This window comes from Anomaloglossus baeobatrachus, chromosome 11, assembly GCF_048569485.1.
Source record: "Anomaloglossus baeobatrachus isolate aAnoBae1 chromosome 11, aAnoBae1.hap1, whole genome shotgun sequence".
Lineage (NCBI taxonomy): Eukaryota > Metazoa > Chordata > Amphibia > Anura > Aromobatidae > Anomaloglossus > Anomaloglossus baeobatrachus.
In genome coordinates, this window is record NC_134363.1 from 22,397,582 (window position 1) to 22,469,670 (window position 72,089).

Here is a 72,089-nt window from a genome sequence, read left to right on the forward strand (position 1 = left end):
CACTACTCCTCAGCTGTGTGACTCCTATTCCCAAGACATGTCAAGCTAAAGACCGCCTGATGCCATTGCGCTCTGCTGCCAGCATAGTAATGAGGGGTGCGTTCTTCCTTCTGCGCAGTGAGAACGCTGGTGGCCTAACCAGGCAGGCTTGGGGCGGAGGTGGAGGACACAGATGAGGTGGAGGAGGCAGAAGCAGTGGCGGAACTTGGACAGACAGAGGATTGACACACAAGTCGTGGGGACGGCAAGACTTGTGCAGCAGACCCTTCACCATCTATCACCATAGTTACCCAGTGCCCAGTCAGCGACATGTAACGTCCCTGTCCATGCTTACTGGTCCAAGTATCGGTGGTGAAATGCACCCGTTCACACACAGAGTTTCTCAAGGAAGCGGTGATGTTGTGTGCGACATGCTGGTGTAGCGCGGGCACACATTTCTTAGAGAAGTAGTGGCGGCTGGGCATCTGGTACTGGGGCACAGCGAAAGACATAAGGTCTCTAAAATCCTGTGTGTCCACCAGGCGGAAAGGCAGCATTTCGGTAGCCAAGAGCTTACAGAAGGATAAAGTCAACCTCTTAGCTTTGTCATGGGTCGCAGGAAATGGCCTTTTATTTGTCCACATCTGAGGGACAGAGATCTGGCTGCTGTGTGTAGACGGTGTTGAGTAGGGTGTCCCTGGAAAAATGCAGCTTTGTGAGGAAAGTGCAGGCAGAGACATGATGTTGCCTTCATCCAACGTTGGTGCTATCGATGTCTGAGAGAGCTGTACACACGTACTTGTTTCCCCTTCCAAACCAACTGACGACCTACCAAGCAAACTGCCTGTTGCGGTTACAGTGGTGAAAGTTGTGCGTGGAAAACCAGGTGTGACAGCTGTCCCCACAGTCATAGAAGATGAAGAGCGTGCGGATGCACTGGAAGGCGCAGGCGGTGGATGGTTCGCTCCGCTAGGCCGCATTGCAGCACGGTGAGCTTCCCTCTGGGACATATGATATTTATTCATGTGACGATTCATGGAAGAAGTTGTCAAACTGCTGAGGTTTTGCCCTCTACTAACAGAATCACGACAAATTTTACAGATCACATAATTTGGGCGATCTTTTGCTATGTCAAAAAAGGACCAGGCTAGGCAAGGCTTAGAGGGCATGCGACCTGCTCAGCCCCCCCGACTAGTGCTCAGAGGCAGAGTGGTGGCTGAGGATGCAGTTGTAGACGTGCTACCAGTGCTCCGACTCTGTCCAGGAAGGCGCAAGGTAACTTCGTCGTCGGTTGCATCCTCCTCCACCGCCTCTGTTGACATCCTCGAGTGCCTGACTGTGGGTTGACAGTAGGTGGGAGCTAGAACTTCCTAATCAATTGTTGTGTCCCCTCACCCTCAGACCGAGCCTCTTCTTTAGAGATGAGCAAACCGGTCGCGGTTCGGCTCGAGGTCGGTTCGCCGAACGGGGGTCCCGTTCGAGTTCGGTTCGTCGAACGTTCGACGAACCGAACTCGAACCAATAGGCTATAATGGGAGGCAATCACAAACACATAAAAATGCATGATAAATGTACACAAACAGTTAATAAACATTGCCATAACACCTACCGGTCCCCGCGATCCCTCCTGCACTCTGTCTCCTGCCGCTATTCCATCCGATGATCGCTGAATCCTCCCGGTGACCGGCACTGCCAGCAGAGAAGCAGGACCTATCGTGACGTCAAAATAGCCATGTGACCAGTCACGTGGCTATTATCTCATTGGCTACAGACTGGTCACATGACTATGACACGTCATGTAGGACCTGCGAGTGCATCTCTCCGGTACACGGTGCACATTTGTGTATCGCCGTGTACCGGCGATATGCTCTAGCACACGGTCGACTCCCCGTTCCGTTAGGGACCGGCTGACACAGCCGGTCATTAACAGAGATCACCGTTGCCATAGCAACGCAGATAGCGGTGACGTCACCGCTAACCGCGGCTCCGGGAGCACCGTTGCTATGGTAACGCATCTGTCAGCGTTACCGCTAGCAGCACTGATCAGTCACGGAGTGAAGGCTGCACGCTGCTTCCCGATTGTAGTGAGGATTTTAGTGAGGATGAGGTGCCCCAGCCCATCAAGTAATGGGCTGGGGCACCTCATCCTCACTACAATCCTCACTACAATCCTGAAGTGCAGTTTCTTAAAATTCATTTAAAGGCACTTGGAACGCTGAAATTGCTGCTTATAATTTAAGCCTCTATTAAAAACCCTTTTACCAGCGCTGGTTTATTGGGGATTTATTGGACTGACAGGGGGTAATAAAGATGGAGTCTCTAATGTGTCTGTGTATTTATTTCTATTAAAGTATTTTTTCTCTGTGTGGTGTCTTTTTTTTAACCCTTTATTGGAGATTCTTAATGGCCGGGTCAAACGTGCCTGACATTAAGAATCTCTGGCTTAATACTGGCTAGTAAAACAAAGCCAGTATTAACTCATGATTACCCAACAAGCCACCCGGCTCCAGGGCTGTTGGAAGAGTTGGATACAGCGCCAGATGATGGCGCTTCTATGAGAGCGCCATTTTCTGGGACGGCTGCGGACTTAAATTCGCAGCAGAGGCGCCCAGAAACCTCAGGCTAACCTGTGCTGCGGATTCCAATCCCCAGCTGCCTAGTTGTACCCAGCTGGACACAAAAATGGGGCGAAGCCCACGTCATTTGTTTTTTTAATTATTTCATGAAATAAGTGAAATAATTAAAAAAAAAAGGGCTTCCCTATATTTTTGGTTCCCAGCCGGGTACAAATAGGCAACTGGGGGTTGGAGGCAGCCCGTGGCTGCATGCTGTACCTGGCTAGCATACAAAAATATGGCGAAGCCCACGTCATTTTTTTGGTGGGCAAAAAACTTCTGCATACAGTCCTGGATGGATGGAGTATGCTGAGCCTTGTAGTTCTGCAGCTGCTGTCTGCTCTTCTCCATACAGACACACAGCAGCTGCAGAACTACAAGGCTCAGCATACTCAGCATACTCCATCCATGACTGTATGCAGAAGTTTTTTGCTGAAAAAATTATGTGGGCTTCGCCATATTTTTGTATGCTAGCCAGGTACAGCAGGCAGGTATGGCTGCCCCCAACCCCCAGTTGCCTACTTGTACCCGGCTGGGAACCAAAAATAAAGGGAAGCCCTTTTTTTATTATTTCATGAATTTCATGAAATAATTAGAAAACAAATGACGTAGGCTTCGCTCCATTTTTGTGTCCAGCCAGGTACATCTAGGCAGCTGGGGATTGGAATACGCATCACAGGTTGGCCCGAGCTTTCTGGGCCCCACTGCTGCAAATTGCAGTCTGCAGCCGCCTCAGAAAATGGCACTTTCATAGAAGCGCCATCTTCTGGTGCTGTATCCAACTCTTCCAGCACCTGCCTGCTATACCTGGCTAGCATACAAAAATATGGCGAAGCTCACGTTCTTTTTTTTGTAGTTTTTTGGCCAAAAAATTAAAAAATGCTTCCCTGGATTTTCCATTGCCAGTGAAGGTAACACCAAGCAGTGGGGGTTAGCAACCAGTAGCTGCTTGGATTACCCTTAGCTAGCAATACAAAAAATGCAGCGGGAGCCCATATATATTTTTTTTAATTATTTATTTAAATAACTAAAAATAAAATGGGCTTCCCTGTATTTTGATTGCTGGACATCACAGTGCTGTAAAAATAAATCTTTAAAAAAATGACGTAGCGCTCCGCGGTATTTTTGATTCTCAGCGCAGATAAAGCAGACAGCTATGGGTTGCCACCCCCATCTGCCTGCCGTTACCTTGGTTGGCAATCAAAATACAGGGAAGCCCATTAATTTTTTCTATTTAAAAAATAGTTAAAAAAAAAATGACGTTGGGTTCCCCCATTTTTGATAGCCAGCTAGGGTAAAGCAGACGGCTGTAGCCTGAAAACCACAGCTGGCAGCTTTACCGTGGTTGGGGATCCAATGTGGAGGTCCCCTCAGGCTCTTTTTTATAATTATTTTATAAATATTAATAATTACACAATAAAAGTAGGGTCCCCCCCAAATTGGATCACCAGCCAAGGTAAAGCGGACAGCTGTGGTCTGGTATTCTCAGGGTGGGAAGGTCCATAGTTATTGGGCCTTCACAGCCTAAAAATAGCAGGCCGCAGGCACCCCAGACGTGGCGCATCCACTAGATGCGCCAATCCTGGCGCTTCACCCCAGCTCATCCCGTGCCCTGGTGCAGTGGCAAACGGGGTAATAAATCGGGTTGATACTAGCTGTAAAGTCACCTGAGATCAAGCCCAGCAGTTTGTGATGTCATGGCGTCTATTAGATACATAGTTACATAGTTACATAGTTACTTAGGTTGAAAAAAGACCTAGGTCCATCTAGTTCAACCTTCCTCCAACAGTTCTACATTTAGTCACTAAGTCATTTATAACCAACAATGTTTTGTGTACTGAGGAAATCATCCAGCCCTTTTTTAAAAGCTGTTATAGTATCTGCCATTACTACCTCTTGTGGTAGGGCATTCCACAGTCTGACCGCTCTAACTGTAAAGAACCCTTTCCTATTTAGGTTTCGGAATCGCTTTTCTTCCACTCGCAGTGAGTGCCCCCTAGTCCTTAGTACTGTCTTTGGAAGGAATAAGTCATGTGCCAGTCCTTTATATTGACCACACATGTATTTATACATATAAATGAGATCTCCTCTGAGACGTCTTTTTTCTAAGCTAAACATATCTAACTTTTTCAACCTGTCATCATATGGGAGGCCTCCATTCCTTGTAATAGTCTAGTTGCCCGCCTTTGAACTGACTCTAACTTCTGAATGTCCTTTTTAAAATGTGGAGCCCAAAACTGGATCCCGTATTCCAGATGTGGCCTTACAAGTGATTTATAGAGGGGTAACAATACGTTGGGATCACGGGATCTAATCTCTCTTTTTATACCCCCTAGAATCTTGTTTGCTTTAGCAGCTGCTGCCTGACATTGAGTGCTGCTGCTCAGCTTATTTGTAATGAGAATACCCAAGTCCTTCTCCTGTTCTGTAGTCCCGAGTTTACTTCCATTTAATGTATATGCAGCTATAGGATTACTCCGTCCTAGGTGCATTACTTTACATTTATCAACATTAAATCTCATTTGCCAAGTATCTGCCCATTCTGACATCTTATCCAGATCTTTTTGTAATATTGTACTATCCAGGTCAGTTTTTAATATCCTACATAGTTTGGTGTCATCGGCAAAGACTGACACTGTACTATCAATCCCATCCACAAGGTCATTAATAAAGAGAGTAAAAAGAATCGGTCCAAGCACAGATCCCTGCGGCCCCCACTGCTGACTATAGCCCATTTAGAGAATGTACCATTTATGACTACTCTTTGTTTCCTATCTTTTAGCCAATTCCTTACCCAGTTGCATATTGTGTCCCCTAGTCCTTGCTTCTGGAGCTTTAGTATAAGGCTATTGTGTGGTACAGTATCAAATGCCTTTGCAAAGTCCAAATAAATCACATCAGTTGCATTACCAATATCCAGGTTTGAACTTACCCCCTCATAGAACCCCAACAGGTTGGTTAGACACGACTTATCTTTCATGAATCCATGCTGTTTGTCAGTTATCATATTATTTTCTGCAATATATTTTTGCATGTCATCCCTTAAAATGCCCTCAAAAACTTTGCATACTACTGATGTCAGGCTTACTGGACGGTAGTTGCCTGGATCTACCCTCTTACCTTTCTTAAATATCGGTACCACATCAGCAATCCTCCAATCCTGAGGCACCAACCCTGTTACAAGTGAGTCTAAAAAGATGAGATACAGCGGTCTGTCGATTACGGAGCTCAATTCCCTCAATATTCGTGGATGAATGCCATCTGGCCCTGGGGATTTGTCAATGTTTAATTTACTCAGACGTAGGCGTACTTCATCTTGTGTTAAATTAATTATATCGGGTGGTGGACTTTGATTTTTCACTTGTTGAATGATCCCTGGTACAGTCAGTTCCTTGGTGAATACAGATGAGAAATGCCTATTTAATATCTCAGTCTTTTGTTTGTCCTCTATAACTAACTTGTTATTATATTTTAAGGGGCCGATACTATCCTTTGTTTTCCTTTTGGCATTAATGTATTTATAAAAGATTTTGGGATTTATTTTAATGTCATTGGCGATTTTTGTTTCAGTAGCTAATTTTGCTTGTTTGATTTCTTTTTTACATTTCCTATTGATATCTTTATACTTCTGAAATGCTATTTCTGTATTCTCAGCCTTTAAGATTTTAAATGCCCTTTGTTTTTGTTTTATTATACTTTGTACAGTCTTATTTATCCATAGTGGTTTCTTTTTTATTCCTGGACATTTTATTACCAGAGGGTATACGTTTTTTACAGGACTCTAGTAGTATATCCTTAAACTTACCCCATTTATGTTCGGTATCCCCAGTTATTATGACTTTGTCCCAATCTACACATTTAAGCTCTTCCCTTAATTTGTTGAAATCAGCTTTCCTAAAATTCCAGGTTTTAGCATTCCCCCTTTGAAATGTTCTATTGAATATTATGTTGAAGCTTACCATATTATGATCGCTGGTGCCCAAGTGCTCCCGGACCTGTAGATCTGAAATTGTATCCGGTCTATTTGACAGGACCAGATCTAGCAAATTATCTCCCCTGGTCGGTTCACCTACCATCTGTGAGAGGAAATGGTCTTGAATGGTAGATAAGAACTTACAGCTTTTAGCACAACCAGAAGATTCTATGTCCCACTGAATGTCTGGATAGTTGAAATCCCCCATAATAAGAACCCGATTATTATTATTAGCTACCTTTTCAATTTGTTCCAGCATTTCACCCTCTACCTGTTCAGGTATGTTAGGAGGCTTATAGCAAACTCCAATTAGCATTTTTCCATTATTCCCCTCCCCATGTACATTTACCCATACTGACTCTACATTGTTGCTGTTCCCCTCAATGTCATCATACAACACAGGTTTTAAATTAGATTTAATAAATATACACACCCCACCACCTTTTTGGCCTTTCCTGTCCTTCCTAAATGTACTATAACCCTGTATGTTTGTCACCCAGTCATGGCTTTCATCCAGCCAGGTTTCCGTAATGCCCACCACATCATAATCCATGGTTGACATAAGAGTCTCCAATTCATTCATTTTGTTTGCAAGACTTCTTGCATTTGCCAGTAGACATTTAATCCTATTAACACCTTTATTACTCTTAGCCTCCCTACCTTCCCTGTATGTCCCATCCCCCCCTAATCCTTCATTGACCCCTACTGTCTCCCTGTCTCTATCTGCTCTATCTATCCCCTTATTTGCTCCACTACCCTCCCTCCCCCCCGATCCTAGTTTAAAAGCTCCTCCATCCGTCTGACCATTTTCTCTCCCAGCACAGCTGCACCTTCCCCATTGAGGTGCAGCCCGTCCCTACCGTAGAGCCTGTAGCCGACTGAGAAGTCGGCCCAGTTCTCCATGAACCCGAACCCTTCCTTCCTGCACCAATTTTTAACCCACATATTTATCTCCCTAAGCTCCCGCTGTCTTTCTAGTGACGCTCGTGGCACCGGTAGTATTTCTGAAAACACCACCTTGGAGGTCCTGGACTTCAGCTTCTCTCCTAGTTCCCTGTAATCATATTTAAGGACCTTCCACCTGCCTCTAACTTTGTCATTAGTACCAATGTGCACCATGACCGCTGGGTTTTCCCCAGCCCCACCCAGCAATCTGTCTATCCGATCCACAGTAGTGGACAAAGCTAGTGGACAAAGCTAAGAGATTGACTTTGTCCCTGTGTAAGCTCTTGGCTACTGAAATGCTGCCTTTCCGCTTGGTGGACACACAGGATTTTAGAGACCTTATGTCTGTCGCTGTGCCCCAGTACCAGATGCCCAGTTGCCACTACTTCTCTAAGAAAGGTGTGCCTGCGCTACACCAGCATATCGCACACAACATCACCGCTTCCTTGAGAAACTCTGTGTGTGAACGGGTGCATTTCACCACAGATACTTGGAAAAGTAAGCATGGACAGGGACGTTACATGTCACTGACTGGGCACTGGGTCACTATGGTGATAGATGGTGAAGGGTCTGCTGCACAAGCCAAGCCGCCCCCACGACTTGTGTGTCAATCCTCTGTCTGTCCAAGTTCCTTCACTGCTTCTGCCTCCTCAACCTCGTCGAATATGTTTAGCGCTGACAATGCCATTATCAGCATGAGAATTTGAGTCATTTACATGCTGAAGCACACGCTAAACACTATTCGGAGTCAGGCGGTGAGACTACAGGAAGGGGAGGAACTACAGGAGAATTCATATGCGGAAGAGACAACAACATCACCAAGGTCCAGACTTTCATCATCACCAAGGCGGCAGGCATGGGACCATGGGGGACATGGATCAACAAAGCTGCATGGTAACAGGCGAAATGTTGAGGAAGGTGAAGGTGAACATGAAGAAATGGAGGACGAACTGTCCATGGACATGGAAGACTCAGCGGATGAGGGAGACCTTGGTCAAATTTCAGTTGAAAGAGGTTGGGGGGAGATGTCAGAGGAAGAAAGGACGGTTAGCACCTCTATGCCACAAACACAGCATGGACTTGGTCCGCATGGCTGCACCAGACACATGAGCGCCTTCTTGCTGCACTACCTCCAACATGACCCTCGTATTGTCAAAATTAGAAGTGATGATGACTACTGGATTGCCACACTATTAGATCCCTGGTAGAAGTCCAAATTTTGTGACATAATTCCAGCCATAGAAAGGGACGCACGTATGCAGGAGTATCAGCAGAAGCTGTTACTCGATCTTAGCTCGGCTTTTCCACCAAACACCCGTGGTGCACGGAGTGAATCTCCCAGTTGTAAATCGACAAACATGGGACGGTCTCGTCATCTTCAACAGTCTACCCGTACCAGTAGCACCGTATCTGGTGCTGGTAACAGCAATTTTATTGAATCTTTTCATAATTTTTTTAGACCGTCCTTTGAAAGGCCACCAGAGACAACAAGTCTGACACATAGTCAACGGCTGAAGAGGATGATACAGGAGTATCTCCAAATGAACATCGATGCCATGATTTTGCAAATGGAGCCTTGCTCATTTTGGGCTTCAAATCTTGAAAAATGGCCAGAGCTCTCCAGTTACGCCTTGGAGATTTTGTCGTGTCCAGCTGCCAGCGTTGTCTCTGAACGTGTCTTCAGTGCTGCTGGGTGTGTGCTGACAGATAAGCGCACGCGTCTGTCCAGTGACAATGTGGACAGACTAACGTTCATCAAAATGAGTCATGGATCAACAAGGAATTTACTACCCCTTTGTCATCATGGGGAGAGTAAATGCTTGTGGATTTTGAAAGTGCTTGATGCAAATGTACCTGTAAAGTGTACAACTGGGGCAGTAGTGCTGCCACTGAAGGGGTGTCTGTGTGGCCCAATTTTTGGTAAAAAGTGAGACTCCGCTTGGAGTAAACCTTGCTTGCAGTGTTTCTAAAAATGATCCAAGATGAACAGATCTGGGATCAGCAAAGACTTTGCTACCTACTCCGGTGTCATCCTGGGGACAGTTAAGGCTGGCGTATTTTTGAATGTGCTTGATGCAAATCTACCTGTGAAGTGTACAACTAGGGCACAAGTGCTGCCACTGAAGGGGTGGGTGTGTGTGGGGCCCAATTTTTGGAAAAAAGAGAGACTCCGCTTGGAGTCCCCTTGCGGTAATATACATGATTTTAGAAGGTCATGCCATGCAGGAGCGAGGAACAACATCGTAACAGCGGTCGATCCGACATTATGGAAATGACCGACGCTACACAGATCGTCGTTTTACGACGCTTTTGCGATCGTTTATAGGCGCATCTAGGCTTTACACGTTGCAACGTCGTTACCGGCACCGGATGGGCATCACTTTCGATTTGACCCCGACGATATTGCCGGTGCGATTTCGCAACATGCAAAATACCCCTTAAGCTTCATTCAGATATTCATGTCTTGGGTCAGTTGTAGGGCTGGTGGAAAGCCTCATTCAGATGTCCATGTCTTGGGTCAGCTGCAGGGCTGGTGGAAAGCCTCATTCAGATGTCCATGTCTTGGGTCAGTTGTAGGGCTGGTGGAAAGCCTCATTCAGATGTCCATGTCTTGGGTCAGCTGCAGGGCTGGTGTAAAGCCTCATTCAGATGTCCATGTCTTGGGCCAGTTGTAGGGCTGGTGTAAAGCCTCATTCAGATGTCCATGTCTTGGGCTAGTTGTATGGTTGGTGTAAAGCCCCATTCAGATGTCCATGAAGCACAGTTCGTTTATGGACCGTTATAGATAGACTGGCTGCTGGTCTCCTGACCCAAAATTGGCAGTCTTGTTTATGCCTATGAGACTGTCAAGTCTGGAACATGGGACCTGGGTCCGTCCATGTTTCATAAACCATAAATAGATTTGGCTATGTGGGCGTCTGAATGAGGCTTTAGATTGTTCAGGGTTGCACCACACGAAATTAGCATTTATATATGGTCGGCAGCATTGTGGTCCAATGGTTCCCAGTATTGTTTTGTATCACTTCAGTTCTAGCTTCAATTCCAATCAAGCACAGCATTTACTTCTCACTGCATTTTAAAACTCTGGTAGACGTCATTTTTTTGTCCTTTCAATTCCTAAAAATGAAAAAAAATCATGTTATTTTTTTCATAAATGCAGTGAGCAATTTGCAACTTTAAGGTTCTGTAAAAGAAACTTAAAAACAAAGGTCAGGCAGCTTACCCACCCCTCAGCCACACAGCCTCATAAATCCCTTCAATGTCCCTATATGTGAAAAAATTAATTTGGAAAAAAGGATGCAGTTTTTGCTTTTCTGTATCTGACTGGGAGGCAGCCTGCTGCAGCAGAAACCTCCCCCACTATTAATAATGATGCTGCATGTTAAGTCACACCTCTTGATCACCTATTTTATCCACCAGATCTGTAAAGTTTTTGGTTCTGAAGGTTGTTTTCAGCCACAGACATTGTCAGAGGTGCTGTAATTATTTTGCCCATTGGGAGGTGCTATTCTTTTACTCCTCAGGTCAGTAAAAAGGCATAGAAGTAGCAGCTTCCTATATAGTTTGCAAGTTTTGGATTAGAGCATAGCAGTAGAGTAGCATCAGAGAAAGTACAGTTCAGATCAGTGGTGTAGCTGTTATGCTGGTCTGAACTGTGACTGTTCAGGAGGACTCCACCCCATCAAAGAAATAATTCAGACCAGTGTTGCAGCTATAACAATGGTCTGGACTGTCACTCTTCAGGAGGACACCACCCCCATCAAAAAGAGCAAAATTCAGACCAGTGGTGCAGTTGCAACGCTGGTCTGAACTGTCAATCTTCAGGAGGACTCCGCCCCATCAGAGAGAGCATCATTCAGACCAGTAGTGCAGCTGTAACGATAGTCTGAACTGTCAATCTTCAGGAGGACTCCGCCCCATCAGAGAGAGCATCATTCAGACCAGTGGTGCAGCTGTAACGATAGTCTGAACTGTCAATCTTCAGGAGGACTCCGCCCCATCAGAGAGAGCATCATTCAGACCAGTGGTGCAGCTGTAACGATAGTCTGAATTGTCAATCTTTAGGAGGACACCACCCCATCAACCAGAAACCAGGAAATAGTGGAGTGGTGCTGAAGACCGAAGACAACACATTAGGCTTTGAAGTAATCATTTGGTTTTAGGTTTTATTGGGAAACCTAATTTACAATAAATAATTATTTCTCCTAAATACTTTCCGTATACAAAGAAAGGAGAATATAAAAATAAAAATGTTACTTTCCCATAAGCAGCACTTACCTGATATGTGCATTCTGGTTCTTGCTTTCCAAGGTCAGGAGATGGCTTTCCTAGGAGAAGAGATCGTACTTTAGTTGTACATCTTGGAGCGCATTTTCATAAATATTACGTGGATAATCTAATATTAATTATTAATATATAGAGACTTTATTCCATCATAACTAACCCTTCTCAGGAGTCGGTAACTATATATTATCTTTGCAGTGACCACATTGGGGAATAAGTATTTGACCCCCTGCCGATTTTGCAAGTTTTCCCCTCCACAAATAATGGAGAGGTCTGTAATTTTTATCATAGTTAACTTCAACTGTGACGAACAGACTAAAAAAATAAATCCAGAAAATCCCATTGTAGGATTTTTAAATAATGAATTTGCATTTATTGAATTAAATAAGTATTTGATACAATAGAAAAACACAACCTAATATTTGGTAGAAACCTTTGTTTGCAGTTACAGAGTATAAAAGTTATTAAACTACAAACATTAACACGATGTCTCCAGAAACAGGCCGCTCCAAGGGTAATAAATATATAATTAATTTATGGTGGGAACACCAAGTCCCACAATCATGCAAAAGCCCCTGTATAGAATGAATAATAACAACCTACAATAATAATGGAAATAGTACCAAAATATAAAGTACAAAATAACAACACAAGTGTGCAGTTATAAAAACTCAACGGTTACAATTAACCATAGATTACCATGATCACATCCGTATACCTACAGGGAAACAAATAGTCAAAGTAAATGGCATCCCACACCCTCTCCAACGCACGTTTCGCACTTGCAGCGCTTCTTCCAGGAGTGATGTGAATCAAATTCAGGTCCCTCTTTATAGTGCCGATATCCAATGAGAAAGGTCCATGTGATCATCAGGGGTCAGGGGACTAGAAGTGTCCCCCAATAAAGCAAACTGTTAATCAGTCTCAAATCCGAAGACATGATGCCTGGGGATACTGATATATCTAATCCTTGTGAGGCACATCAAAGGATCCTGTCATCCTAAAGACAAATGAATGCACATTTATATGTCTTTAAGATGACAGGATCCTTTGATGTGCCTCACGAGGCTTCTGTATTGTTTAGTTAGAGCTGGGCGTCGGCTTATTCAGGTTTACTGGTCTGCAGTTGTGCAGGAGTTAATTCCTGCAGACTTGTGAGCTTAGGTTGATAATTGCCTTGTGCAGCTGTCTCCTCCCTATTTAAAGCACGGCTTCCTTCCTGTATGTTCCGATAATAGCTTCAGCTTTAGCTCCAGTGATCCTGGTCTTGGTGATTCTCCTGTTTATGGTGATCTGTGTTGTGTTTCTGAGTGGTGTGAACGTTCCTCTGTTGTGTGTTACTGTCGCCCCTTTCCCATTGTTTTCTAGTACACATATTGTCTCTCCTGTGTGTTTTAAGTGCTGCCTATAGGAGTTTCCGTTCTCCTTTGTCCGTGTCATTTTGTGGAGTATTGGCTTTGTGTTTTCTGGCCCGCTCCAAGGGTGTGGGAGAGGGGGAGTAAGATCAGGGCTCAGAAAGGAGTTAGGGTCACGCTGGGGGCTCGTACCTTGTTAACATCAAACCTACCTCCGAGATAAGGGACAAAGCAGGGTCTCTAGTCTGAAGGCTCAGCCTAGGGGCCCCTGTCCTGTCATTACATACCCCATGACATCCCATGATACCCTTTGACAGCATAGTGAGAGGATGTCACAGTTCACAGCTCAACAAAAGCACTATAATATTGAACAGTTACTATATCTTCTTACCTAATTGTCTGTTTTCCATTTTTTTCTTCATAAAGAAATAGGTTCCCACAAAAATGAGGATAAGGGCTGCAATATTTCCAATTACTATCCCAACAATAATGATGGTAAAAACCATGGTTGTACAAGCACAAGCTATAAAGATATTAACAATGAAGTTTATATATTAAAACAGTGTAACAATTCATGATGTGTTATTTCCTATATAATGCAGCCTTGTACTTTTAAAACTTTCTCTTCTCTAATTCCTCGTTATTCCCCAATGTGTTCACTAAAAATTACTAGATATTACGCCAGGGATTTTTCAGAGAAATCTGCTTCTTTTGCCTCCTATAGACTTTCATTTTACTAGATAGGAAATGCCAGTTGCTGCTCATAATAGTCTATGGATAGAAGAGTTGAGAAGGAGGAAGAGCTGGAGACAGTCACACATATCGTACTGATAATTCACCTTCTTAAATGCTGTATTCTCCAAGTAGAGTAAAGTTAGATTTGATATTAAAAATAGTGAGATTGATAATTATATAACGTGTTTCCACAAAAATAAGACCTACCCCGAAAATAAGCCCTAGCGCATTTTTCGAGTCAAAAAACAATATAAGACGTCGTCTTATTTTTGGGGAAACAGGGTAATTACATTATAATATAATATAATTATTATATAATAGTAATACTAATGTTGCACAATTGCATGGATATTTTTGCTTTTTATCCCTTTTTTAGTCATTACTGAGCAGGTGTAGACACCGGTACGTTCCGTCGCCATGTTGTCTAGTTTAAGCACCAGCTCTTTACCAGTCCCATGCTGGGAAGCTTTATTCTTCTGATCAGTCCAGGTGTCATTAAGAAATAGGCCACTTTCTTCTGAGCAGGTAATTATCACATTGTCTGATTTATTTATTCCTTTTTTTGGAAATTAATAAAAAATTAAAATCTACAGATTTTTAAGTAGACATTTTAGCCTTGTCTGGTCACCTGGACAGTGAGCATTAAACAATTAAATTTAAAATCCCTCCATTCTTGAGAGAACTTGTATAACTCAGTAAAGTTGCTTAGATTTATAAGCGTTTTGCAATTTTTAACAATTTATTGTGTCATGTTGAGCAAAGCCCTTAAAGAGGACCAACCACCAGGATTTTCCTATATAAACTAAAGCCAGTGCTATACTGGCGCTATCATGCTGATTCTATACATACCTTTATTTGTGAGATCAGATGTATAGCTTCTGAAATACAGGCAAGTAAAGCTTGTGAAATTCACTGTTACTTGATTGATAGCAGCTACCGAATATCTAATAGGTGGGTGGATTTTTGCTAGTTATTCCCGCCCCTCTCTGCCTGCCTGTCCTTCCTTAACCCCTGTCTCTAGTATTACAGGGAGAGGAAGGACAGGGGGGAGGAAGGACAGGCAGGCAGACAGAGGCAGGAATAACTAGCAAAACCCGACCCACCTATTAGGCATTCTGTAGCTGCTATCAATCAAGTAACAGTGTATTACACAAACTTTACTTGCCTGTATTTCAGAAAGTATACATCCGATCTCACAACTAAAGGTATGTATAGAATCAGCATGATAGCGCCAGTATAGCACTGGCTTTAGTTTATATATGAAAATCCTGGTGGTTGACCTCATTATGAACTTAATCCCCTGCCATATCCCAGTAAATGAGAATGAAAGCAATTGAGAAAAATATTTTCTGCTATTTATATAAAAATCTCATCTTACCTATGACCTCCTCTTTGGCTGCAATAGTAGGATCTGCAACTGAATAAACAGGATACATTAAAAACTAATCCTATACCTGATAAATGTCCACATCATGATGATTATTTGATTGACAGCTGCTACAGAATATCTGATGGGTGGGTTGGATTTTGCTAGTTATTCCCTCCCCTTTCTGCTGCCTGTCCTTCCACCCCCTGTCTCTAGTATACAGGTAGAGGAAGGACAGGGGGGAGGAAGGACAGGCAGCAGACAAGGGCGTGAATAACTAGAAATATCTGACCCATTTATTAGATATTCTGTAGCTGCTATCAATCAAGTAACAGTGTATTACACAAACTTTACATGCTGACCTCCTCTTTGGCTGCAATAGTAGGATCTGCAACTGAATAAAGAGGATAAATTAAAAACTAATCCCATAACTGATAAATGTCCACATCATGGCTCCAATTGTCTCAAATTCCAAAATATAAGAATTAGCTAATTATATATTCTTCATATGTAGTCATGAGTAAATAAGCACCCCAGTGCCACGATCTGGTATTTATGGGAAATGATAAAGTTGGACCATGAATCCACAGGATAGCTGATATCTCTATTAAAGGCAAGTCCAGCAATATCTTTACTTGATTGGTTTATTTCTCTGTAACTGATAAATTGGCTTTTAAATTTATATGCAAATTTAGGTGAATGGCTATTATAGATATGAAGCCTCTGTCACTCCAGCTCTATTCCCCACCCAGTGACGCCTCCTCCTGCTTGACGGCTCCTTTGCCTGTAGCCACACAGCATATAGGCTGTCAGTCAAACAGGAGGATGAAACACTGGGTGAAGAATAGAGCTGGAGTGACAGAAGCTTCAGATCTATAATACAGGATCAGACTAGCCCTGTAAAACCTCTCTTGAGTTAGCAAGATCATAATATTATGATGCTGGACAATGTCATATGTTTTATTTTATTCAGTGCAGGAAGCACCAGCAGTCATTGAAGGAGGCCAAAAAAAGACTGCACGAGTAACTGGACCAAAGATGACAACCAAAGCTGCATTCCGGGACAGTGAAATCTGAAAAAAGTCTAATTATCATGATCCAGGCCGGTATCTGCCACTGTTGTTTCACCCATCTCTGGCCTGCCTCCCTGCCTCACTCTGGTTTCCGGGACACTATTTCCTGGTGCTGCACCTTCGGTTCAGTGTCAGTGATAGTTTGTGCTCTGCAGTGTGTATTAATGGTTCTGGTCAGTTACCTGATCTGTCCTGTTTCATTGCTACCTGGTTCTGACCCGTATCCTCCTCCATTCGTCCATCTGTCCCGATCCCTGACTACCCGCTCCTGTCTACTGTGTATCCTTCCCTTTCTGTCTTACCCCGGTCCTGACCTGTTTGTCTTCCTCCATTGTTTGTACTTGCACTTCCCAGCATCTGACCTGTATCATTGTTCTTAACTTTGGCTCCGTCTCTCCCCTCTTTTGCATACGTAACTTCACTTTCTGGAGAAGCCTTGAAGTTCCTTTTGTGTTTTGTCCCATTTGTTTGCCTTTTTCCAAGTGTTGTCCTATTGCAGTAGTAAAACTTGCATCTTGCTGCCCTACTCGCTATCTAGGGCTAGTCCAGGGTCAGCCAGGGTCTAGAAACGTGATGTGCATGGGGAGAAGGATACATCTAGGGATGTTAGGGAGTGCAGGGTGCAGACTCAGGGGGGTATTAAGGGTTTTCCCCTCTCCCTATCACCAGGGCCTCCCTTTTACTATTTTGCTAATGTTCCTCTTCTGTTCCAGTATTTTACTATTCACTTTCTGTACTCTTTTGGCAAATTCTAGAAAACGCTTCTTATGATGATTTTGAAGTTGAGGCTTCTTCACCTTTTTTCGGGCCTCCTGTTGGGAATACATTTAAATTAGATTCCAGTTTGTGGCTCCCTCTTGTGGTCAGTGCTGGTAATGCAGTTGACTTGCTGAGTAGGAACCAGACAGCTGAGTAGGATTTGCAATCAGGCCATTTGGTTTGGGCCTATGTAACTGTGTAGCTTCCTTTTGTTCCTTGCCAGTGCTCAATCGTATTTCCTGTGTTCTAAGGACTTCCTGAAACCAGCCCTGTTCTCTGTGTCTACCAGAACTCCTTTCAGATAAGTTGGTCTTGCACCTTTGCTTATGGTTTTCCCTTTCTTGTGATTTTGCCTGTGTGGAGTTCCTGGTGGAATTGGATTATTCCCTGCTGGGAGTATCTGTGTACCTTGCTCTATGTTCTGTCTTGTATTGTGTTTTGTCATGCTTGGTACAATATTCAGTCCCCTCTCTATATCAATGTTTTTCTTGGATCCCAGTAACACCAGAGTACTGATATAGTGGGGGAGAGCCTGTTTAGGCTCAGTATTTTTCCATGTCAGGCGTGCTTGTATTTATTATGGTTTTTACGGCTGCAGTCAGTGCTCTTTCCTATTATCTCCTATACTATAATAGTTTTGGGCCTCATCTTTGCTGAATCTGTTCTCTAGCTACGTATTGTGTTTTTCTATATCACCGTAATTTTTACATGTGGGGGACTATCTATATCTTTGGGGACTACTCCGAGGCAGATTAGCTTTTCTACATTTCTCTCTGTTAGAGTATTTAGTTCTCCGGCTGTCTCGAGACGACTAGGTCATCGTGGGCTCGTCCCACGGCTGCTTCTAGTTATGTGTCAGTATTAGGTCTGCAGTCCATTAAGCTTCCATCCACTCTGGTTATTTTCTGGGTTTCCGAGTTATTGCTCTTTTTCCGATCTTCCTCTGTCACTGGATCACAACAGCCTCCATTCCAGACTTGTGTAACGTGCATCCCCCGGTACTTCCACTTTTAAGTTGCATACATGTTTGTCGGCCCAGTGATGAGCCAACTTGTCGATTCTGATATTTTGCCTGGATATCCACCTCTTGGCTTTTGAATGCATGGAATTCATTTCTTATTCTTCCAATTGTCATGGCCTCACATGATGCAGTTTTCCAATTTTCTTAGTCGTGAGACTGCTATCAATGAACTGGATGATGCTGTTTCTCTTTTCTTGGGAAATCTTCTTCATGGTGGCTCCTTGATTCAAAGCAGTAACTTTCGCTTGGGAATCAACCTCATAACACACTGAGCTATTAGTGATTGTGAGAATAGGTTGTAATTTGTATTATTATGCACGAAAAAAAGATTTTTGTACAACCAGGAGCAAAACAGTAACAATGCAGCAATATGACAATAATCTGCATAGCTAATCATATGCTAAATAGCTGCAAGTCAAATTTATATATGAGATAGCCAAGATGATTGTCTATAAAATGAAGGATGTCTTACATTTGAAGCTGCAGTGCATGGTGAGATATGAAGCCTGATGGTGGAATATGGAGCCAAACGTTCAAAACATTGTTACCCTTTTGCTCATCAGTCTATATTATTTTGAACTGTATCATAAAGTATTTGCATCACCTCAACCTTAAGGAGGGCTAAGTTTATGAAAATTATAGCTTCTACAGATTGGAAACTGTGTTCATGGACCCACCCTCGAGGAGTGTCGCTTATTAACTCAAACTGCATTGTAAAATAAGTTATTATTCTACATACAGGACAGATCTCATCTTGAAAAAAGGAAAAAATACAGCTCCAAACTCTTAGATAAAATTTGATGGCTTTATTACAAAAACTTGCTTGTTAAAATCCAATAGGCATAATGGAAAGGTATAACAATTACAAGACTCCAAGGGGCAAATTGACCATAAAATTAACAGCAACGCGTTTCAGACACTCCTTGCCGTTAATTTTATGGTCAATTTGCCCCTTGGGGTCTTGTAATTTTTATACCTTTGCATTATACCTATTGGATTTTAACAAGAAAGTTTTTGTAATAAAGCCATAAAATTTTATCTGAGAGTTTGGAGCTGGACCTTTTCCTTTTTCATGCTGCTTATCCTCACAGGACAGGGTGTTTTCGTGCTCCGTGGAGAAGAAGCCCAGGCAAAGGTGAGTTGGGTATCCATATACTTTTTTAGATCTCATCTTATCTTTTGTTGTTGATGAATCATCAAAGTAGAGATAGACCCAAGTGGCAAGTGATGGACCCCAACATCAAGTCAAAATTAGGTTGCCTTTTCCTAAGCCTTTGGGGCCCATTTTCAGTTGAAGTCTGGGTCCACCAGAGAAAGAAATCCTTAGATTTTTTTCTTGGGCCTCTACAACCCTGAAAATGGTTATTCCAGAAGAACTTACAGTAGGCATCAAGAAGAATGGTTTTCCTGGTCGTCTTCCCCTTGTTGTTCGTCATCTCACATGTGATGTTTTCCTGGTGATCATCTCTAGATGGGGTAAATGTTACGGTAGGGGAAATTTTCTTCCAGACGTCGGCCACATTACTCTTCCTCCATTGGAAAGTTAGGGATGTTGCTGGGCAGTTTCCCGGAGGAGCACAGGTCAGGGTCTTATTGATACCAGCAATCAGGGTCCCAGGATCTGAGATGACCGGTTCTTCTGTGAGATCTACACAAAAATATAAGAAATAAGAATTTATTATGATTTCTGACAAATATCTACAAGAATGGATCCAACACAAGCTTTGAAGAACCAATCACATGACCAAAAAACAATATAGTTCAACATGTTTTACTAATTTGATACTTGAGCTTCATCCTATAGCGGTTGAAATATCATTGGGGCATAAAAATAAAAAATGATTTCCAAGAATAAATAGGCGATAGAGATGTTCTCTATATTAAGGAAATATTTAATTAAAAGAAACTATGGAGCATCAAAGCCAAGAAAAGGATCCTATTTTGAATAAATAAGGGGTACTTTGCACACTGCGACATCGTAGTGTGTAAATCCTAGATGATCGTATCACCGGTGTAGTGTCTGGGAATTCCATAATTACGCGACTCCATCAGGTACGATGTTGTTCCTCGTTCCTGCGGCAGCACACATCGCTGTGTGTGAAGTCGCAGGAGCGAGGAATATCTCCTACCTGCGTCCTGCAGCTCATGCCGGCTATGCGAAAGGAAGGAGGTGGGCGGGATGTTTACGTCCCGCTCATCTCCGCCCCTCTGTTACTATTGGCCGCCTGCCGTGTGACGTCGCTATGACGCCGCATGACCCGCCCCCTTAATAAGGAGGCGGGTTGCCAGCCAGATCGACGTCTCAAGGCAGGTAAGTCCGTGTGAAGCTGCCGTAGCGATAATGTTTTCTACGGCTGCTATCACAAGATATCGCAGCCACGACGGGGGCGGGGACTATCGTGCTCGGCATCGCAAGCATCGGCTTGCGATGTTGTTGTGTGAAAAGTACCCCTAAGAGTTAGAAATTGTTACTGTCCTATGACCATTCATGCCAAGATTGACCATTGAATTGATGTCACAGATTTGTGGCTTGATTTGTTGTGAACCTGCCCAATAATTATACAACAAGGTCAATGCACATGAGGCTAATTAGCGCTGACTTTTCAATATGGAATCCATGATAATAACCAGTATATTACCGTTTTTTGTGAAATTTCTCCTACAAATGGCTATCAACAAAACACATTATTTTCAAGGTCAGGTAATGAGTAGTGATGAGCGAGCATGCTTGTTACTACTCGGTACTCGCACGAGTATCACTGTACTCGGGCTACTCGGCGGGTACCGAGTAATTTCGCGATACTCGTGCTGTACTCGTGGTCTTCATCCCTGCATGTTGGCGCTCTTTTGAGAGCCAGCCCTCATGCAGGGATTGGCTGGCAGACCACTGCAATGCCACAGCCCTGTTAGTTGTGGAATTGCAGTGATTGGCCGGCCTGCACAGCGTGACCGAGCCTTTATACCGGCGGGCGCGCTGTGCTCTGCTCACAGCCATCTCATATTCCCTGCTTTCCACGCCCACAGGCGCCTATGATTGGTTGCAGTGAGACACGCCCCCACGCTGAGTGACAGGTGTCTCACTGCACCCAATCACAGCAGCCGGTGGGCGTGTCTATACTGTGCAGTAAAATAAATAAATAAATAATTAAAAAAAACGGCGTGCGGTTCCCCCCAATTTTAATACCAGCCAGATAAAGCCATACAGCTGAAGGCTGGTATTCTCAGGATGGGGAGCCCCACGTTATGGGGAGCCCCCCACCCTAACAATATCAGTCAGCAGCCGCCCAGAATTGCCGCATACATTAGATGCGACAGTTCTGGGACTGTACCCGGCTCTTCCCGATTTACCCTAGTGCGTTGGCAAATCGGGGTAATAAGGAGTTAATGGCAGCCCATAGCTGCCACTAAATCCTAGATTAATCATGTCAGGCGTCTCCCCGAGATTCCTTCCATGATTAATCTGTAAATTACAGTTAAAAAACACACACACCCGAAAAATCCTTTATTAGAAATAAAAAACACTAACAAAGTCCCTCATCACCAATTTATTAACCCCGAAAAGCCCTCCATGTCCGGCGTACTCCACGGACCTCCAGCGTCGCGTCCAGCTGTGCTGCATCCAGGTGACAGGAGCTGCAGAATACACCGCCGCTCCGGTCACCTCCACGCAGCTAATGAGATGAGTATAGCGATCAGCTGAGCTGTCACTGAGGTTACCTGGATCCAGCGGTGGCCGCGGGTAACCTCAGTGACAGCAGCTGATCGCTATACTCATCTCATTAGCTGCGTGGAGGTGACCGGAGCGGCGGTGAGTAGCTGAGCTGTCACTGAGGTTACCCGCGGCCACCGCTGCATCCACCGCTGGATCCAGGTAACCTCAGTGACAGCTCAGCTGATCGCTATACTCACCTCAGTTGCTGTGTGAAGCTGACCGGAGCGGCGGTGAGTAGCGTGATCAGCTGAGCTGTCACTGAGGTTACCCGCGGCCACCGCTGCATCCACCGCTGGATCCAGGTAACCTCAGTGACAGCTCAGCTGATCGCTATACTCATCTCATTAGCTGCGTGGAGGTGACCGGAGCGGCGGTGTATTCTGCAGCTCCTGTCACCTTCATGCAGCACAGCTGGATGCGACGCTGGAGGACCGTGGATTACGCCGGACATGGAGGGCTTTTCGGGGTTAATAAATTGGTGATGAGGGACTTTGTTAGTGTTTTTTATTTCTAATAAAGGATTTTTCGGGTGTGTGTTTTTTAACTGTAATTTACAGATTAATCATGGAAGGAATCTCGGGGAGACGCCTGACATGATTAATCTAGGATTTAGTGGCAGCTATGGGCTGCCATTAACTCCTTATTACCCCGATTTGCCAACGCACCAGGGCAAATCGGGAAGAGCCGGGTACAGTCCCAGAACTGTCGCATCTAATGTATGCGGCAATTCTGGGCGGCTGCTGACTGATATTGTTAGGGTGGGGGGCTCCCCATAACGTGGAGCTCCCCATCCTGAGAATACCAGCCTTCAGCCGTATGGCTTTATCTGGCTGGTATTAAAATTGGGGGGGAACCGCACGCCGTTTTTTTTAATTATTTAATTATTTATTTCACTGCACAGTATAGACCCGCCCACCGGCTGCTGTGATTGGGTGCAGTGTGACACCTGTCACTCAGCGTGGGGGCGTGTCTCACTGCAACCAATCATAGGCGCAGGAAAGCAGGAAAGCAGGGAGTACGAGATTGTTTAATGGGCGGCCGGCTTTTTCAAAAGAGGAAAAGCCGCCGGAGCAGTGTGAACAGCTGTGCAGCGCCGCGGCAGTGATCGTGAAACGGTAAGTAAGAGAGAGGGGGGGGAATGACCGACAGACTGTGAGAGGGGGACAGACAAGACAGAGAGAGACCGACAGAGCGAGACCGACCGACGGGAGATAGAATGAAAAAAAAAATGACCGACATCGCTAGTAAAAAGCACAAAACGTGCGTTTTGAACATCGGAGTGCCACACAATGTTTTACGTAAAATCTTTCATGTATTAATCTCAAAAAGTAACATACACCAGCTCTATCTCACTATTGGGTATGTGCCCTTAACATTTCCGCCATGAAAATTCATTTTGGTGTCATTTTGGAAGGTTTTCTGGTGAGTCCGTAAAAATGGCGTAAAACGCGGACAAAATTGTTCACAGCTGTGACTTTTGAGTGATAAATGCTTCAAGGGGTCTTCCCCATGCTGTTGCCATGTCATTTGAGCACTCTTCTGAGACTTTTGTGACATTTTTAGGGTTTCTACATGCTGCCGGGGGGTCATTTCACAAAAATACTCGGGTCTCCCATAGGATAACATTGGGCTCGTTGCTCGGGCCGAGTACACGAGTATCTTGGGATGCTCGGCCCGAGCCTCGAGCACCCGAGCTTTTTAGTACTCGCTCATCACTAGTAATGAGGGTTACAAATACTCTACTTTGCTTCCTTCTCTTGTCCATATTGGCAACAATTTGAGAAAATACTTTCAGCAGCTGTTAGACCCTTTAAGAAGTGTTAGCACATGAGTGCAAACTGGTGGCTTACTCAGGAAATGGTACAAAATTGTGTGCGATGTCAATAAGTGATAACTCACTATATACAAAATAAGTCACAAGCTTGAAGAAAAACAAACAAGTCTCGCAAGTTACAATAAGGGATAGATAATTATTAGTGATGAGCGAGTACTAAAAAGCTCGGGTGCTCGAGGCTCGGGCCGAGCATCCCAAGATACTCGTGTACTCGGCCCGAGCACCGAGCCCAATGTTATCCTATGGGAGACCCGAGTATTTTTATGAAATGACCACCGGCAGCATGTAGAAACCCTAAAAATGTCACAAAAGTCTCAGAAGAGTGCTCAAATGACATGGCAGCAGCATGGGGAAGACCCCTTGAAGCATTTATCACTCAAAAGTCACAGCTGTGAACAATTTTGTCTGCGTTTTACGCCATTTTTACGGACTCACCAGAAAACCTTCCAAAATGACACCAAAATGAATTTTCATGGCGGAAATGTTAAGGGCACATACCCAATAGTGAGATAGAGCTGGTGTATGTTACTTTTGGAGATTACATGAAAGATTTTACGTGAAAACATTGTGTGGCACTCCGATGTCCCTGAGAAGAGACGTACATGAAGGCCTCTTGAGTCTAATGTGCCCATTTTGAGGAAGTGGGTCTATTGTAGTATAGCCCTTTGGCAGGGCAGCCAAAAATTGGGAGGCTCCACGTTGTCCCTGGATAGAGACGTGCATGAGGGCCTGTAAACCTGAAGTGTCCATTGTCAGGAAGTGGGTCTATTGTAGTATAGCCCTTTGGCAGGGCAGCCAAAAATTGGGAGGCTCCACGTTGTCCCTGGATAGAGACGTGCATGAGGGCCTGTAAACCTGAAGTGCCCATTGTAAGGAAGTGGGTCTATTGTAGTATAGCCCTTTGGCAGGGCAGCCAAAAATTGGGAGGCTCCACATTGTCCCTGGATAGAGACGTGCATGAGGGCCTGTAAACCTGAAGTGCCCATTGTAAGGAAGTGGGTCTATTGTAGTATAGCCCTTTGGCAGGGCAGCCAAAAATTGGGAGGCTCCACGTTGTCCCTGGATAGAGACGTGCATAAGGGCCTGTAAACGTGAAGTGCCCATTGTAAGGAAGTGGGTCTATTGTAGTATAGCCCTTTGGCAGGGCAGCCAATAATTGGGAGGGTCCACATTGTCCCTGGATAGAGACGTGCATGAGGGTCTGTAAACCTGAAGTGCCCATTGTAAGGAAGTGGGTCTATTGTAGTATAGCCCTTTGGCAGGGCAGCCAAAAATTGGGAGGCTCCACGTTGTCCCTGGATAGAGACCTGTTAGGTTCTTAGTGCGTCCGTGCTTGCATTTAAAAACCGCACATGTGTGCCTGTCGGTGGCAGCGTACAGGTGCACTTGTGTGCGTTTTGCACAAACTTGGATATAACGCACAAGTCTAGTGAATACACATCAGCACAGCATTGCAAAATGCGCAAGAGCGTTGGCAACGAACAATGAAGTGGACGTGATGGTGGTGCAGGCAGAGACCGAGGTCGTGTGCAAGCTCTAATTTCGCCACAACAAAGGGCCACATCTACTCGCTCGCACGTCCTGTCCCAAATTCTTGAGGACCGCAGCAGTACACCGCTCTTGAACCAAAACCAGTGTCAACAGGTTGTTAGTTGGATAGCGGATAATGCTTCCAGTCAGATTGGCACCACCACAAACACTCTGTCTTCCACACGGTCAAGTGTCAGTAGCCGTGATACTGCACCGCACATTTCAGAACCTGATCCTCCTTCCTACCACCAGGCCGAGTACACGTCCACGGACATTACTGATCCCACACTTGGACACTCGGAAGAGCTGTTCACGTTTCCATTCACACATTCTGGCCTCTCGCCAGCTCCTGTTGAAGTGGGCCATGACGAGATTGTATGTACAGATGCCCAAATATTTGAGCAGCCACGTTCTCACGAAGTTGGCAACGTGTCTCAACAAGGGGTGGACGATGATGAGACACAATTGTCAGGAAGTCAGGAGGAGGAGCAGGGTGCGGAAGAGGAAGACGACGTGGTGGATGATCCAGTAACTGACCCAACCTGGCAGGAGGATATGCAGAGCGAGGACAGCAGTGCACAAGGGGAGGGAGGCGTAGCATCCCAACAGGCAGTAAGAAGCAGGGTGGTGGCCCCAGGCAGACGTCAGGCAACCATTCCCCGGAACAACAACATGACACAAGGTGCCTGTACAAATGTTAGGTCTATCCGAGTCTGGCAGTTTTTTAAGTTGGCTCCAGAGGATTCTAAAAAGGCCATTTGCAACACCTGCCATGCCAGCATCAGCAGGGGTACCAAAACTAGCAGCCTGACCACCACCAGCATGATCAGGCACATGTCAGCCAAGCACCCGACTTTGTGGGATGTACAACAGAGTCGAGGAGCAGTTCTTGCTGATGTCACTGCTACGTCTTCGCTTGTTGTGCATGCGAGCCAATCCCCTGTCCATGCTGCCCGCGAACAAGCCTCCTCCGGCCCTGCACCTGCAGTTGCCCACGCAGAAATAACACCATAATCAAGCACGTCCTTGTCCCAGCGCAGCGTTCAGTTATCCATTCAGCAAACCTTTGAACGCAGGCGCAAATACACTGCCAACGCCCCACATGCCACACTTCTAAATGCTAACATTTCGTGACTGCTTGCGCTGGAAATGTTGCCTTTTAGGCTGGTGGAGACAGAAGCATTCCGCGACCTGATGGCGGCAGCTGTCCCACGTTACTCGGTCCCCAGCCGTCACTATTTCTCCCGGTGTGCCGTCCCCGCATTGCATAACCACGTGTCACAAAACATCACACGTGCCCTGAACAACGCTGTTTCACCCAAAGTCCACCTAACCACAGACACGTGGACAAGTGCTTGTGGGCAAGGCCGCTACATCTCGTTGACGGCACACTCGGTTAATATTGTGGAAGCTGGGACCCAGTCTGAGCGAGGGACGGAACACGTCCTTACCACACCAAGTTTTGCAAGTCCTACCTCAGTCAGGGTTTCACCCACACTCTACAGCTCCGGAATGTCATGCTCCTCAGCCTCCTCCTCCTGCGCATCTTCATCCACTTTACCCTCCACACCAGTCCCAAGCTGGAAGTGTCGCGGGCGGAGGAGGGGACGCTGCGCTCTCCCACTGCTCGGGGCCGGCTGCCGCTGCTCTACGGCTGCTGCTGCTTGGTGGCTCGAGCGATGGCCGGATCCCGGGGACTCGAGCGGCGCTCCTCGCCCGTGAGTGAAAAGGGGTGGTTTGCGTTTTGGGGATATTGTCCGTGACGCCACCCACGGTTGTGGTGATTGTGTGGACACCACCCCTGCTCTGGACGGGGATCCCGGGAGCCTGTGACAGGGAGCAGCTTTGTTGTTATTTCTCCCCTCCGTGGGTAGGGGGGTTGGTTGTCCCGGGGCCCGGTGATGGGGTAGAGATGGATGACAGGCGGGTTGCGGGGCCTGATGAGGTGCAGGGTCGCAGGGGCAGCGCTGTGCCGCACGGCACGGAGGTACTCACTCAGCCCAATGATGATGACACAGTTCACGGTAAAACAAGCGGCTGGATGGACGGGTCCCTCGGACGGCTGCGGTTGTTCCTCCCTGCAGGTTAGTGATGACTGTCTCTCCCTGCACCTAAGTTCAGTGTTGGTAGCGATGGGTTCCCACCGGTAACCCGCTCCCCGACCTGGATATGGGCCGGAGGAGCCCCTTTTGCCCACAGGCGCTGGCCCTGGGAGACGGTTGCCCTTGGCGGTGGCGGTGTCTCCCCTTCACGGTTGGACGGTTGCCTTCTATCGGGACTTGGCTGTTTGGAAACCCGGAGGTCCCCTTCACTAACGGATTTGGCAAATTCACGGCGACTCCAAGCCTTGCCGGGATCCGAAAGGCCCCTGCCAATGGTGCTGGCTTCTCTTTGTATACCGGTCCGGTACCGCCGGGTCACCACCCGTCCACGGTCCTTACGGCAGACTCCAATCGGCCTCCACTGCAGATGGTCACCACATCCTGCCAACCTTGCTGTCCTGTCCGGGCCACACACCCGGACCAACTTCAGGCTCTTTGCTGTCACTTTTCTCCTCTCTACTACTTTCCTCCTTCCACTTCCTTAGCTTAACTCTCACTGCCTGTGTTTTCCCTCCTCCAGGACTGTGAACTCCTTGGTGGGTGGAGACCAACCGCCTGGCTCCACCCCCTGGTGTGGACAACAGCCCCTGGGGAAGGCAACAAGGATTTTGTGTTTTGACTATGATGTGCCTGCAGGGAGTGTGGGGTGTGTAAGTGTTGTGCTCTGTGGCCCCTGGCTTGTCCAGGGTGACACAGAAGCACTGCAGCACTGCCTCGGCGAAGCGGCAACAGGCTGTGCTGAAGCTAATCTGCATAGGTGACAAACCCCACAATGCAGAAGAGGTGTGGACAGCTCTGAAACAGCATGCAGATCACTGGCTCACACCTCTGAACCTAAAGCCAGGAAAGGTCGTGTGTGACAATGGCCGGAACCTGGTGGCGGCTTTGAGGCGAGGCCAGCTGACACATGGTCCATGCGTGGCCCATGTGCTCAACCTCGTGGTTCAGCGGTTTCTAAAGTCATACCCAGAGCTGTCTGATCTGCTGGTAAAAGTTCGCCACCTGTCTGCACATTTTCGAAAGTCACCTACTGCTTCAGCCGGCCTTGCCGGCTTTCAGCGCCATTTGCATCTTCCGGCTCACAGACTGGTGTGTGATGTCCCCACGCGTTGGAATTCAACTCTGCACATGTTGGTCAGGATATGTGAGCAGAAGAGGGCAGTTGTTGAGTACCTGCATCACCTAAGCCGTAGGGAAATGGGTCAAACTCCACACATAATACCTGAGGAGTGGAGATGGATGTCCGACCTATGTACCATCCGCCAAAACTTTGAGGACTCCACCAAGATGGTGAGCGGCGATGACGACATTATTAGCGTCACCATACCGCTTCTCTGCCTTCTAAAATGGTCTCTGCTCAAAAACAAACATGATGCATTGCAGGCGGAGCGCGATGAGTTTGAGCAAGAAACAGTAGTGGGTGTGGGTGATAACACACAGCCCAGCCTCGTCTCATCACAACGTGCAGTGGAGGACTATGACGAGGAGGAGGATGAAGACATGGAGCAACTCTCCGGCCAAATTGAGGATATGACATGCAGTCATATCCTCGGTTCAGCGTGTCTGGCCAGAGGACAGGGTAGATGATGAGGAGGAGGACAGCATGTTCAGTCATCGTGTTGGTCAGGATACTGAAGTGATGGCTGTTAAGAGTCTGGCACACATGGCTGACTTTATGGTAAGCTGCCTGTCTCGTGACCCTCGCGTTAAGAACATCTTGGCCGACAATCATTACTGGTTGGTAACACTGTTACACCCACGCTACAAGGAGAACTTTATGTCTCTTATTCCCGAGGCGGAGAGGTCAGGCAAAATGCAGCAGTTCCAGAAGGCCATAGTCACGGAAGTAGGCAAAGCATTCCCCTCACAAAACGCTAGCGGCATAAGTCAGGAATCAGTGGACAACCAAGGCGTACAGCCGAGAGGGGCACAAGTCCAATCCGCCAGAGGTAGGGGAACAGTCTTTAAGATGTGGGACAGTTTTCTCAGCTCCTCACATACCACAGCCCCTGAGGTGCGGGGTAGTGCCACAAGAAATCCTAAGTTTGCCCATATGCTCAAGGAGTACCTTGCAGATCAAACAACTGTACTCCGACATTCCTCTGTGCCTTACAATTAATGGGTATCCAAGCTGGACACGTGGCATGAATTGGCTCTCTACGCCTTGGAAGTCCTGGCCTGCCCTGCCGCTAGCGTTTTGTCAGAGCGTGTTTTTAGTGCCGCAGGTGGAATCATTACAGATAAACGCACCCGCCTGTCAACTGTAAATGCTGACAGGCTGACTCTGATCAAGATGAACAAGGGTTGGATTGGGCCAGACTTCACCACACCACCAGCAAATGACAGTGGAATTTAAAGTTTGTAACGGGAATTTGCCATGTACCTCCACTCACCCATGGGTACACACTTCTGGACTTTGGCTAATCGCTGGACTGCTCCTCCTTCTCCTCATGCGTCATCATGATGACCGTTACAATAGTTAGGCCGTTGTTTCAGGTATACCCCAGTGGTAAATTTTTTCGCCCATTCTTTCAGAATGGGCATTACAACGACAGGAGACCCACTCCTTTGCAATGGGAACAATGTTTAGAGGCCCTCATGCACATCTCTATCCAGGGACAATGTGGAGCCTCCAAATTTTTGGCTGCCCTGCCTAAGGGCTATACTGCAATAGACCCACTTCCTTACAATGGGCACTTCAGGTTTACAGGCCATCATGCACGTCTCTATCCAGGGACAATATGGAGCCTGACGCTGCCACCGACAGGCACACACGTGCGGTTTTTAAATGCAAGCACGGACGCACTAAGAACCTAACAGGTTTTTAGGAGCGACAATTACTGAGAAGTCTGACACTATCAGACACTGCTGACTGACGTGTATTATACACTACACTTGTGCGTTATATATTAGTTTGTGCAAAACGTGCACCTGTACGCTGCCACCGACAGGCACACACGTGCGGTTTTTAAATGCAAGCACGGACACACTAAGAACCTAACAGGTTTTTAGGAGCGACAATTACTGAGAAGTCTGACACTATCTGGACTGTTTTAGACTGTGTACACCAGCCCCAGATATGATGAAGGCTGGTATACGGTCACCACTAGGAATGGCTATATACCCTGCCTGCCTGCCTGCCTGTATACTGCTACAATAGTCCTGACAAGGACTCTTCTGGTCACTAGCCTGTATTCCGACCTGGCTATACCCTGCCTGTATACAGCAACAATAGTCCTGAGAAGGACTCTGCTACTGTACTCCGACCTGGTTATACCCTGCCTGCCTGTATACAACTATAATAGTCCTGAGAAGGACTCTGCTACTGTACTCCGACCTGGCTATACCCTGCCTGCCTGTATACAACTATAATAGTCCTGAGAAGGACTCTGCTACTGTACTCCGACCTGGCTATACCCTGCCTGCCTGTATACAACTAGAATAGTCCTGAGAAGGACTCTTCTGGTCACTAGCCTGTATTCCGACCTGGCTATACCCTGCCTGTATACAGCAACAATAGTCCTGAGAAGGACTCTGCTACTGTACTCCGACCTGGCTATACCCTGCCTGCCTGTATACAACTAGAATAGTCCTGAGAAGGACTTCTGGTCACACTGTTTGCAGCCCTGCTACGGAAATAGCTATAAAGGGCCGCAAACCTTTCCCTGAAGCAGCGACACTCTCCCTGCACTCACTGTCTGGATGGCTGTGAGCAGAGCACAGCGCGCCCGCCGGTATAAAGGCTCGGTCACGCTGTGCGGGCCGGCCAATCACTGCAATTCCACAACTAACAGGGCTGTGGCATTGCAGTGGTCTGCCAGCCAATCCCTGCATGAGGGCTGGCTCTCAAAAGAGCGCCAACATGCAGGGATGAAGACCACGAGTACAGCACGAGTATCGCGAGATTACTCGGTCCCCGCCGAGTAGCCCGAGTACAGTGATACTCGTGCGAGTGCCGAGTAGTAACAAGCATACTCGCTCATCACTAATAATTATATATATATATATATATATATATATATATATATACTAGAAGGTGGCCCGATTCTACGCATCGGGTATTCTAGAATTTACGTATTGTGTAGTTCATGTATGATTTTTGTTATATATATATATATAGATGTTGTTGTGTGTAGTTACCAAGTGTTTGTGTAGGGCGCTGTACATGTTCTGAGTGTCGCGGGGGGTGAGAGCGGTGTTGTATGTGTGTTGCGTGTGTTGCGTTGTTTGTGGAGCGCTGTGTGTCTGTAGCGTTGTGTGTGTGTTGTGCGGTTTGTGTGGGTGTGGTGTGTTTTGGGGGGAGGTATGTTTTGAGCAATGTGTGTGTTGTGCAGTATGTGCGTATATTTGTGTGTGCAGCGTTGTCTGTGTGTGTGGGTGTCTGTGTAGGGCGTTGTTTGTGATTCCTAGTGTGTGTGTGTTGTGCAGTGCGCGTGTGTGTGTGTGTTGGGGGGAGGTGTGCACCTCCCATCGTGCTCCATCCCCCATGCTGCGCACCCCTCATCGTGCTGCATCCCCCATGCTGCGCACTCCCAAACGTGCTCCATCCGCCATGCTGCGCACTCCCAAACGTGCTCCATCCGCCATGCTGCGCACTCCCAAACGTGGTCCATCCGCCATGCTGCGCACTCCCAAACGTGCTCCATCCGCCATACTGCGCACTCCCCATCGTGCTGCATCCCCCATGCTGCGCACTCCCAAACGTGCTCCATCCGCCATGCTGCGCACTCCCCATCGTGCTCTATCCGCCATGCTGCACACTCCCAAACGTGCTCCATCCGCCATGCTGCGCACTCCCAAACGTGCTCCATCCGCCATGCTGCGCACCCCCTATCATGCTCCATCCGCCATGCTGCGCACTCCCAAACGTGCTCCACCCGCCATGCTGCGCACTCCCAAACGTGCTCCATCCGCCATGCTGCGCACTCCCAAACGTGGTCCATCCGCCATGCTGCGCACTCCCAAACGTGCTCCATCCGCCATGCTGCGCACTTCCAAACGTGCTCCATCCGCCATACTGCGCACTCCCCATCGTGCACCATCCGGCATGCTGCGCACTCCCAAACGTGCTCCATCCGCCATGCTGCGCACTCCCAAACGTGCTCCATCCGCCATGCTGCGCACTCCCAAACGTGCTCCATCCGCCATGCTGCGCGCTCCCAAACGTGCTCCATCCGCCATGCTGCGCGCTCCCAAACGTGGTCCATCCGCCATGCTGCGCACTCCCAAACGTGCTCCATCCGCCATGCTGCGCACTCCGAAACGTGCTCCATCCGCCATACTGCGCACTCCCAAACGTGCTCCATCCGCCATACTGCGCACTCCCCATCGTGCACCATCCGGCATGCTGCGCACTCCTAAACATGCTCCATCCGTCATGCTGCGCACTCCCAAACGTGCTCCATCCGTCATGCTGCGCACTCCCAAACGTGCTCCATCCGCCATGCTGCGCACTCCCAAACGTGCTCCATCCGCCATGCTGCGCACCCCCCATCATGCTCCATCCGCTTAGGAGTGCGCAGCATGCCGGATGGTGCACGATGGGGAGTGCGCAGTATGGCGGATGGAGCACGTTTGGGAGTGCGCAGCATGGCGGATGGAGCACGTTTGGGAGTGCGCAGCATGGCGGATGGACCACGTTTGGGAGTGCGCAGCATGGCGGATGGACCACGTTTGGGAGTGCGCAGCATGGCGGATGGACCACGTTTGGGAGTGCGCAGCATGGGGGATGCAGCACGATGGGGAGTGCGCAGTATGGCGGATGGAGCACGTTTGCTCAGCCTCTCTCCTTCCAGCCTCCCTCAGCATCAGCCCCCCCCTCCCAGCCTTCCCCAAGATCAGCCTCTCTGCTCCCAGCCTCCTCCAGCACGCCGTGCTCCTCTGCCGACACTCACCCACACCCGATCGCATCCACTCACCCACACAACCGATCGCATCCACTCACCCACACAACCGATCGCATCCACTCACACACACAACCGATCGCATCCACTCACACACACAACCGATCGCATCCACTCACACACACAACCGATCGCATCCACTCACACACACCCGATCGCATACACTCACACACACACCCGATCGCATCCACTCACACACACACAACCGATCGCATACACTCACACACACACCCGATCGCATACACTCACACACACACCCGATCGCATACACTCACACACACCCGATCGCATCCACTCACCCACACAACCGATCGCATCCACTCACACACACAACCGATCGCATCCACTCACCCACACAACCGATCGCATCCACTCACCCACACAACCGATCGCATCCACTCACACACACAACCGATCGCATCCACTCACACACACAACCGATCGCATCCACTCACACACACACCCGATCGCATACACTCACACACACCCGATCGCATACACTCACACACACAGACACTGACGATATCGCACATACGCGCTGATACTCACAACATCCGGGGATATCACATGCTTCTGGCCATGTGATCCTCCGTCAGGTCCTGGAAGATCACAGCACAATATCGCCGCCGAGAAGCAAGCGATATCCCAGGATGCTGTGAGTATGTGGATGCGATGTGATGTGTGTGTGTGAGTGAGTGTGATCTGATTTGTGTGTGTGTGTGTGTGTGTGCTGTTATGTTATGTATGTTCTGCAGCTGCAGGACCTTGATGTGTGGATGCGATGTGATGTGTGTGTGAGGTGTGTGTGAGAGTGAGTGTGAGCCGGTGTACACTGGTAACTATGATACACATCGGGTAACCAAGGGACCTTAGTTACCCGATGTGTATAATGGTTACCAGCGTTCACGGCCTCCGTTAAGATCCCAGCATCGCAAGGTTATGTCTGGCGCTGCCGGGATCCTGACGGAGCCGGTGTAGAAGCAAGCGATATCCCAGCATGTTGTGATGTGTGGATGTGATGTGTGAGGTGTGTGTGAGAGTGAGTGTGATCTGATGTGTGTGTACTCACCTGGGAATCGGAGCCCCGTGTCAGTTGGGCCACAGCGAGCGTGCATTGCGTGAGGGGGCGGGGCCTGCAGAGAGCCGGGGCGAGAGGCCAATCCGTGTGGGGGGGCGGGGCCATGGCGAGCCCAGCGGCCAATCAGCTTTGTGTCACCGTAAGGACACAATTTCGGAGCATGACAGACAGACAGACAGACAGACAGACAGAATAAGGCAATTATATATATAGATATATATATATATATTTAATATTCTAATTTTCTGAGATAATGTCGTTTGGGTTTTCATTGGCTGTAAGCCATAATCATCAATATTAACAGAGATAAAGACTTGAAATAGATCCCTCTGTGTGTAATGACTCTATATAATATATAGGAATAGATCCCTCTGTGTGTAATGACTCTATATAATATATAGGAATAGATCCCTCTGTGTGTAATGAATCTATATAATATATAGGAATAGATTCCTCTGCGTGTAATGACTCTATATAATATATAGAAATAGATCCCTCTGTGTGTAATGACTCTATATAATATATAGGAATAGATTCCTCTGCGTGTAATGACTCTATATAATATATAGAAATAGATCCCTCTGTGTGAAATGACTTTATATAATATATATGAACAGATTCCTCTGTGTGTAATGACTCTATATAATATATAGGAATAGATCCCTCTGTGTGTAATGACTCTATAATATATGGGAATAGATCCCTCTGTGTGTAATGACTCTTTATAATATATAGGAATAGATCCCTCTGTGTGTATTGACTCTATATAATATATAGGAATAGATCCCTCTGTGTGTAATGACTCTATATAATATATAGGAATAGATTCCTCTGCGTGTAATGACTCTATATAATATATAGAAATAGATCCCTCTGTGTGTAATGACTCTATATAATATATAGGAATAGATCCCTCTGTGTGTAATGACTATATAATATATAGAAATAGATCCCTCTGTGTGTAATGACTCCAAATAATATATGGGAATAGATCCCTCTGTGTGCAATGATTCTATATAATATATAGGAATAGATCCCTCTGTGTGTAATGACTCTATATAATATATGTTTCATTTTTTTGTATTGAATTTCTGCAATAAATTAACTTTTTGATAATATTCTTAGTTATTGAGATGCACCTGCATATCTATACATCTATATATATAATTGCCTTATTCTGTCTGTCTGTCTGTCTGTCTGTCTGTCTATCTGTCTGTCTATCTGTCTGTCTATCTGTCTGTCTGTCATGCTCCAAAATTGTGTCCTTATGGTGACACAAAGCTGATTGGCCGCTGGGCTCGCCATGGCCCCGCCCCCCACACGGATTGGCCGCTCGCCCAGGCTGCGCCCCCACACGGATTGGCCAGCCGCTTGCCCAGGCTCCGCCCCCCCCACAGATTGGCCTCTCGCCCCGGCACCCTGCAGGCATTGGCAATTCGGCCACACCACGCCCCGCCCCCTCACGCAATGCACGCTAGCTCTGGCCCCGCCCCCTCCCTCCCCCCGCGCATTCCCCGAACTGACACGGCTGTCGCGGAGGTGAGTACTGTACTCCCAACCCCCCCCCCCGCGCATTCCCCGAACTGACACGGCTGTCACGGAGGTGAGTACTGTACTCCCCCCACCCCCCCCGGCCCCCGCTCGCACGGGAGTGGTGTGGATACGTTGGTAACCATGCTCGCATGGTTACAAGCGCATCAAGGTCCTGCTGCGGCGGAAGATCCACGCGCACACACATAACAGCACACACACAAACATACACACACATCAGATCACACTCACTCTCACACACACCTCACACACACCTCACACACACCTCACATCGCATCCACACACTCACAGCATCCTGGGATATCGCTTGCTTCTCGGCCTCGATACTGTGCTGTTGTGACCTTCCAGGACCTGACGGAGGATCACATGGCCTGCAGCATGTGGTATCTCCGGATGTTGTGAGTGTGAGCGTGTATGTGCGATATCGTCAGTGTCTGTGTGTGTGAGTGTATGCGATCGGGTGTGTGTGAGTGGATGCGATCGGGTGTTTGTGAGTGGATGCGATCGGGTGTGTGTGAGTGGATGCGATCGGGTGTGTGTGAGTGGATGCGATCGGGTGTGTGTGAGTGGATGCGATCGGGTGTGTGTGAGTGGATGCGATCGGGTGTGTGTGAGTGGATGCGATCGGGTGTGTGTGAGTGGATGCGATCGGGTGTGTGTGAGTGGATGCGATCGGGTGTGTGTGAGTGGATGCGATCGGGTGTGTGAGTGTCGGCAGAGGAGCACGGCGTGCTGGAGGAGGCTGGGAGCAGAGAGGCTGATCATGGGGAAGGCTGGGAGGGGGAGGCTGATGCTGGGGGAGACTGGGAGGGGAAGGCTGATGCTGAAGGAGGCTGGGAGGGGGAGGCTGGGAGGAAGGAGGCTGGGAGGAGAGAGGCTGATCCTGGGTAAGGCTGGGAAGGGGAGGCTGATGCTGAGGGAGGCTTGAAGCAGAGAGGCTGATGCTGGGGGAGGCTGGAAGGAGAGAGGCTGAGGCTGGGAGGAGAGAGGCTGATGCTGGGGAAGGCTGATGCTGAGGGAGGCTGGGAGGGGAAAGCTGATGCTGGGGAAGGCTGGGAGGACGGAGGCTGGGAGGAGAGAGGCTGATCCTGGGGAAGGCTGGGAGAGGGAGGCTGATGCTGGGGGAGGCTGGAAGGAGAGAGGCTGATGCTGGGGGAGGCTGGAAGAAGAGAGGCTGATGCTGGGGGAGGCTGATGCTGGGGGAGGCTGGGAGGAGAGAGGCTGATGCTGGGGAAGGCTGGGAGGAGAGAGGCTGATGCTGGGGACAGAGAGGAAAGGCTGATGCTGGGAGGAGAGAGGCTGATGCTGGGATGAGAGAGGCTGATGCTGGGAGGAGAGAGGCTGATGCTGGGGGAGGCTGGGAGGGGGAGGCTGATGCTGGGGGAGGCTGGGACGAGGGAGGCTGATGCTGGTGGAGGCTGATGCTTGGGGAGGCTGATGCTGGGGGAGGCTGGAAGGAGAGAGGCTGATGCTGGTGGAGGCTGATGCTTGGGGAGGCTGATGCTGGGGGAGGCTGGGAGGGGAAAGCTGATGCTGAGGGAGGCTGGGAGGGGGAGGCTGGGAGGAAGGAGGCTGGGAGGAGAGAGGCTGATCCTGGGGAAGGCTGGGAAGGGGAGGCTGATGCTGAGGGAGGCTGGAAGGAGAGAGGCTGATGCTGGGGGAGGCTGGAAGGAGAGAGGCTGATGCTGGTGGAGGCTGATGCTTGGGGAGGCTGATGCTGGGGGAGACTGGGAGCGGAAGGCTGATGCTGAGGGAGGCTGGGAGGGGGAGGCTGGGAGGAAGGAGGCTGGGAGGAGAGAGGCTGATCCTGCGGAAGGCTGGGAAGGGGAGGCTGATGCTGAGGGAGGCTGGAAGGAGAGAGGCTGATGCTGGGGGAGGCTGGAAGGAGAGAGGCTGAGGCTAGGAGGAGAGAGGCTGATGCTGGGGAAGGCTGATGCTGGTGGCAGCATGGCGGATGGAGCACGATGGGGGGTGCACAGCATGGGGGATGGAGCACGATGGGAGGTACACACCTCCCCCCAACACACACACACAAACAACACACCACACACACACTGGGAACCACAAACACCACCCTACACAGACACCCACACACACAGACAACGCTGCACACACCCAACACACAAACACCGTGGCATACATAAATATACACACATACCACGCAACACACACACATTGCACAAAACATACCTCCCCCCAAAACACACCACACCCACACAAACCGCGCAACACACACACACAACGCTACAGACACACAGCGCTCCACAAACAACGCAACACACGCAACACACATACAACACCGCTCTCACCCCCCGCCACACCCAGACAACACCCAGAACATGTACAGCGCCCTACACAAACACTTGGTAACTACAGACAACAACATCTATATATATATATATATATATATATATATATACATAACAAAAATCATACATTAACTACACAATACGTAAATTCTAGAATACCCGATGCGTAGAATCGGGCCACCTTCTAGTATATAATATTTACCTAGAAAATTGGTGACGACTGACGAGTTCAATACATATTTCACCCACTGCATATTTATACATATACAGCGGGTGAAATAAGTATTGAACTCATCACCAATTTTCTAGGTAAATGTATTTCTAAAGTGGCTATTGACATGATATTCTTATCAGATATCAGTCACAACTCATCCAATCCACACAGGCAAAGAAATTAATCCATAGTTGTCCATAAATTTAGTGATGTGTAATAATGAAAAATGATACAGGGAAAAATAATTGATCACGTGCAAAAATCCATGAAAACCTATGCCACCAGCTGAAATCTATCAGTAGTTAGAAAGCAATCCTTACAATTAGTGAGAAATAATATCAGGTGGTTCAGCTATGGCCGATAAAATGTAGGTCATTGCTAAGGCGTCACACAAGAGACATCTCATGATGGGTAAAACCAGTGAGCTGTCTCAAGACCATTGTAACCTTATTATTGCAAAACATACTGATGGCATTAGTTACAAAAGAATTTCTAAAGTACTGAAGAGTCCAATGAGCTGTTAGGTCCATAATTCGGAAGTGTAAAGAACAGAATTTCACCTTAAACCGGCCACAACCAGGTTCTACCCACAAGCTTTCAGAGAGAGAAGAGAAAATAGCGATCAGAAGAGTTGTCCAAGAGCCTAGAACAACCTGTGGTGAGCTACAGAAAGACCTGGAATTAGCAGGTACATTTGTTTCACAGAAGGAGCTGGGAACCTGCAGGATGTGAGGAGTGTATGGAAGAATGGGCTCAAATCCCACCTGAGCAATGTAGGGGAGTATTGTCTCCATACAGGAGGCGTCTGGAAGCTTCATCACCAACACAGAAGAATGTACCAAGTATTAATCTAGTTTCATTAAGGTGTTCAATACTTTCTCCCTGTTTTATTTCTCATTATTACACATAATTTATGGACATCTATGGTTTGATTTCTTTGCCTGTGTGGATTGGATGGGTTGCTACTGACATCTGGTGAGAATTCATGTCAATAGTTCCTTTACAAATATATTTACTTAGAAAATTGGTGACGTGTTGAATAATGATTTCACTTACTGTGTATACAGTATGTAAAACCAGTTATAGACTTAAATAAACAAGTAAATATCCTCGCAGGCTGACAGGAGAGGCGGTTATAGAAGGTGAGGCCTCCGGAGGGTGAGTATGAAACAGAGAGCAGGGGACTTTTTTTAAAGAACCACTCCAGTGGTAAATTAAAAAATGCTGGAGGGGAGCTTTAAGAAAAGTGGTCCCCACCATAATAATAGTAGGGAGTGTACAATTCATAGTGAGGAGGTAATGATTATTGAACAAGGGGGAATAAAAGCTATGCTAGAAAATGTCACATAAAGGATAAAATCAATATTTTTTTGAAAGTATTTTGTGTAGAAAAAAAACTATTAAAACCAAGTAAAATTGCAAAAAGCAATGTGACCAACAGAGAGAACGGACTGGGCTCAAATAATGAGACAATAAACTATCACAGGGTAAATAAGGAGAAGGAATCCTCTTGAGAAGACTCGTATAAGCACAAGAAAAAGGTATAAAAACCAGGTTGAACAAGAGAAAATAATAAAACAAATAAATTATATGTATACAGTATATATATATATATATATATATATATATATATATATATATATACACATTCTGAGGTTGTGGTCACTGAATGTATTGGGGACACTCACTTGACTGCTATAACTGAGGCACAAAGGAACACATTTCCATTTAAAAGTCCAGTTGGTTTATTTAATGCCGCATAAACCACATTGCAACTTAAGCACAAAAACCTCTTCTGACTTAAAAGAATATACACAGTTTTCCAGTCCATTAAACTGCGGACTCACCCAGTGATCACACTGACCCTAGTCAGGATTAATATACAGATTCTCAGTCCGTTCCTCTCAGGAGATTTAGCAGTCTCTGCATTCACTAAAGTGAGTCCACACACTTCTCCATGGGGTTTCTTCATGGAAGCCTGGCAGCGTCCTCACACACACTGCCTTTCTCCATCTGGTGTCTGCCAGTCTCTAAACACAGGCTGACGTCCTTCAGCTCTGTTCCATACAGAGGCTCCTGCCTCTCAGAGATTAGAAACCTTTCTCAGTCTGGGAAGCTGCTTCTCCTACAGTCTTGTTCCACACACTGCTCACAGACTCCACACCGTCTGCCATGTGCCAAACAACACACTCCATTAAAGAACCATGCTGCCTGTCAGCCATATGTGAACCACATCCATGGGCAGGGTATGTGATTCTGTAGTGACCAGAAAAGCCACTACTAATGTGTGTTCTGTATTATCTATGTGATTACATCTGTGACACCTATTCTCCACCTTGGGAGGAGGTAAATTATTTAAGGTTGCGCTGCCCTCTACTGCCTTGGTTTAGTATTGCAATTGATTTGAAAGCAAGGAAGTGGCTGTTGGGGGCGGAGCTTGAGGAGGCAGTTTAAAAGAAAAACTGGTTGTATGCGGTTGAGTTGCTGTGATGCAGGAGAAAAAAAGAGACCTTCCTTGAGATATGCGGGGAGTGTAATTATCACCCTATTCAGAGCGCCCCGTTTCTGCAACAACAGAGTACTGAAAAAGTAAGCAACAAGCTGTACCCATATTCTAACACAGGGAAAAGGACTGTAGCACTGCACAGTATATTGCACTGATCTTCTTCCTCTTATACCCAGCACAGTAAAGGGGGCTTTACACGCTACGACATCGCTAATGCGTTGTCGTTGGGGTCACGGAATTTGTGACGCACATCCGGCCGCATTAGCGATGCCATTGCGTGTGACACCTATGAGCGATTTTGCATCGTCGCAAAAACGTGCAAAATCGCTCATCGGTCACATTTGGGTCCATTCTCAAAAATAGTTACTGCAGCAGTAACGAGGTTGTTACTCGTTCCTGCGGCAGCACACATCGCTCCGAGTGACGCCGCAGGAACGAGGAAGCTCTCCTTACCTGCCTCCTGGCCACAATGCGAAGGAAGGAGGTGGGCGGGATGTTACGTTCCGCTCATCTCCGCCCCTCCGCTGCTATTGGGCGGCGGTTCAGTGACGCTGCTGTGACGTTGCTGTGACGCTGAACGAACCTTCCCCTTAGAAAGGAGGCGGTTCACCGGTCACAGCGGCGTCGCAGGGAAAGTAAGTAGTGTGATGGGTCCGGGCGATGTTGTGCAACACGGGCAGCGATTTGCCATGTCGCACAACCGATGGGGGCGGGTACCCACGCTAGCGATATCGGTACTGATATTGCAGTGTGTAAAGCGGCCTTAAGTCCAATTGATAGTGACATCCATCCTCCCAAGGCCGGGATAGGAAAAACGATTGAACTAGTCCACTGTGTAAGAGATCTCTTTATTTATTGCTATGAAATGACTGTCTATTGGAAATGGGAAAAACAACTTTGATTGACTAAAGGTCGGCTACAAGATTTCAGTAAAGTTCCTCATTCACGTTTTCACAGAATCCTCGGTGTCTGTCCTCCTTCAGCGGCCTTATACCTCAAGACCCACCTCTTCCAACAAGCCTACAACCTGCAATAGCCCTCAGTCCAGTAGACCACTGCGCAACCAGCTCTGTCCTCACCTATTGTACCATCACCCATTCCCTGTAGACTGTGAGCCCTCGCGGGCAGGGTCCTCTCTCCTCCTATACCAGTCTGTCTTGTACTGTTAATGATTGTTGTACGTATACCCTCTTTCACTTGTAAAGCGCCATGGAATAAATGGCGCTATAATAATAAATAATAATAATAATAATAATAATAATAATATACCTGGCAGATATCACCACAACTCAGTCTCCTATCTCTGTTATTTTCCTCTTCATAATTTACCACCTAAGCTAGGGAGACATCATGACCTGAACATCCTCCGAGGTAGTAGGCCCGGCTTCTCACAAGGCGGTGCGACAAATTACAATTATCCAGACCTGTCCAGCACACTGGCTATTCTTAAAGGGAACCTGACCATTAAATACAATACCAAGACTTGTTGAACTACACGTCCCATAGTCACAATTTCAGGTTCATTTCACAGGGGACCTTCTCCACTGCGACACATACAACCATTTACAACATTAGTGGTCACAATCTCACTATATATATATATATATATATATATATATATATATATATATATATATAAACATTAAGCAGTGGACCAGCTGACCTCGAAGACGTGGAGTTAAATGCTCTGGTTATTCATTTCACCTGTTATTACCCAGAATCCTAGGCTCAGAGGTGGATTTTCTTATTTAAGTGCATTCACACACTTCTTCAACTCCAGCTTGAGAACGTCAAGAAGGCGGCTTCCTTATACCGCCGAAACGCGTTGTCTGATCAGCATGTATCCTGCACTTTACCAATTGAGCTCTGGAATTTTTTAAACTTTCTCAATAAAATTGGATTTTAGCACTATCGCCAGATGTCTTCTTACCTGCTGGAACTACCCACATATATATGTGTGTTAAAGAAATAGCACAACATCAAAATTCACATGAAAAGTGCCAATAGTAAAATATATATTTTCCAATTAACCCTAGAATGCGCAACCATATCAATCTACCATAGAAAACAAGTGACCTAGCAGTCCTGCGAGGCCCCAGGTATGCGTTCTAGGGTTAAATAAATACCTGTCCAGCATAAGAGAGTAAAAGATAAATTAATGGAAAATCTGTTTGAGGGCCAGAAGAAACTCAGCGAGACGCCGATTCTGCGGGGCACCAGTGCAGATCCGGCTGTCAATCAGTGCCGGGGCACGCGGTTACAGATGCTGCTCACTATGTGCTTAGCGGTGACTGAACCTGTGCTGGCCGCGCCTCTATGACGGAAAGCTCTTGCTGCATTCAGCGCCCACATCATAGAGCTGTACAAGGATGATTTCCTCTGCTCTTAGGTGGATGCATTTTCTATTATTCACTGTCCTGGGATACACTATCAATCAACAAGTATTATCTATGCAGGTAAATATGTGTGTGGTGGGGACAAACACTGGTACAATATAGGAGCCATTCAGTGTCCGCTCCTGGGACAGAGGTGACGCAGCACTGCAGAGTACGGGCACGCAAAGGATTCTTTGTCGTCTGACTATGGAGACATATTGGACTTTAATATCTACAGACACAAAGCCATGTTTCTTTGTTTTTTATCAGGATTGTTTGTCTCTTGTAGCACAGTGCCACAGACATAGAAGCTATATCTGTTATATCAGGATTCACTTACCTGTCACAGTAATGGTTGTTGTTGCTTTATGGCCGTAATTATATCTCACTCTACTGTATATGCTTTTTTCAAATCTGTAGTAATACGGCCCCTCATCTTCTTTCCTGGCATCAGTTATGGTCAGGGTGCAGTCTCCATTATCGGGATTTCCCGTCAGATGGAAGTTTGTTGTTTTCACATCACTGAATTTATCATTAGTGGCTGCGATATAAAATGGATATTCCTGCCTCCGTATCCAGTATCCGGTGGAGTTACTGAAGGCCTTTCTACTGTCAGCGATGAAGGTGCAAGGAATCGTGACGCAGAGACCCTCCTGTACACTGACATTAGGAGAGACTTGTATGTCATAGTATGGAGCAGGTGAGGCCTGGCATGTGGCACCTGTAGAAGGACAAAAAAGTATCATTGTTACATATCAGAATATACATGTATCAAATACTTTACAAACATATCTAGATATTTAGATTTTTGTTTCTTAAAGGGACTCTGTCAGCCCAAAATGTCTGTTCAAACCAAATACAGGTGCCAAGTGCACCAAAAGTTTCCCGATTCTTTGATTGACAGCTCTGGCTTAACAGAGCCAGAAAAAGGTAGAAATAGTTGGAAAACAAGTGGATGGGAAGGTGCACTTAAATATTTAGACACCGACACAAAAGCTGCACTGTCTGTGCTTGGTTTGAACAGTCATTCTGTGCTAACAGAGTTCCTTTAAAGAGGTGGTTCACAAGATTTCTCTCAAATACCTTGTGTTGCCTGTGAGCGGCGCTATTGTGGTCCACTCACTCCTCCATGACCTCTGATGTCCAGTGATGTCACGTCAACTCAGACGGGCCGTAGTCTTCCTGAGTGACTGGGCTGTGGGTGGAGTTTCACCGCTCATCACAGCCTAGGACTCTGCTTTCTCCTTCACTGCAATGCGTATGTGAGATGATGGGCTGTGACGAGCGGTGAAACTCCGCCCACAGCCCAGGCACTCAGTAACACTGCAGCCCACCTTAGTTGACGTGACATCTGCAGACAACAGAAGTAATATAGCCCAGTGGTCACGTGAAGAGGGTGTGCAGACCGCAATAGCGCCACTCACAGGCATTATTGGCAACACAAGGTATTTGAGAGAAACCTTGTTTCTCAACATAATATCGATGTGGCCAATAATGAAAAGGGGTGAACCATACCTTGCTTCATTATTCAATATAAATTTAAACTGCCCAATCAGTGACTTCCATTAGGGTTCAGGTCAACAGTGTACTTTATTTAAAAAAAAAACACTAAACATTGGCAAATTGGCAAAATGTATCAAAAGGTTTCAAAACAAGCCTTGCATCAAGTTACTGGTGCTGTATGAAGTAGCACTCACCTTTCCAGAAGAGAGCGAGGATAACCACAATGATATTCCACATGATGCTGGGCTTTATGCGCCTCCTCTTGATACTGAGATGACCTTTGGTTGAGTGGATTTTAGATTCTGTTCTGTTTTTCTTTAGGATAAAAGCAAAAGTGAATAAAAAAATGCCAAAACCAGATCTATGAGAGAGAATAAAATCCATTTTTTCTCATTGTAGCCATCTTGTCTTGTAACTGAATGATGTCATAGGGCTCATTTAACACTGATGGGTGGGAAGTATCACATTTCCGTTCACGCTCCTCCTGCTCTTATTGGAGCATAGTTCAGAGTGGACTTGTCCTTTGTCTATGACGCTATATAAACTGGTCACATGAACTAATAAAGGAGAATTCTTTGAGTACACTATACTAAGTGTGTGTGCTGTATTGGTTCCCCGAGCACTCATAAAACAAATCTTATTAATTTGGAGTTCAAAAGGCATAGGAGTGTATTTTGATCACTATCAATCTATCTATCTATCTATCTATCTATCTATCTATCCCTCTATCTATCTATCTATCTATCTATCTATCCCTCTATCTATCAATCTATTTATCTATCTATCTATCTATCTATCTATCTATCTATCCCTTTATCTATCTATCTATCTATCTATCTATCTATCTATCTATCTATCCCTCTATCTATCTATCCCTCTATCCATCTATCTATCTATCTATCTATCTATCTATCTATCTATCTATCTATCTATCTATCTATCTATCTATCTATCTATCTATCTATCCCTCTATCTATCTATCCCTCTATCTATCTATCTATCTATCTATCTATCTGTCTATCTATCTATCTATCTATCTATCTATCTATCATTCTATCTATCTATCTATCTATCTATCTATCTATCTATCTATCTATCTATCCCTCTATCTATCTATCTATCTATCTATCTATCTATCTATCCCTCTATCTATCTATCCCTCTATCTATCTATCCCTCTATCTATCTATCCCTCTATCCCTCTATCTATCTATCTATCTATCTATCTATCCCTCTATCTATCTATCTATCCATCTACCTATCTATCTATCTATCGCTCTATCTATCTATCCCTCTATCTATCTATCTATCTATCCCTCTATCTATCTATCTATCCCTCTATCTATCTATCTATCTATCGATCTATCTCTCTCTATCTATCTATCTATCTATCCCTCTATCTATCCCTCTATCTATCCCTCTATCTATCCCTCTATCTATCTATCTATCTATCCCTCTATCTATCTATCTATCTATCCCTCTATCTATCTATCTATCTATCTATCCCTCTATCTATCTATCTATCTATCTATCTATCTATCTATCTATCCCTCTATCTATCTATCCCTCTATCTATCTATCCCTCTATCTATCTATCTATCTATCCCTCTATCTATCTATCTATCCATCTACCTATCTATCTATCTATCGCTCTATCTATCTATCCCTCTATCTATCTATCTATCTATCTATCCCTCTATCTATCTATCTATCTATCCCTCTATCTATCTATCTATCTATCGATCTATCTCTCTCTATCTATCTATCTATCTATCTATCTATCTATCCCTCTATCTATCCCTCTATCTATCCCTCTATCTATCCCTCTATCTATCTATCTATCTATCCCTCTATCTATCTATCTATTTATCTATCTATCTATATATTTCTCTATCTATCTATCCATTATCTATCTATCTATCCATTATCTATCTATCTATCTATCTATCTATCTATCTATCTATGTATCCCTCTATCTATCCCTCTATCTATCCCTCTATCTATCCCTCTATCTATCCATCTATCTATCTATCCCTCTATCTATCTATCTATCTATCTATCTATCTATCTATCCCTCTATCTATCCCTCTATCTATCTATCTATCTATCTATCTATCTATCTATCTATCTATCTATCTATCTATCTATCTATCTATCTATCTATCCCTCTATCTATCTATCTATCTATCCCTCTATCTATCTATCTATCTATCTATCTATCCCTCTATCTATCTATCTAGCTATCTATTTATCTATCTATCTATATATCTCTCTATCTATCTATCCATTATCTCTCTATCTATCTATCCATTATCTATCTATCTATCTATCTATCCATTATCTATCTATCTATCTATCTATCTATCTATCTATCTATCTATCTATCTATCCCTCTATCTATCCCTCTATCTATCCCTCTATCTATCTATCTATCTATCTATCTATCTATCTATCTATCTATCTATCTATCTATCTATCTATCTATCTATCCCTCTATCTATTTATCTATCTATCTATCTATCTATCCCTCTATCTATCTATCTATCTATCTATCTATCTATCTATCCCTCTATCTATCTATCTATCTATCTATCTATCTATCTATCTATCTATCTATCCCTCTATCTATCTATCTATCTATCCCTCTATCTATCTATCTATCTATCTATCTATCTATCCCTCTATCTATCTATCTATCTATCTATCTATCTATCTATCCCTCTATCTATCTATGCCTCTATCTATCTATCTATCTATCTATCTATCCCTCTATCTATCTATCTATCTATCTATCCCTCTATCTATCTATCTATCTATCTATCTATCTATCTATCTATCTATCCCTCTATCTATCTATCTATCTATCCCTCTATCTATCTATCCCTCTATCTATCTATCTATCTATCTATCTATCTATCTATCCCTCTATGTATCCCTCTATCTATCTATCTATCTATCCCTCTATCTATCCCTCTATCTATCTATCTATCTACCTCCAGTCCTGACTCTTTGTTTACAAAATATAGTCAAAGTCATAACTGAAGTACTATAGGCTTTAGTAAAAAATGTTGACCTGGACCCCCCCAACTTCTATTGGTCAGATGTATGGCCCCTGTAGCATTCTAAACACTATAAAGACAATTGTGTTCCACCCCACAATAAACAAAAGAAGAATATACATAAAATATATACAACACACAGGAAACACAGCAATAAAATAATTTTGTAAGTAATCTTTCTGAATAGTAGTCATACATTTATCAAATAACAAATATCATTACTGAATAAGTCTGTTATACCAGAAGTAAAATCCACTACGGCTATAATATTCCCAATTCTGTAATAATGTCCCCCATTTGGTCATAATATCCTTGCTCCTAAGCTGTAAAAATGTCATCTGTACTAGTGTCCTGTAATTACTGTATGTCTCCCATCCGCAGCTACTTCCTGTAATTATGTCCCAATCCTTGGCTCCTACCTGTAATTATGTCTCCCATCCTCAGCTCCTTCCTGTAATTATGTCTCCCATCCTCAGCTCCTTCCTGTAATTATGTCTCCCATCCTCAGCTCCTTCTTGTAATTATGTCTCCCATCCTCAGCTCCTTCCTGTAATTATGTCTCCCATCCTCAGCTCCTTCTTGTAATTATGTCTCCCATCCTCAGCTTGTTCCTGTAATTATGTCCCCCATCCTTGGCTCCTGCCTGTAATTATGTCTCCCATCCTCAGCTCCTTCCTGTAATTATGTCCCAATCCTTGGCTCCTACCTGTAATTATGTCTCCCATCCTCAGCTCCTTCTTGTAATTATGTCTCCCATCCTCAGCTCCTTCCTGTAATTATGTCCCAATCCTTGGCTCCTACCTGTAATTATGTCTCCCATCCTCAGCTCCTTCCTGTAATTATGTCTCCCATCCTCAGCTCCTTCCTGTAATTATGTCCCAATCCTTGGCTCCTTCCTGTAATTATGTCTCCCATCCTCAGCTCCTTCCTGTAATTATGTCTCCCATCCTCGGCCCCTTCCTGTAATAATATCTCCCATTCTCAGCTCCTTCCTGTAATTATGTCTCCCATCCTCGGCCCCTTCCTGTAATAATATCTCCCATTCTCAGCTCCTTCCTGTAATTATGTCTCGCATCCTCAGCTCCTTCCTGTTATTATGTCCCCAATCCTTGGCTCCTACCTGTATTTAAGTCTTCCATCCTCGGCTCCTTACTGTAATAATGTGTCCCATTCTCCGCTCCTTCCTGTAATTACAGTGGGTATGGAAAGTATTCAGACCCGTTTACATTTTTCACCCTTTGTTTCACTGCGGCCATTTGGTAAATACAAAAATGTTCATTTCTTTTTCTCATTAATGTGCACTCTGCCCCCGATCCCCCATCTTGACAGAAAAAAACACAGAAATCTAGAATTTTTTGGAAATTTATTAAACAACAAAAACTGAAATATCACATGATCATAAGTATTCAGACCCTTTGCTCAGAAACGGATATGTAAGTCACATGTTGTCCATCTCCTTGTGATCCTCCTTGAGATGGTTCTACTCCATCATTGGAGTCCAGCTGTGTGTAATTAAACTGATAGGACGTGATTTGGAAAGGCGCACATCTGTCTATATAAGACCTCACAGCTCACAGAGCATGTCACACCAAATGAAGATCATGAGGTCAAAGGAATTGCCCAAGGAGCTCAGAGACAGAATTGTAGCAAGGAACAGATCTGGCCAAGGTTACAAAATAATTTCTACAGTACTCAAGGTTCCTAAGAGCAGAGTAGCATCCTCAATCCTTTAAAGACAGAAGTTTGGGACCACCAGTACTCTTCCTAGACCTGGCCATCCAGCCAATCTGAGCAGTCATGGGAGAAGAGCCTTGGTGAGAGACGTAAAAAAGAACCCCAAGATCACTGCGGCTGAGCTCCAGAGATGCAGTAGGGAGATGGGAGAAAGTTCCACAAAGTCATCTATCACTGCAGCCTCCACCAGTTGGGCCTTTATGGCAGAGTGGCCTAATTGAAGCCTCTCCTCAGTGCAAGACATATGAAAGCCGCATAGAGTTTGCTAAAGAACACATGAAGGATCCCAGACTATGAGAAATAAGATTCTATAGTCTGATGAGACAAAGATAGAACTTTTGCTGATAATTCTAAGCGGTATATGTGGAGAAAACCAGGCACTGCTCATCACCTGCCCAATACAATCCCCACAGTGAAACATGGTGGTGGCAGCATCATGCTATCGGGGCAGCGACAGGACGAGGGGTTACAATTGAAGGAAAGATGAATGCAGCCAAGTACAGAGATATCCTGGAAGAAATCCTCTTCCAGAGCACTCTAGAACCCAGATTTGACCAATGGTTCACCTTCCAACAAGACAATGACCCTAAGCACATAGCTAAAATAACAAAGGAGTGGCTTCAGAACAACTCTGTGACCATTCTTGACCAACCCAGCCAGAGCCCTGTCCTAAACCCAATTGAGCATCTCTGGAGAGACCTGAAAATGGCGTCCACCAACGTTCACTATCCAGCCTGAGAGAGCTGGAGAGGATCTGCAAGGAAGAGTGGCCGAGGATCCCCAAATCCAGGATCCCAAGAAGACTCATGGCTGTACTAGCTCAAAAGGGGAGGGGGCCTCTACTCAATACTGAACAAAGGGACTGAATACTTATGACCATGGGATATTTCAGTTTTTCTTGTTTAAAAAACTTGCAAAAATGTCTACATTTCTGTTTTTTTCTGTCAAGATGGGGATGAGGTGCAGAGTGTACATTAATGAGAAAAAAATGAACTTTTTTGAATTTACCAAATGGCTGCAATGAAACAAAGAGTGAAAAATGTAAAGGCGTCTGAATACTTTTTGTACCAATTTTATGTTTCCCATCCTCAGCTCTTGCCTGTAATAATGTGTCTTATCCTGAGCTCCTTTCTGTAATTATGATCCCAATCCTCGGCTCCTTCCTGTAATTATGTCTCCCATATTTGACTCCTTACTGTAATTATATCCCCCATTCTTGGCTCCTGCCTGTAGTTATGTCTCCTATCTTTGTTTTCATGCTGTAATTATGTCCCCCATCCTTGGCTCCTTCCTGTGTTTACGTCTCCCATTTTTGGCTCCTACCTGTAGTTATGTCTCCTATGTTTGGCTCTTTCCTGTAATTATGTCCCCATTCTTGGCTCCTTCCTGTGTTTACGTCTCCCATTCTTCGCTCCTGCCTGTAATTATGTCTCCTATCTTCGGCTTCTTCCTGTAATTATGTCCCCCATCTTTGGATCCTTCCTGTGTTTACGTCTCCCATCCTTGGCTCCTTCCTGTGTTTACGTCTCCCATTCTTGGCTCCTGCCTGTAGTTATGTCTCCTATCTTCGGCTTCTTCCTGTAATTATGTCCCCCATCCTTGTCAAATCTAGAAGTCCAAGCTCATTGGGAGCGGCACGGAATTTCAGATTGAGCAACAGGGATCTGAAGATACGTCAAGGACTGAACAGGTGATGGAGATTAATCGGAGGGGCCAGTGAAACAGTGGCCAGCCACCACCATTTTGCTGAATTAACGCAGAAGAGAATAAGAAAAATCACAAAAAATCATCATGTTGGACAATGCAAATTTTTTTAAAATTTGAGTAAAATTCAAAATTTATTCTCTCATCTTAACTCTCTTCTATCACTACTCTAGGCTAGAGGTGTCTTCTTCCTCATCCATAGCCAGTGCAGAGGGGTGAGCCGGTGCACAGCAGTGACTTCATGCACTAGTTGGGACATCAGCGTCTGACTTCTGATAGGCCAGCGGCTTGTATGGCAAATGTGGTGCAGGGATTCAACGACTCGAGTCTATTCCATAGTATGACCAGGCACTGGCACCAGTAGGCCAACTTCCTCCACATCTCTGTTGCAGTCACACCCTCTGTCATCATGATTATTGTGCCTCTGTCTATATATATAGTCTATATCAGGGGTGAGCAATTAATTTTTCCAAGGGGCCACAGGAGAGACTGTAAATGTTGCGGAGGAATGAAACAATAGGCTGAAACTGGTTCTGCTTATTAATATAAAGTTTACATAAAGCAATAAATCATACTCCTTGCGTTATTCAAATTTTGTGCCTTGATCAACAGCTCCCTACCTAATATGTTTCCCCCACAGTCCCCACACACAGTAGGATGTCCCCATATAGTCCCCTATTCAGAAAGATGCTCCCAAACATCTCCCTTACACAGTAGTTTGTCCCCACACAGTCCCCCATTTCGAAAGATGTCCCCACACTGCCCCATTACACAGTATAATGTCCCCACACAGTCCCCCATTGAGAAAGATGTCCCCACACTGCCCCCTTACACAGTCCTCCATTCAGAAAGATGTCACCACACTGCCCCCTTACACAGTATTATGTCCCCACACAGTCCCCCATTCAGAAAGATGTCCCCACACTGCCCCCTTACACAGTATTATGTCCCCACACAGTCCCCCATTTTGAAAGATGCTCCCACACTGCCCCCTTACACAGTATTATCTCCCCACACTGCCCCCTTACACTATATTATGCCTCTTTCCCTTTCCCCCACAGAATGATATTAAACTACTCACAAAACCCCATTCCTCCACAGCTCCGGTCTATGCTGTGTACTGTCACGTTGTAGTGACATCATCACGTCTGCTGTGTTCTCAGGCACACAGGATTGATGACGAATAAGGAGCCATGAGCTCCCTGTTTCATCACTGGTGTCTGCATCGCGAGACATACAAGTGAAAGTGAGACGAAAGGCAGAAGGCAGGTGTGTGGTGCTGGACACCACTGCATAGAGCCCCAGGGCTGTGGGCCGAATCAGAACACTTAACTGGCCACGTGGTGGCTGAGTTTTGCCCACGTCTGGTCTATATAAATAATATTCTCCACTCACCTTGTAAAGGATACAACATTAGAAGTATAAGATCCAGTCACCACTGCCCCTCAGTTTCTGTCTCCAGATTCTTCCTCTTGCTTTGCTTACTCTGTTATTTTCTCTCACTCATTGCTTAATAGTTCTATCTTGTAATTTCCTCCCAGATGCTCTTCCTCTGTTTCCTCTTTTTTAACTTCACTCTCCTCTTTTCAACCATTTTATATGGTATATGACATTAAAGGGGTTCTCAGGCCTTGGGTACAAGTCTGCAGTCACTCTGTGTGACTGCAGACTTGAGAATCCTCATAGTGCGCACAATTCGAGCTGTGAGGATTCTCCAGTGGTCAGCAATAAGAGCAGGCATGTCATGGGGTCCTTCTTCTATATCACACAATCAACAGAGAGAGAGATGATTGAACAATCCAAAGAAGATTTATTTCAAGCAAGTCAGAAGGTCCATCAAATAATCCACCACATAGAGGATAAAGTAGTCCAGTAATGCGATAAATGTCCCAGGAGGTTAGTCATAATCCTCCAGCAGTCCTTTTCCAGGAAAATTGAGGTTTCTCACAGTCTCTCTGGGGTGTCAGCTTCTCCCTCAGAGGATCAATCTTATGCGGGCTTTACATGAGATGAGCTATCGTGCAATACATCGTCGGGGTCACGGTTTTCGTGACGCACATCCGGCATCGTTCACGACGTCGTCTCGTGTGACACCTCCGAGCGACACAGTATCGCTCACAAATCGTGAGTCGTGTACTCGTCGCTCAGTTTTAAAAAATTGTTTAATTAAAATGGTGCCGGTTGTTCATCGTAACCGGGGCAGCACATATCGCTCTGTGTGACACCCCGGGGACGATGAACACAGCGTCCCGCGGCTCCCGGCGGCAATGCAGAAGGAAGGAGGTGGGCGGGATGTTTACATCCCGCTCATTTCCGCCCCTCCACTTCTATTGGCCGGCGGCTGTTTGACGTCGCTGTGATGCCGAACGTCCCTCCCCCTTCAGGAAGAGGATGTTCGGCGCCCACAGCGGGGTCGCTCAGCACGTAAGTACGTGTGACGGGGGTTTTCACGACTTTGTGCGACACGGGCAGCGTGATGCACAAATGACGGGGGCGGGTACGATCGATTGTGAAATCGCACGATCGGTCGACTTGTGTAAAGCAGGCATTACTCTTTATCGCTTGTCTTTCTCAGCCAGAATGAATAATCCCTCAGGTAAGCAGAGAGTTTAGGTGGATCCCAGGTCCCCCTTCCCCAGACTTAGGGAGAAAAGCCAGGGAGGCGGTGATTAACCTGCAAACAGGACAATGTACACACAAGGAATACACAAAATGGACAGAGCAACACACCGAAAATACGAACCTACACAAAATTATACACAACCCCCCATATTCCACCATTACAGGGCGGTCCTGTGATTATAAGTATTTTGCATACATGCGTTCACATGCCGACTAGACTTTGTGGCCTTGTTCAATTTACTTGCACTGAGTGAGTCTGTGCATATTGAGGCGGCACGTGATCGCATGTAGGGCGTGTCTTTTAATATTGGCCCTCCTTCACCCACTATGTAAACCCCTCTTTATTACACTGATCTTTGTATTAGTCTAGTTTTTTAAGAAAGAGTCTTACATAATAAAGTTTCTATGAAATAGTACGACAACGTGGAACGACTACTCTTCCAGCAACTGCGCGGTCAACCAGAAATGTCCAGTCTACTACTTCTATTTTCGTGGTTCTGGTTGTGTTTAGAGCAGCAGGAAACAGACTTGTTACATATTAGATTTACTATATGAAAAAAGGTGGAAGTTATAAAAAGAGGAAATAAAAAAAAGACAAAAGCAAAAACAGTATAAAACAAAAATGGAGAAAGAAAACTCTTGCAATTAGGTGCAAAGGAGTTACTGAAGAAATTAGGAAGGATTCACAATGCTTGGTAATCTCCTGAGATCTGACAATGAGACTTTTTTGGGAGAAGATACAGAAAAGGGTTTCATCTACGCCCCTTCCATGGTCAAGAGAAAGGAGGATGGTTAATTGTATGCAAGGAAAAATAGGTACAGGACATAATTCTTAGAAATATTCTAGTGGCATGGTTTGACCGGCATTTTTCTGAGCATAATCTCATCGTCCTACAAAAACCTAACATGATTATGAGATATCCATCATTTTGGTTGCTATTACATTTTTGTTGTATCCCAAAGCTGTAAATCCTGGTATATAAATCCACAGACGACATTATGTCTCAGACCACAGATGTAATTTTGGATTATGTTCTTAGTAGATTATTATTGATATGTCATATACAGTAATATGAAAAAGTTTGGGCACCCCTATTAATGTTAACCTTTTTTCTTTATAACAATTTGGGTTTTTGCTATTTCAGTTTCATATATCTAATAACTGATGGACTGAGTAATATTTCTGGATTGAAATGAGGTTTATTGTACTAACAGAAAATGTGCAATCCGCATTTAAACAAAATTTGAATGGGGCAAAAGTATGAGCACCTCAACATAAAAGTGACATTAATATTTTGTGGATCGTCCTTTAGCAAAAATCACAGCCTCTAGTCGCTTCCTGTAGCTTTTAATGAGTTCCTGGGTCCTGGATGAAGGTATATTTGACCATTCCTGTTTACAAAACAATTCCAGTTCAGGTAAGTTTGATGGTCGCCGAGCATGGACAGCCGCTTCACATCATCCCACAGATGTTCAATGATATTCAGGTCTGGGGACTGGGATGGCCATTCCAGAACTTTGTAATTGTTCCTCTGCATGAATGCCTGAGTAGATTTGGAGCGGTGTTTTGGATCATTGTCTTGCTGAAATATCCATCCCCTGCGTAACTTCAACTTCGTCACTGATTCTTGCACATTAATGTCAAGAATCTGCTGATACGGAGTTGAATCCATGCGACCCTAAACTTTAACAAGATTCCCGGTGCCGGCATTGGCCACACAGCCCCAAAGCATGATGGAACCTCCACCAAATGTTACTGTGGGTAGCAAGTGCTTTTCTTGGAATGCCGTGTTTTTTTGCCTCCACGCATAATGCCTTTTTGTATGACCAAACAACTCAATTTTTGTTTCATCAGTCCACAGGACCTTCTTCCAAAATGTAACTGGCTTGTCCAAATGTGCTTTTGCATACCTCAGGCGACTCTGTTTGTGGCGTGCTTGCAGAAACGGCTTCTTTCGCATCACTCTCCCATACAGCTTCTCCTTGTGCAATGTGCGCTGTATTGTTGACCGATGCACAGTGACGCCATCTGCAGCAAGATGATGCTGCAGGTGTTTGGAGGTGGTCTGTGGATTGTCCTTGACTGTTCTCACCATTCTTCTTCTCTGCCTTTCTGATATTTTTCTTGGCCTGCCACTTCTGGGCTTAACAAGAACTGTACCTGTGTTCTTCCATTTCCTTACTATGTTCCTCACAGTGGAAACTGACAGTTTAAATCTCTGAGACAACTTTTTGTCTCCTTCCCCTGAACAACTATGTTGAATAGTCTTTGTTTTCAGATCATTTGAGAGTTGTTTTGAGGAGCCCATGATGCCACTCTTCATAGGAGATTCAAATAGGAGAACAACTTGCAAGTGGCCACCTTAAATACCTTTTCTCATGATTGGATACACCTGCCTATGAAGTTCAAAGCTCAATGAGGTTACAAAACCAATTTAGTGCTTCAGTAAGTCAGTAAAAAGTAGTTAGGAGTGTTCAAATCAAGAAATTGATAAGGGTGCCCATACTTATGCACCGGTCAAATTTTGTTTAAATGCAGATTGCACATTTTCTGTTAGTACAATAAACCTCATTTCAATCCAGAAATATTACTCAGTCCATCAGTTATTAGATATATGAAACTGAAATAGCAAAAACCCAAATTGTTATAAAGAAAAAAGGTTAACATTAATAGGGGTGCCTAAACTTTTTCATATGACTGTAAATATTGCACTTCAATTTTTCCATGGGATGTCCTTAATTTGGACGGACGATGTCCAGTTTACCTTTCAGCAATTATCTTTATGTGCATGTTTTAGAACCGAGAAACATAGACTAAGAAGAATTGTATTTCCTGACCCGTCAGCTCCTCGCTAACTTAATTATCTGCTCTCAGGAGATGCTGGGAGTTTTCTTTTTAAATTTCCCTAAAGCTTTTAAAGGGTAACATACAACCAAAAGAGTGAAGAAAATGTTTGCAAAACATCAACTGCTAAATTCAACTAGAGTTTGACTGCATTATGTGGGATAACTATCATATTTATTGGTTTATAAGATGCACTGGATTATAAGACGCAAAAAAAAGAATTTAGAGGAAGCAAAAGGTAAAAGTAAAGGCGTCTATCTTACAATCCAGTGGTGTTTTACTAGGAACAGGTGGCCGCGGTAGTGGAGCGGGGTTACAGGATGCAGGGGCGGTGGTGGAGTAGGGCAATGCTATGAAGGGCTGTGCTAGGGCTTCAGGCGATGTGCTGGAGATGCAGGCGATATGCTGGAGCTGTGGGCAATGTGCTGGAGCTTCGGGCGATGAGCTTGGGCTGTGGGAGATGTGCTGGGGCTGCGAGAGATGTGATGAGGCTGCAGGCTTCTGTGCTGCAGCCTCAGCACATCACATGTGCTATGCTGGGGCTGTGAGCACCATCCTGAAAATGTCAGCGGTCCAGACTTTAAATAATGGTGCCCATAGTTGGCAAATAGAGAAGAAAGAAAACGGATCCGGCACAAATTCCTCTTGAAGTAAAATCATCAAAGTCTTTATTGTAACCATTAAAAAGCACCGTGAAGACCAAAAATAGATGTTTACAGCATGAGAACTTTATGCGTTTCGGACATCAATTTAAAACCACGAAAGAGTCCTTAATCATAAGTATCTCAAGTTTACCACAGGACTACTAAAATAGACTAGCCTGTAGGCTGGAAAGAAAGGAAGGAGGGGCAGGAATGTCTTCATTACTTTACAATAAACAGGTGAACACCGTAACATATACCATTCAAAGAAAAGAATACAATAGCCCGAATCAATGATAACAGCAGGGAAAAGAACAAACAAATAATATTATGGTATATATCATCATATTTAGGGATATGATCCCATATCAAGAGAGTTGATCAGAAATCCCCCCATAGGTAAATCTACAATCAGATATGCCCCCACAGATCTTTATTATATATATACATTTATTCATGTATGTGTGAAAAATAATTACTCCATAAAAACCAAAAAAATCATAAAAATATGTAAGTATGTATCTCATTATATGGATCAAATCCTACAGAGAAATGAATTGCAGCAAAAAGTCACCCACAGATCACTCATCAAAAATTATATATAAACTAAAATATATTAAAGAATTTTTTTCTTTCTTTTGGAGATTTTTCCAAATAATACAGATAAATTCTAAATGCTAATTTATTAACTTAATTTGGATAGATAAAATCGCTCCTCTGATAAGGGGATCAAAAAGGTCTTATTCCAAATGTACATCAAATTCTATATTGAATATGTTCTTGCAAAAATTCAAAAACCTTAATATTATCATAACGTGACTATGTCTAGATATTATTGGAAGCTCAATCTGACCCAGCCAGATCGAAAAAATATTTCTAATTATAAAGATAGCGTGTTACCCAGGATGTGCAGAAAAATCCTCAACCGCGATCTGTATCAAAAAATAAAACGCAAGTCAGAGCGGTAATTAAAGCCATTAGGATATCTTGAATCCAACTTTAAAATCCGTTTGGCCTCCGCTAAGAGTAGGGCCTTGAACCAGTCCCCCCCCCACGAGGGGGTCTAGGGACAGATTCAATACCTGTAATGGTTAGAGATGAGAAATCTGCCGAATGACATTCAATATAGTGCCTTGTCAGGCCGGACAAAGAACGTTTCTTGACAAGTGCAGCATAATTTAAAGAAGAACTATCCTGGGCTGACGCAGGCATGCGGATGTGCTCTGAAATTCTAGTCCTTAGTGCACGGGAAGTGCAGCCGATGTAGCCCTTGCAGCACAATGTGCACATTGCCAAATAGACAATGTGTGTAGAGGAGCAATTAATGAATGACTGGATATTAAAATTTGCTCCCTGATTGTTTGAAAAAACCTTTGTATTCTGCATAAACCTGCAAAGGCCACATCGGCTGGACCCACATTTGTATGAACCAAGGACACTAAGCCAGGTTCCTTTAGCTTTCTTAGGGGCATACATACTGGGTGCTATGAGGTTTCCTATAGTGCACGCTTTTTTAGCTACTATATTCACTCCCTGCTGGAGAATTGTGTTTAGTGTGACAACTTGACGTAAGAGGGGAATAAATCTCTGAATGGTTTGTTTAATTTGAAAAAATCGGTACTAAAGGGTGTAGAAAAAGTTATCCGATTTCTTGGTGTGGAAGATATAGAGCGATCTTCTAGAAGGTTAGTTCTGGACCTATTTGCGACGATAGAGGAGTTCTGTTCAAAATTTGGCTAGAATATCCTCTCCTTTTAAGTCTTTCCTTGATACGAGCAGCTTCACCTTGATAAGAGATTTCAGAGGAGCACAAGCGCTTCGCTCTTAAAAGTTCCCCTACAGGAAGATTTTTTAAAGTGTGGGGTGTTACGAGGGGGACCCGGGGAAGCGTGCCAAGATGGGAAATGGACTGCTTCCGCCGGTCAAGGTCCACTGTGCGGTGTAAGGGACCGCCGCTATGGTGGGTGAAGAGTGAGCGGGTTGCTGCTAGCGATCGTCTGGAATGTCACAGACGATCTATGTACACCGATCTGCCCTAACCCCTGAGGGTTGTATGGCACAGATCTCACGGCTCGGTGTACCTGTTGCACGGGGAAGCACAGAGGTGCCCACGCATGTGTGCCAGTGGAAGTCACGAGAATATGGCATGAGGGTAGCACAGAGGTGCCCACGCACGTGTGCTTTCAATAACCAGGTGAGTCCAATGGAGACTTGAGGAGCTCACCTGGGACAGGAACACGGCCTGTTGACGGGGGTACTGCCGGAGCAGCAAGGCAGGAACACGGCCTGCAAACGAGGTACTGCCGGAGCAGCAAGGGCCAAGCCCACAAGAGACAGTAATGCCTGAGCAGTGGCGTGGCAGCACGCTGCCAGACATCCAAACATAGAAGGACGGTCGCGCGCCGCCATGATGGCAGGGGGAGCTTTTAAGGAGGTGCAGCTCCACCCGAGGGCGGGCGCGAGGCGGAGATGACGGACTTGACCCAATCAGGGTCCACGACGTCCCAGCCTGGCCAGTCAGAATTCACCACGTCACCAGCCTTGTCATCAAGCCGTGTGACGTCAGTGAGCGAATCAGGACCCACCACGCATTGCACATGCTCACCCTCCTGCCTCTGGGAAATAGAGGCGGGATCCTCGGTCTCACAATGTGCAGAGATAACGGGAATCTCATTGCTTCCCTGAGCAGTAAACCTCTGCACATTGCGCAGCCTCGCAGACCTTCGGGGCCGCTGAGCAGGAGAGTCTGCGGCAGGCCAGGAATGGGAGACCGCTTCACTCCTTGTAACAGGAGAACCACTAGGTGTCACCCTTCTGCTGCCTCTCTGAGAAGGTATCTCCTGCACACTGCGCAGTCTGGCAGACCTTCGGCGCTGCTGAGCAGGAGTGCTCGTGGCAGGCAAGGAATGGGAGACTGCCTCAGTCCTTGCCTCAGGAGAGCCACAAGATGTAACATTACCCCCCTGTCTAGGCCCCCCCCCTGTCCGTGCTCGAAGGCCGCTATCAAACCCGGGGCGCGGATATGATCCTCCAACTCCCAGGATCTATGCTCCGGACCACGACCGGCCCACTCCACGAGGTAGTACCTCTTGCCCTGTATGACTTTTGTCTCCACAAGTTTTGCCACCTCAGGGTCGTCGGACGGGGAGTCGGTTTGAGCCGGCAGGGACCCCGAGAATTTATTAAGTCGTACGGGTTTCAGGAGGGACACGTGAAAGGTGTTGGCTATAGCCCAGCGTGGAGGGAGCTGGAGTCGATATGCCACTGGGTTTACCTGCTGTAGTACTTTAAATGGACCCAGATACCTAGGGGCGAATTTGGCTGCCTGTACCCGTAGGTTAACATTCTTAGAGGACAGCCATACTAGGTCACCAGGGGCGAAGGATGGTGCAGGGCGGCGGCGAACATCAGCCGTTGTCACCATCCGGTCTTTGGCCCTTTTAAGAGCCTCTTGGGTGTCATCCCAGATCTCCCGGGCCTTGGTCGCCCAATCCTCCACTCTAGTATCGGGTGACGTAATGGGCATCGGAACCGGAATTCTGGGATGTTGTCCGTTATTGAGTAGGAACGGAGTCTGGCCAGAGGATTCATGGACCGAATTGTTAATGGCAAATTCGGCCCAAGGAAGGAGGTTAGCCCAGTTGTCGTGGTGCGCGGATATAAAATGGCGGAGGTAAGTTACCAAGGTCTGATTAGTCCTCTCCACTAGTCCATTGGTCTCGGGATGGTATGCGGAGGAGATGTTCAGCTCTATCTGCAGGAGCTTACAGAGCTCTCTCCAGAAGCGAGACACGAACTGGGGACCCCGGTCGCTCACCACCTTGTCAGGCATGCCATGCAACCTAAATACATGCCGAATGAACAAGGTGGCGAGAGCACGTGACGTCAGGAGTCGTGGGAGAGGCACCAAGTGGACCATTTTAGAGAAGTGGTCCGTGATGACCCATACGACCCTGTGCCCTGCTGACTTGGGCAGATCTCCCAGGAAGTCCATCCCTACCACTTCCCAGGGACGATCCGGCACTGGCAGTGGGTGAAGAAGACCTGCCGGTCTCTGCCGGGACGGCTTATTCTGAGCACATGACATACAGGCTCCCACATATTCCTGTATGTCCTGGGGTAGTCTCGGCCACCAATAATGCCTGGTCACCAGGTCTCTGGTCCTTTTGACCCCGAAGTGACCCCCGACCTTGGAGGCATGGGCCCACGATAGCACCTCGTTCCGTAGTTCAGAGGGAACGAGGGTTTTGCCAGGTGGCACCTGGTCCAAAGAAGTGGGAGTGACCATCCTCAAGCTCTCCGGGGGTAATATAAGACGAGGCTCCTCCTCGTCCTCCTCCAACACAACCATACAACGTGACAAGGCATCGGCCCGTACGTTCTTCTCACCGGCCAGGTGGCGGATAATAAAGCGGAACCGGGAGAAGAATAAAGACCAACGGGCCTGCCTTGGGTTCAGGCGTTGTGCTGTCTGGAGGTATGTGAGGTTTTTGTGGTCAGAAAAAACCTCAAATGGATGCTTCGCACCCTCCAGGAGATGCCGCCATTCCTGGAATGCTAGTTTCATCGCCAGTAACTCCCTATCCCCTATGGAGTAGTTCCTCTCGGCCGGAGAAAAGGTCTTGGAGAAAAAGAAACACGGATGTTTCCTTCCTCGTTCGTTTTTCTGGTACAGGACTGCACCTGCACCGACCGAAGAGGCGTCTACCTCCAGTAGGAAGGGTTTGGAGATGTCTGGACGATGAAGGATGGGAGCTCTGGAGAAGTGAGTTTTGAGAGTGTGAAATGCCTCTACCGTTTCCCGTGTCCATGCTTTGGGATTAGCGCCCTTGCGGGTAAGGGCAATGATGGGTGCTGCCACCGTCGAGAAGTTGGGAATGAACTGGCGATAATAATTGATAAACCCCAAGAATCGCTGGATCGCCTTCAGCGAGCGGGGCTCAGGCCAGTTCATCACTGTCTCCAACTTCCCCGGATCCATTGCTAACCCCTGACTGGACACTATGTACCCCAGGAACGGCAAGGATTCCTGTTCAAAAACGCACTTTTCCAGCTTAGCATATAACGAATGGGTGCGGAGCCTCTTAAGTACTCGGATGACATCCCTCCGATGGGTGGTAAGATTGGGGGAGAAGATAAGAATGTCATCCAGGTATGCAACCACGGAAAGATACAAATCCCGGAAAATGTCATTCACAAAGTCTTGAAATACGGCGGGGGCATTGCAGAGTCCGAAGGGCATTACTAGATACTCGTAGTGACCGTCCCTGGTGTTAAAGGCGGTCTTCCACTCATCGCCCTTTCGGACTCGCACTAGATTATACGCCCCGCGTAGATCCAGCTTTGTGAAGACCTTTGCCTCGCGGAATCGATCAAATAGCTCAGTAATGAGGGGCAAAGGGTATTTGTTCTTGATTGTGATTGCATTTAATCCCCTGTAATCGATACAGGGGCGCAGATCCCCTTCCTTCTTCTGCACAAAAAAGAACCCTGCACCAGCCGGTGAAATAGACTTGCGAATGAACCCCTTCGCCAGGCTGTCCTAAATATATTTGGACATAGCCTCCGTCTCTGGAGCAGAGAGTGGATACACTCTGCCCCTAGGGGGCTCGGAGCCTGGCTTCAGGTCTATTCGGCAATCATATGGCCGGTGGGGAGGAAGAGTATCTGCGGCCCTTTTGGAAAAGACATCCCTGTAGGCCTCATAAGGTGTCGGTAAACCCGGCCCCTCAGTATTCCCTGAGGACCCAACCGACCTAATGGTAGCGGGTGGTTCGGTAGTCACGAGGTGCTCTCTACAGGATCCTGCCCAGGATGAGATCTCCCCTGTTGCCCAGTTGAGTATAGGAGCATGCTGTCTCAACCAGGGAAGACCCAGTAGGATCTCATCCGTCCCCCCTGGAAGCACCAGGAAGGACACCTGCTCATGGTGTCCCGGTGGTACATCCATCCTGAGAGGGATGGTGATCTGGGTGATAGGATCGAGTAGTATGGACCCGTCGACTACCCGGACCCTGAGTGGCTTGGGCAACAGAACCAGGGGAACTGAGTATCGGGTTGCCAGGGAGGTCGAGATGAAATTGCCTTCAGCGCCTGAGTCCAAGCAAGCCAGGGCAGAGAAGAGAGTAGTGCCGAACTGCAACTGGACGCTGATAGTCAACCTAGAGGGAGAAGTAGCGTCTAGAGTCCCCCCTCTGATAGAAACTAGACGCTGTCTTTTCCCGACGGTTTGGGACATAGGGTAGCTATGTGTCCCCTCTGCCCACAGGAAAAGCAGATGACACAAGACCGAGAACCTGGGGCAGAGGAGACCACCTTGGACACTTCCATTGACTCCACGGAGTCGCCTACAGGACTGGCTGGGGGACCTGTCTGATGGAAGACGGGAGTCAGACGCTTTTTAGGCCGAGAAGACGTGGGTGCTGAAGAGACCTCGAGCCTTCGCTCCGCCTGGCGGATGTCTATGCGAGAGGCAACCTGAATCAAGGACTCTAAAGTGGCAGGCACCTCACGTGTGGCCAGTGCGTCTTTGACAAAGCCTGCCAGGCCCTCCCAAAACACAGGGACAAGGACCTTATCCGGCCAGTCCAGCTCTGCGGCCAGTGTCCTAAAGTGTACAGCAAAGTCCCCGACTGAAGCAGACCCTTGCCGAAGTCGTAGGAGGCGCAGCGCGGAATCGTGGGTGACTTGAGGCCCGAGGAACACCATTCTCATGGCCCCAAGATAAGCTGCTAAGTTATTCACCACACGATCTCCGCGCTCCCACAACGGCGTGGACCACTTCAGCGCTCTCCCTGTGAGCAGGGACTGGACGAAGGCTACCTTCGCCTTCTCGGTAGCGTAAAGAGTCGCGGACAGCTCTAAGTAGGTGGTAACCTGGTTTATAAACCCACGGCACTCAGAGCTGTTGCCGCTAAAGCGCTCTGGAAGCGCAAGGCGAGGAGACCTTCCGCCCAATAGCACAGCCTGGGTAGCCGCCTGGGTGGCGACTGTCGTCAGAGTAGTCTTATCGGAGGAAGACTGCTCCACTGCTGCCAATCGTGACTCCAACTGCTTCACATAACGCAGCAACTTCTGCTGCTCTTCAGCCATAGCCAGACCTTTGGCGCGACCGTAATGTTACGAGGGGGACCCGGGGAAGCGTGCCAAGATGGGAAATGGACTGCTTCCGCCGGTCAAGGTCCACTGTGCGGTGTAAGGGACCGCCGCTATGGTGGGTGAAGAGTGAGCGGGTTGCTGCTAGCGATCGTCTGGAATGTCACAGACGATCTATGTACACCGATCTGCCCTAACCCCTGAGGGTTGTATGGCACAGATCTCACGGCTCGGTGTACCTGTTGCACGGGGAAGCACAGAGGTGCCCACGCACGTGTGCCAGTGGAAGTCACGAGAATATGGCACGAGGGTAGCACAGAGGTGCCCACGCACGTGTGCTTTCAATAACCAGGTGAGTCCAATGGAGACTTGAGGAGCTCACCTGGGACAGGAACACGGCCTGTTGACGGGGGTACTGCCGGAGCAGCAAGGCAGGAACACGGCCTGCAAACGAGGTACTGCCGAAGCAGCAAGGGCCAAGCCCACAAGAGACAGTAATGCCTGAGCAGTGGCGTGGCAGCACGCTGCCAGACATCCAAACATAGAAGGACGGTCGCGCGCCGCCATGATGGCAGGGGGAGCTTTTAAGGAGGTGCAGCTCCACCCGAGGGCGGGCGCGAGGCGGAGATGACGGACTTGACCCAATCAGGGTCCACGACGTCCCAGCCTGGCCAGTCAGGATTCACCACGTCACCAGCCTTGTCATCAAGCCGTGTGACGTCAGTGAGCGAATCAGGACCCACCACGCATTGCACATGCTCACCCTCCTGCCTCTGGGAAATAGAGGCGGGATCCTCGGTCTCACAATGTGCAGAGATAACGGGAATCTCATTGCTTCCCTGAGCAGTAAACCTCTGCACATTGCGCAGCCTCGCAGACCTTCGGGGCCGCTGAGCAGGAGAGTCTGCGGCAGGCCAGGAATGGGAGACCGCTTCACTCCTTGTAACAGGAGAACCACTAGGTGTCACCCTTCTGCTGCCTCTCTGAGAAGGTATCTCCTGCACACTGCGCAGTCTGGCAGACCTTCGGCGCTGCTGAGCAGGAGTGCTCGTGGCAGGCAAGGAATGGGAGACTGCCTCAGTCCTTGCCTCAGGAGAGCCACGAGATGTAACAGTGGGGCATGTGGCAGCTGCTCGCATGAAGGGAGGTATTCCCACATATGGGCTTTCTATATAGAGTGGAATGTATAAAGCCAGTTACTGGATCCCCAGACAGCAGGATGTCCAAAAAGGGGGCTGAGTCTAAATACAAATTCATATCAAACCTCAAATTGAGAGAATTGCTGTTGAAATAAGTATTGATAATTTCCATGGCCTGCTGGGGAGTGTCAAAATTACCAGTTTTGCATATTAGTATCTGGTCATCAATATACCTAGCATACCAAATAATGGAATCCAAATATGGGTTATTCTCTGCATAGATATATTTCTCCTCCCAGTAGGCCATGTAGATATTTGCCAATGCACATGAAAAACTCGCTCCCATAGGACATCCTGCCGTCTGGAGATAAAAAATACCATTAAACTGGAAAAAGTTGTGTGTTAACAAAAAACCCGTAACTTTGAGAATAAATTCTTTGAATACATCTTCCCATGGACTATACTTCTCTAGGTGAAAATATAGAGCTTGGAGGGCCTCACTGTGCGGTATGCTAGGATATAGCGAAACCACATCACTCATGATCCAAAAAGAATCATTAGTCCAAGACATTCTCTCTAAATTCTGTAGTAAGCTCTTGGTATCCCTAACGTAACCGATTGTGCATTTCATTAGAGGCTGGATATTATGATCCAGCCAATCGCTCAAATTACCAGTTAAGGAACCAGTACTAGCCACAATGGGTCTCAGAGGGGGAGGAAAAGTGCCCTTATGGATCTTGGGAAGACCCTGAAAAATGGGGCATACAGGAGAGTCCACATAAAGATATTCCTGAATTTTTTTACTATAAATTCCCCATTCAAAACCTTGCAATAGAAGGGCCTGTAGTTTACGGGAGAAATCAGATGTAGGATCTTGTGACAATTGTCTATATGTAGAACTGTCACTCAGAATAGTAGTAATTTCCCTCTCATATCTCATATCATCACTATCTAGCACCACTACCGAACCTCACTTGTCAGCCCCCCGAACAATAATGTGGTTGTTATCCCTTAGATCCTTCAGTGCTCTTCTTTCAGAGGGTGACAGATTGTCCTGAGACCGAGGTTTATTGGAGAGAATACCCCTAATTTCAGATTCTATGAGGTCCTGGAATGTGTCCATTATTGGAACCCTGGATGCAACAGGGTAAAAATTCAGATTTCTGGTAGAAAAAGGAGAAGGTTCAGATGTACCGATGTAAGTGTCACTCAATTCTTGTAACTGTGTAATAGCGATCTGCTCTCTTAGATTCAAAGACAAAGGAATCTGGGTGGAACTGTTGGTTGGCACATCATGCTTGTCGGTCTCATCTACATCAGTATTGAAAAAATGCCGTTTGACTGTAAGATTCCTGATAAATTTGTTAACGTCTCTAAGGCGGGCTTTGCACGTTGCAACATCGGTAACAATGTGTTACCGATGCTGCAGCGATAGTCCCGCCCCCATCGCACGTTCGATATATAGTGAAAGCTGCCGTAGCGATTATTATCGCTACGGCAGCTTTACACGCACATACCTGCCGTGCGACGTCCATCTGGCCGGCGACCCGCCTCCTTCCTTAGGGGGCGGGTCGTGCGGCGTCACAGTGACATCACACGGCAGGCGGCCAATTGAAGTGGAGGGGCGGAGATGAGCAGGATGTAAACATCCCGCCCACCTCCGTCCTTCTCATTGCAGCCGGGAGGCAGGTAAGGTGATGATCCTCGCTCCTGCGGCTTCATACACAGTGATGTGTGCGGCCGCAGGAACGAGGAACTACATCGTACCTGTCGCTCCCCCGGCATTATGGAAATGTCGGAGGCTGCAGCGATGATACGATGACGACGATTTTGCGCTCGTTCATCGTATCATCTAGGATTTACACACTACGACATCGCAAGTGACGCCGGATGTGCGTCACTTTCGATTTGACCCCACCGACATCGCACCTGCGATGTCGTAGTGTGCAAAGCCCGCCTTAGAGTTTGAAAAAGATCAGCCCTATTACTAGGAGCAAAGTTTAAGCCTTTCTGGAGTACACCAATCTGAACATGGCTCAAAGCACAGATTAAGCACAAATTAAACAAACCATTCAGAGATTTATTCCCCTCTTACGTCAAGATGTCACACTAAACACAATTCTCCAGCAGGGAGTGAATATAGTAGCTAAAAAAGCGTGCACTATAGGAAACCTCATAGCACCCAGTATGTATGCCCCTAAGAAAGCTAAAGGAACCTGGCTTAGTGTCCTTGGTTCATACAAATGTGGGTCCAGCCGATGTGGCCTTTGCAGGTTTATGCAGAATACAAAGGTTTTTTCAAACAATCAGGGAGCAAATTTTAATATCCAGTCATTCATTAATTGCTCCTCTACACACATTGTCTATTTGGCAATGTGCACATTGTGCTGCAAGGGCTACATCGGCTGCACTTCTCGTGCACTAAGGACTAGAATTTCAGAGCACATCCGCATGCCTGCGTCAGCCCAGGATAGTTCTTCTTTAAATTATGCTGCACTTGTCAAGAAACGTTCTTTGTCCGGCCTGACAAGGCACTACATTGAATGTCATTCGGCAGATTTCTCATCTCTAACCATTACAGATATTGAATCTGTCCCTAGACCCCCTCGTGGGGGGGGGACTGGTTCAAGGCCCTACTCTTAGCGGAGGCCAAATGGATTTTAAAGTTGGATTCAAGATATCCTAATGGCTTTAGTTACCGCTCTGACTTGCGTTTTATTTTTTGATACAGATCGCGGTTGAGGATTTTTCTGCACATCCTGGGTAACACGCTATCTTTATAATTAGAAATATTTTTTCGATCTGGCTGGGTCAGATTGAGCTTCCAATAATATCCAGACAAAGTCACGTTATGGTAATATTAAGGTTTTTGAATTTTTGCAAGAACATATTCAATATAGAATTTGATGTACATTTGGAATAAGACCTTTTTGATCCCCTTATCAGAGGAGTGATTTTATCTATCCAAATTAAGTTAATAAATTAGCATTTAGAATTTATCTGTATTATTTGGAAAAATCTCCAAAAGAAAGAAAAAAATTCTTTAATATATTTTAGTTTATATATAATTTTTGATGAGTGATCTGTGGGTGACTTTTTGCTGCAATTCATTTCTCTGTAGGATTTGATCCATATAATGAGATACATACTTACATATTTTTATGATTTTTTTGGTTTTTATGGAGTAATTATTTTTCACACATACATGAATAAATGTATATATATAATAAAGATCTGTGGGGACATATCTGATTGAAGATTTACCTATGGGGGGATTTCTGATCAACTCTCTTGATATGGGATCATATCTCTAAATATGATGATATATACCATAATATTATTTGTTTGTTCTTTTCCCTGCTGTTATCATTGATTCGGGCTATTGTATTCTTTTCTTTGAATGGTATATGTTACGGTGTTCACCTGTTTATTGTAAAGTAATGAAGACATTCCTGCCCCTCCTTCCTTTCTTTCCAGCCTACAGGCTAGTCTATTTTAGTAGTCCTGTGGTAAACTTGAGATACTTATGACTAAGGACTCTTTCGTGGTTTTAAATTGAAGTCCGAAACGCGTAAAGTTCTCATGCTGTAAACATCTATTTTTGGTCTTCACGGTGCTTTTTAATGGTTACAATAAAGACTTTGATGATTTTACTTCAAGAGGAATTTGTGCCGGATCCGTTTTCTTTCTTCTCTATTTGCTTATAACCGGTAAGGACCCACCGGTGGATTCCAGGCACCCGCAAGGCATCGCAGTCTGGGCAGCAGGTGAGCTGAAGTATTTCTTGTTACTTCCATGCCCATAGTTGGCGCATGCACAGATGGAGCTCTTTGCTCAAGATCTCATCTGTGCACGTGCCGCATACGGCCCATTGATCTCCCAGCAGTGGACTTAAGAAAAATGGCACTCAGAGGTGGCATGTGCGCAGATGAGATCTTGAGCTGAGAGCCCACAGCCCCAGCACAGCACAGCACCCTCGGCCCACAGTCCCAGGACATCACCTGCGGCCAGCAGTCCCAGTACAGTGTTCGCAGTTGGCAGCCCCAGCACAGTGCCCGTAGCTCCAGCACATACAGCGCTCTCGTCCTGTAGCCCCAGCACAGCATAGCCCAGCTCCAGCAGATTGCCCACAGCCCCAGCACATTGCCTGCAGCCCCAGCACAGCATAGCTGCAACACAGCGCCCACGGCATTGCTCCGCAAGTGCTCTCTACCGTCCCAGGTAAGCAACATTCGGATTATAAGACGCACCCCTCATTCTCCTTCCAAATTTTGTGGAGGAAAAGTGCGTCTTATAATCCGAAAAATATGGTATACAATACTGGGAAGAATATTTTCACTTAAAATATGTATCCAGATAGGTGTTTATTTTTTTCTCTGCCATATGGTTTCAGAAATATAATTGTATTCTTCTAAGCTTTACCATGGGAGCATAGCCCACATGATTCTTTAAGAATTTGTCTTTCGGCTGCTCTGCATTATCATCTGGTGAACAGTGCCCCATTGGAAAAGTCCATAAAAGTTTTCACTAACTAAAAAGGCCCAGATATGTGAAGCCATATGATCGTCGGCACTCCCAACAATCGGCTGTTCTTGATGCTGGTGGTCACAGCAGGTGGCTGGAAATGCTCAGTTCCAGAGTTACTCCGCCTTCTGATAGTCGCCGTGGCTGGGTACTGCACATCCACCTACTTTCAAATCAATAGGTCGGTGTGCAGTCCTCGGCCGCATCCCCTATCAGAAGACGGAGCAGTTCCGAAACAGAGCATTTCCGGCCACCTACTACCACCACCAGCACTGAGGGCAGCTGATCATCGGGGTGTGGGGTGTCTGATCATACATGGGTAGCCCATTCTAAGGATAGGACTACAATATAAAAATAGTGGACAACCTCTTTACAGTAAAGCCTGCTTTACACCTTACAATTACACGTACGATCTTGTATGTGATCATACTCGCCCCCATCGTATGTGCGGCACATTCAATTTGTTGACCGTGTCGCACAAACGATTAAATCCCGTCACATATACTTACTCATCCATACAACCTCGCTGTGGGTGGCAAACATCCACTTCCTGGAGTGGGAGGGACGTTCAGCGTCACATCGATGTCACGCAGCAGCCGGCCAATAGAAGTTGAGGGGCGGAGATGAGCGGGACGTAAATATCCCGCCCACCTCCTTCCTTCCGCATTGCCGGCGGGAGCCGTGGGATGCAGGTAAGCTGAGTTCATCATTCCCAGGGTGTCACACACTGCGATGTGTGCTGCCTCGGGAACTTTGAACAACCGGATGTTCAATTTTTAGTAATTGAAAGACGTGTATGCGATCGTTTATTCGTTCAATTGCAATCGCACATAGGTTTCACACACTACAATATCACTAACGATGCCGGATGTGCGTCACTTACGACGTGACCCCGCCGACACATCTTTAGATATATTGTAGCGTGTAAAGCCTGCTTAAGTCTATCCAGTTGAAGACCAGGCCATAAAGCAATACATTTTCAAGTTTGCTCCCCTTTCCATAACAAATGTTTTTAGATATAAAACATCATGATTCTTTTTATTTTTTTTTAAAAGGGCGAGCCTAGTAATGGTTAACAATTTGGATTGGCAGTGGCTTTTTTTTCTAATTAATTTCATAAAAGATCCTGCACCCTCCTTATATTCAGCCATCAAATTGTACATTGAGTCTGGAAGAGGAGGTGCTGTTAGAGTTTCGTATACTGAATACAAAGTGTTTACTTAGTGCTGAGTATACAGGAACCGGGAAGGCAGAGTTTGTAATGAACCCTCTTTGCCTTCTCTATGAGGAGTCTGGCTGTGTCTGACATTGGCTTTCCATTCTCGTATCTGCACAATCTGATGCAGCTAGTATACTATGAAAGAATGCCACTTCAGAGTAGAATGTGAATGGACCAAATGTTTAAAGTTTAAAAGAGGTTCAGAAGGAATTAAATGCTTTACTTCCAGATATATTAAGTCCTGGCACAAAATAATTACCCTTGCTAAATAAATACCGGATATAAATACCTAAAGACACACTATAGTACTAATTTTCAAAAGTAGCCACCACTCAATTAAGATAACAAATTTCTTTATTTCAACAATTTATTTAAGAATAGTTAAAAATTTGAATAATAAGCTGAGAAAAACATCATCGCAAAGCGGGGGATAGCAAAAAAGTGACTCATAGTAATCACAGAACATTAGAAAAGTTACAGTAGTTGAACAAGTCTCATTCCCAGATATGCAAGTATATAAATGAGATGCACAGAGAAGTCATACCAAATGGGATCCATAAGTACGAGCAAAATTCAATCTTCTAGATACAGTAGGACTAACAGTAGTTGTTCTTCAGTCCCAACATACCTTATTTTTCGTTTTATAAGACGCTCAGGATTCTAAGACGCACCCCAAATTTAGAGGAGGAAAATAGGAAAAAAATATTTTTTAATGTTAAAATTAGGGTTCATCTTTTCATCTTATAAGCCTAGTTTGTCTTATAATGGCTCCCCAGGGGTGAGTGG

General features: G+C 46.0%; 1 protein-coding gene across 2 annotated transcripts; it reads right to left on the minus strand.

The window, feature by feature from the left end:
- Positions 1-9,830: 9,830 nt before the first annotated feature.
- On the minus strand, positions 9,831-52,698 carry LOC142256180 (sialic acid-binding Ig-like lectin 5). Of its 2 annotated transcripts, XM_075327732.1 has the most exons (9): positions 52,614-52,694; positions 48,901-48,964; positions 44,917-45,037; positions 43,560-43,940; positions 19,487-19,753; positions 15,265-15,303; positions 13,543-13,674; positions 11,791-11,840; positions 9,831-10,629 (listed from the first exon to the last, which is right to left on the minus strand). In XM_075327732.1, the coding sequence occupies exons 3-9, from the start codon at positions 44,957-44,959 to the stop codon at positions 10,579-10,581; spliced, it is 963 nt and encodes a 320-aa protein (XP_075183847.1). In that variant the 5' UTR covers positions 44,960-45,037; positions 48,901-48,964; positions 52,614-52,694; the 3' UTR covers positions 9,831-10,578. The 2 variants fall into 2 exon arrangements, with proteins under 2 accessions (XP_075183847.1, XP_075183848.1); XM_075327733.1 differs by lacking the exon at positions 48,901-48,964 and having other exon boundaries at positions 52,614-52,698.
- Between the last annotated feature and the right edge of the window lie 19,391 nt (positions 52,699-72,089).

Coding starts and splice junctions, on each gene's coding strand:
- LOC142256180 (XM_075327733.1), bottom strand. CDS start 44,959: ATGTGGAATATCATTGTGGTTATCCTCGCTCTCTTCTGGAAAG. Junction 13,675..15,264: donor AGCCAAAGAGGAGGTCATAG/GTAAGATGAGAT, acceptor ATATCTTTATAG/CTTGTGCTTGTACAACCATG. Junction 10,630..11,790: donor AACCAGAATGCACATATCAG/GTAAGTGCTGCT, acceptor TTTCATTTTTAG/GAATTGAAAGGACAAAAAAA.